Raw genomic sequence first — 72,089 nt, 5'->3', positions numbered from 1 at the left:
GTCTTGTTCACAAACCAAAATTCAGCCATTAGTGATTGAGTGCATGCCCACACATAACAAGTGAGTCCTCAATCATAGTATGTAAGACTGTGAAGAATCCAAACAATAAGAAGGAGAATCGGGCTCAGATCTTGGTGATACTCTGCTACAGAAAGGATACAAGGGTTAGAGATCTGAGTGGAAGGAGTCATTTAATTCCGCTGCAACCACTGTAAGGTTTCTCATACCTTTTATGTGTTTATTTTCATCGTTTTAGAAATTCATATTAGGTTGTTAAAAATATACTTGTTAGTAAATCTAGATCCTGGTAAAATATATTCCAACAAGATCTCGAATTCACTAGCTCCAATCTGGGGATAAAAACACTCGTTTTTTTTTCACAAGTTCGCTTCTAATAGAAAAAAAGCCAATCGAATTAATTCTCTCACTCTTGATGATGGCTCATAAGTGGAAGACACTGAAAGTATTCTAAGCACCATCGAAACCTACTTTACTGAGCTCTTTACTTCTCAAAATTCGCAAGATGGTGCGATTGGAAATGCGCTAACTAGAGCCTTTCCCCAACTCGATTATAACCTTTATCAAATTTTGGAAGAGACTTTTTCTCCTGTAGAAGTAAAAAAAGCCTTATTCCAAATGGCCCTTGACAAATCTACAAGAATTGATGGTTTCAACAATCAATTTTATCAAAAGAACTGGCATGTTGTGGGGAAAACTGTGACTGAGGATGTTCTCAACTTTCTCAAAAACCAATCTAATATATCCCACTTCAATACCACTCTTGTCACTCTTATTCTCAAAGTTAGAAAACCCTCAACTCTGAAAGACTATCGCCCTATTAGCCTTTGCACAACTGTTTATAAAATCATTTCCAAGGTTTTGGCTAATAGAAACAAGTTAATTATAGACCCTCTCATTTTCCCTAACCAAAGTGCATTTCTCAAGGGTCGTCTCATTTCTGACAATATCCTTATGGCCCAAGAAATTCTCCACTCTATCAAATGTAGGAAAAAGGGTAAGATTGGATGGATGGATGTCAAGTTGGACATGGCAAAGGCTTTTGACAGAGTCGAATGGTGCTTCCTGAATAACATTATGCAAAAATTTGGGTTTTCCTCCAAATTTATCTCCTTAATCATGACTTGCCTGTCCACTACAACCATAGGTTCAATATCAATGGTCATTCCATCGAGAGGGTTTCGCCAATGGGATCCCCTCTCACCATACCTCTTTCTCCTTTGCTCTGAGGGTCTTTCCTCCATTCTTAAGCATATGGAAATCAATGAAATAGCTTTAGGTCTAAAGATTGCTCGTACTGCCCCAAAAATTTCACATCTCCTTTTTGTAGACGATAACACTTTATTCAGCCATTCTAACATCCAGGCTTGTAATGCCATCATAGAGGGTCTGGCCAAGTATGAAAGTATCTCAGGACAATTGGTAAATTTCAAGAAATCTTCTATCTTTTTTTCTCCCCTAATACCAACCTCACCTACTAAACTATCATCCAGGATTATATGCAAATCCGCTCCACTAACCATCTTGACAAGTACTTTGGATTACCCCAATGTTTTAGCAGATCCAAAAACCACTCTTTTAATCCTCTTAAGGATAGAATTTGGTATTATCTTTCTAAATGGTAAGGAAAATTTCTCTCCAAAGGAGGTAAAGAAATCCTGCTTAAAGTTGTTATCTAGGCTATCCCTACCTATGCCATGTATGTCTTCAAACTTCCAACCTCTTTCTATAATTTTGTTCAAAAAGAAATGGCCAAATTTTGGTGGGGATCGAATAATGGTGATCGTAAAATTCACTGGAAGAATTGGCGGGCCCTTTGCAACTCAAAGAATTCTAGGGGTTTAGGTTTTAGATCCCTCAAATCTTTCAACCAGGCCATGCTTTCCAAATAAGCTTGGAGAATCCAAACTAACCAAGCTTCTCTCCTAGCCTCGCTTTTTAAATCCAAATGCTTAATTTGGACTCCGTTGGAGAATTGGTAATGGTGCTACCACTCGAATCCTCAATGACAATTGGATCCCTAACTGCCACTTTCTTCCCATCTCCCTACCTAATCACCTCACCCATGTCTCTGACCTACTCCTCTATCAGAACATCTCCCTCTTAAAAAACCACTTTCCTAACAATATTGTTCAAGATATCCTGTCTCTACCCCCAGACACTAATCACCTTAACACTCTCTTCTGGAAGCATACCACTTCTAGCCACTATACTATCAAAACTGGGTATCATCTTGCCAAATCCCTTGCTAATATATCCAAGCTCTCAACCTCAAACACTGACATCCTCAAGTCTTGGTGGAAGTCCTTTTGGGCACAAAGATTTCCCCCCAAGATTAATCATTTTATCTTCCGTCTTTGTCATAACACTCTTCCCACTGCTGAGAATTTGTATCACAAAAAAGTCACCCCTCCCCACTTGCCCCCGTTGTGACCTGCATCTTGAGTCTATCCAGCATGATTTATTTGACTGTAAGGGTATTAAGAGGTTGTGGTCAGGTACAGTTTTTAGTGATTTGAGAGGAAAGAACATTCTTGATATATTGCTTTACATTAAGTCCCATTTTCCTAGTGACACTTTTAACTTTTTTCTGTGTATTCTTTGGAAGATTTGCAACAGCAAAAATTCTTTTGTATTCAGAAACCAGCAAGAGCAACCCTCTCAAATTTGTCAGGTAGCAAAAGTATTCTTGGCAAATAATGCTTATCGCTTTTACATGCAGTTCATCCCAAACTTCATCATTCAATACACTATTTTTTTTTTTTTGTAATGCTTCCTCTATCTCCCTCTCACTCTCTCTCTTGGATGACTTTTAATTTTTTTTTTCTTTTGCCATTGAACATATTCTCCTATCTTTCTCTTACTCTCTCAGGCATTAGATTTTTTTTTTTAATTTATGTTTCAACATATTCTCTTTTTTCTTTCTCAGACATCAGACTTATTTATTTATTTACGTTTTAACTTATTCTTTTCTCTCTTGTGATGTTTTGCTCTTCTTGTTTTCTTTTTCTTTAAAAAATTAAACACACTCTCATTTTTTTTTCTCCAACTATTGTATACCATTTTTCTTTAATTAATTATATTTTAACTTTTACAAATTTTACACTAGATATTTAATAATAGTGTCTTTATAGAAACTAATATATTATGATTAGGTGGGTTTTATCTCACAAAACTTTTTCTCAACACATTTAAAAAGAAAAGGAAGAGAAAATAATTTAGGATATATGTTGTAACTAAAATGCTTAATAACCTAGTTACCTAGTTAGCAAAAAAAAAAAATACTTATAACCCTTTATTAAAAAAAATACTTAATAACCTTCCTTACAAAAAAAAAAACCTTAATTACCTTTATTTTTTTATTAAAATTAATTTATATAAAATTATTAAATTATTATTACACATTTACATTTTTTCTTTGCTTCCCTCTTCCAAACAAGATAAAAAAAAATACAAATATAAGTTTAAGATTAAATTATTATTAAATTATCTTTAATAATCACCCCAATTTTCTATATTTTCTTTCTTTTCTATCTTTTCATTTTTCTTACTTTGTATACCAAATATAAGTTTGGTTGCTAATAAGTTGTTTTATTTTGTCATTGTTAAGTGTCATTTTATTATTGTACACATGTATTTTGCTTATTGTTTGTGTTCGGATAGAGTGATTTATAAAAATAATATAAATATATATATTTATGTATATATATATATATTTCTTTTTGGATGTTTTGTATTTTATTCAAAATTGATCTATGAATGATTTGTATATTGCAATAGAGTTGATGTATTTCTTTAATTGTTCAAAAGTTTTTTTAGTTGTTCTTTCGTTGATTTTTTTAGACACACTATTTTTATAATTTTAAAACTTCAAAAAAATATTTTTAAAAAATTAAATTTGTAAAATATATGAAAAATGTGATGGTAACTTAAAAAAAAATAAAATTATTTATGTAAAAACCCTATAAAGAATTAACACTAATAAGTCATTAACATCAAAGTAATTAAAAACAATATTATGAATCCAAAAACTCATTAATTATCATAAAGAATTAAATTATGGTGATTGATCGGTGGAAGCAACCTTTGTTGGGCCCTTGAGAAGCATCTTAAGTTTATTCTTCAACCATTTTTTTGTTTTTGCTCCCATTTTTTCTTCCTTCTTTGTAAATTTATAACTGTGAGAGGTATTCAACCTCTTAGACATTGTTCATCAAGAACAAAGAACAGAAAACAGAGAGAACCAAAGAGAAAGAAAGGCAGAGAAAAGAGAGAGATGAAAGAAGTCTCATTACATTGATCTGAACCTTTTACAGAAGTATTTATACATGTTTGTGCAAGAGAAGAAAGTAACAGAATACAGCTGGAAGAAAACAGAAATAACAGACACTAACAACCAATCTAACAAACAGGACTAACTAACTGTCCTGACACGCCCCCTCAAACTTAGCATAGGTAGGATCACCAATGGTAAGTTTGCTTCGAAAAAGAGAGAACAGTTGGCTAGAGATTGGTTTAGTGAGTCCATCAGCAATCTGATCAAAGGCAGGAACATGTTTGACATGGACCAGTTGCTGAAGGATTTTCTCGCGCACAAAATAAAGATCCAGTTCAATATGCTTCGTACGAGCGTGAAGGACTGGATTTGCCGTGAGGAGAACGGTGCTCAGGTTGTCACACCACACAACTGGTGGACGAGGCAGATCAATATGTAACTCAGTGAAGAGAGAATGTAGCCAAGAGAGTTCAGTGACTGTGGTGGCCAAGCTACGAAACTCTGCTTCTGTACTGCTACGAGAGACTGTATGCTGCTTTTTACATTGCCAGGCAATGAGATTAGGGCCAAAAAATATAGCAAAGCCAGAGGTGGATCGCCTGTCGTCAGGGTCAGTTGCCCAATCTGCATCACAAAAGGCAGTGAGCTCAAAGTCTGCTGGTTTGCGTAGGTGTAAACCATAGCTGATGGTGTCACTTAGATAACGCAATATGCGTTTGACAGCCAGCCAGTGAGATTGTAAGGGATTGGCCATAAATTGACAAACTTTGTTGACGCTGAAAGAGATTTCAGGTCGTGTGATGACTAAATACTGCAAAGCACCAACAATGGACCTGTATTGGTGAGGATCATCGACTGGAGGGCTGCCAAAAGCTGAGAGCTTCACCCGGCGACCATGGGAGTGTTTGCTGGTTTAGCCTCAGTCATATTGGCCTTGTGTAAGAGATCACGAACATATTTTGCTTGTGATAAATGAAGACCTGTTGATGTTGTTGTGACTTCGATGCCAAGGAAAAAATTAAGAGGACCGAGGTCTTTAAGAGAGAACTTGGCATTCAGAGCTGTGGTATAATGAGATATGAGCTTCGGATCACTACCAGTGATAATGATATCATCAACGTACACCAGAATTACTGTCATGGAGAGAGGAGTGTGCCTGATGAAGAGGCTGTGATCTGACTTTGAGGAAACAAACCCGAGAGAGAGCAAACACTGATGAAGCTTGTCAAACCAGGCACGAGGTGCCTGCTTTAAGCCATACAAAGCTTTATGAAGCTTGCATACCATATCTGGTGCAGCAGGGTCTTCGAAACCTGGAGGCTGCAGCATATAAACTTCTTCCTGTAATTCACCATTTAAGAATGCGTTATTAACATCGAGTTGCTTTAGTTCCCATCCTTTGGACAAGGCTAGGGAGAGAACAACTCGTATTGTGACTGGCTTGACAACGGGGCTAAATGTCTCAGTGAAGTCAAAGCCAGGTTGCTGATGAAAACCTTTAGCAACTAATCTGGCTTTGAGCTTAACCACATTACCTTCAGAATCCTCCTTGATTCTATATACCCATTTGCACCCAATGGGAGTTCTACCAGGTGGTAATTTCACAAGTGTATAAGTCTTATTTCGTTTAAGAGCAAGAATCTCTTCAGCCATGGCATTGTTCCATTTGATGTGTTGAAGAGCTTGTTTCAGAGAAGTAGGAACTTGAGTAGCCATATAGGCTTTTGGTTTCTTAATGCCACTTTTCCCACGGGTTTGCATACTGTGAGTATTACCAGGAAGAGAGGATGCTGCAGAAACCGATTGTGAATCTGGTGCAGCAGTGAGAATTGGTGCAGGAGCGAGATCGCATGAGGAAGTGGAGAGATACTACTGTCATTGTGAGTACCAGCAGTGACTTCAGAAGCAGTGGGAGCAAGAGCATCAGTAGTATCAAGAATGCTTGCTGGAACGGTACAATTCTGGTGTGATCTGTCAGGGAACTCAGAAACAATTTGATTAGTGCAAAAGGAGCCAATGTGAGCATCACCAATGTCATGAGGGAACAAATATTCAGGCCTGTATGGGTTAGAAACTGTGGGAATAGTTCCAGGTGTGGAAGAGATAGAGCATTCGGTGTTCGAAGCGGTGTGTGGAAGTGTGTTTAGGAAAAGTAGACTCATCAAATATGACATCTCGGGAGATGTATAAGCGACCAGTACTATCAAGACACTTATAGCCTTTGTGGTTGAGACTGTATCCTATGAAAGTGCAGGGAGACGACCTAAAATCAAGCTTGTGCTTGTTGTAAGGTCGAACATTGGGATAACAGACACAACCAAACACCTTGAGTTTAGTATAATCAGGAGTGATATTAAACAACACTTCAATAGGAGATTTGAGAGAAAGAACAGGAGTGGGAAGACGATTGTGAATGTAGACTGCTGTTCTAAAAGCTTCATCCCAAAGTGTTAAAGGTAGGTTTGCTTGAGCAAGCAAAGTGAGACCATTTTCAACAATATGTCTATGCTTTCTCTCAGCTAGACCATTCTGCTCATGAGTAGTAGGACAAGGTTTCCTATGAACTATACCTGCTTCTCTTAGATATTCAGTGAAAGACCTATACTCTCCTCCCCAATCAGACTGAAAAGTTTGAATTTTGGTGCCTAACTGTAATTCAACCTCGGTTTTGAATGTTTTGAAAGTTTTAAGTGCATCAGTCTTAGACTTAAGTAGGTATAGCCATGTAAATCGAGAGTATGCATCCATGAAGTGAATATAGTATCGATAGCCATTATGAGAAGTTGTAAAGGAAGGACCCCACAAATCTGATACAATAAGCTGTAGAGGTTTATTGTAGCAGGTTTCAGAGGTCTTAGGGAATGGGAATTTATGGATCTTTCCTAAACAACAAGCTCGGCAAACAGAATGTGGCATTTTATTCAAATTGGAAATGTTACAAGTAGAGAGAACAGTCTTTACAATCCTTTCTGAAGGATGACCAAGACGATTATGCCATAAATCGTATTCATGAATGGAGCTATTACAATTGATACACATATTGGAATTAGAACTGGGACTGTGAGAGGTGGTGACAACATTGGTATTGGGCTGATGCAGAGATTGAAAGGCCTTCTGGCCGGGATAAGGGAGACAGCTGTAATTGGTTGGAATCAAAAGTATATAGGCCATTGTGGTGTTTCCCAGTCAGAAGGATAGCTTTGCTCACTTGGTCCTTGACATAACAAAAATCAGGATAAAACACAAAGTACACATTGTTGTCAGCAGCAAACTTTGATACACTAAGCAAATTTTTAGTGATTTCAGGCACATGAAGAAGTTTATTGAGAATCAAAGGTCTTTGACAAGTTTTGGGAATAAGATAAGTATTACCTATTTGAGAGATAGGTAAGGCAGCCCCATTTCCCACATATAGTTGCTCAGGTCCCTCATAGTCAGCTGCTGTCATGACATTTTGCCCATGCGGTGTGCAATGATTTGTGGCACCCGAGTCGGGATACCAGTTGTCATCCTGAGACTGAGTTGTGTTAGCCAAGTTGGCTTGTGCCTGGGTTTGATCAGTGGCTTGAAAGACACCTGTGAAGCTTTTATCAAATCGGTAGAAGCAGTCTATGACAGTGTGACCAAGTTTCCCACATAGTTGACATTGCACACGGTTTTGAGTTGCTGGAAAACGACTGCCTCTGCCTCTTCCCAGGTTACTGGTTTGGGGATTATGACTGGCTCCACGAGGTGAGTTTCCTCTAAAATTTCCTCTGAAACTTGGAAAAGGAGGAGGGTTAGAGTAATGAAAACCAGTAGGAGAGTACTGACCTCGAGGATAAGTGTGCGGTCTGTAATTTCGATTTGCTTGCGCATAAAACGCTTCAAGTGCTGGATCTTGCTCAGTCATAGCCACATTGATGCTAGGATCAGCTTCTTGATCCTCCTTCTCTATGCGAGATTCAGATGCAAGAAGTAATGCCTCGATTTCACCAACAGTGTATCCCTCAATCCGTGTGTTGGTGGAGATGATGAAGGTGTCGTACTCACTAGGGAGGCCTTTGAATATAGCTGCGATGTGATCACGATCTGAGAGGATTTCTCCCATCGAAGGACAAATCAACATGCTGTTTCACTTTAAGAAGATAGTCATTGAGACTTGATGAGCCTTTCTTTAATTTCTGAAGCTTTGTCTTGAACTCAAGAATCTTAGATGAGACTTTCAATGTGTAATGTTGCTCAAGGGCTTTCCAGATCTGACGCGCAGTGTTACAACCCACCATACGAGTTAGAAGACTCTCAGTCATGGACGACAGCAGCCAAGAAACGAGCAATTGGTCTTGAACGTCCCAATCGACAAATTCTGGGTTGAGCCGATGAGCTGTGCGATCTGTATCACTGAGATACTGAGGTGGAGGGGGAACATCCTCAATGAATCTTTGCAGTCGATTTCCACGGATAGCAGCTAAGATCTGCTGCTTCCATAATAGGAAGTTGTGGTCGTTGAGCTTAATTGATACAGTATGGTTGAAATAGACAGGAGTAGAGTCTTCTTGAGTTCTGGATCGATTTCTTGAGTATACAGCAGCTGCAGGTTGATTTCCTTGTGGTGTTGGTTGATGATTTGAGTTGCAAGGATCAACAGAGGCCATGTTCGCCAATAATGGCGGAAATGGCTCTGATACCATGTGAGAGGTATTCAACCTCTTAGACATTGTTCATCAAGAACAAAGAACAGAAAACAGAGAGAACCAAAGAGAAAGAAAGGCAGAGAAAAGAGAGAGATGAAAGAAGTCTCATTACATTGATCTGAACCTTTTACAGAAGTATTTATACATGTTTGTGCAAGAGAAGAAAGTAACATAATACAGCTGGAAGAAAACAGAAATAACAGACACTAACAACCAATCTAACAAACAGGACTAACTAACTGTCCTGACAATAACTTGTAAGAAAAACTTGTCTAGAAGCATAATATTTCTCATCACGAATCTTGAAACTATTAATGTATGTTGTACAAAAATTATTTTCATGATCTTCACTATTGAATATTATGGAATTAGAGTCCATATTACAAGACCTTGATTTCACTCCTTCATCCATTTTCTTAGCAATTTCCATTGTTAAAGTACTCCTTTTCTACTTTCTACTTTCTCTGATGTTATAGTGATTTCTGAATAAAACTCCTACTCTTCAATTGCTTTTATAGACCTTTAAAAAAAAAAAAGAATATTTGTGTTTATTCTTAAAAATAAAATAAAATAAATAACGCGTTTATTTAAATTTAAAACAAGTGCCAAAAAAAAATGTTTATTTGAATTAAATATATTTGTATCTATCTATTTACATTAGATATATTTTTTTTTTTAATTCCAAATAAGATATTTATAATTTCATAAATTATTTCTTTTTGCATTTATTTAAAAAATTCGAAAATTGTTATACGTGTACAAAAAGCAAAATTCCTTTTGTATCATTATTTATTCTCTTTAAAATTTAAATTTTATTAATTTGAATTTTGATGAGATATTATCGCTTGGATAATAATACTTGGGGTAGAAAATTAACGTAATTTTCCCTCAAAATATATAATTAACGATATTTGATTGATTATCATATTACTAGTTATTTAAATAAATTATCTACTCAAAGAAAATTATTTAAATAAATTATTAATTATTATCTTATTGTTACTATTATTTTTCATTATCATATATAAATTCAAATAAGTAATGATATTATATACAAAATTGAAGACTGAGGCAGTGATAAATCCATTTAAAAATACTTTAAACTTATTTTTCTTTATTTTTTTTTCTAATTTAATTCAACCTATTTTTTTTTTCAAACTTTTAATTCTATTTATTTCTAATTTAGCAAAGAAAAAATACTAAAATATCTACCTAATCTTTCAACTATTTTTTTCAAGGATGAACTTTTATATTTCATAAAAAAATAAATAAATAAATAAACTTTTATTGAAAATAATAAGAACTTAAAATAGAAAATCATCCATTCAAAGTAGTTTATTATCACTCAATGTATAAATATTCTAGCAATATCATCTAATAAATAGCCTATCTTGTTACAAAAGTCACTAAAGCTAGGTTAGTGGTGAGGAAGGAATGAGAAAAAGGAAAAGATCATACTTTTAAACTATTAAGTTATTAATTGATTGCAAAATACTATTATGCTACATTAAAAAAAAAAACCATCTTGTTACAAAATGATTTTCTTGAGAAAACCAAAATCTGTCTAATTCAAACGAACTAATAGATAATCTCAGACTAAAAAATCAATTTAATGTAACCATTAAAATTAAAAATTATGCTTGAATGGTACGGCAGTTGCATCTAGTGCTGTAAATATGGGCCGGGCTTTTTCACACGACACGAAACCGGCACGAGTCTGAGAGGCATGAGCACGATCTGACACGAAAAAATATGAGCTTGAGCACGACACGGTACGATGCTACAAATTAGCACGACACGACACGAAAAAAAATAGACTTAAGCACGATACGGCAAGACAAGCCCGAAAGCATGACAAGCAAGCACGGATATAAAAGCTCAAAAAATACGACACACAAATAAATATGATTTTTTAATTTTGTACTTCATAATTATATATTTTGATATTTATATACATATTTTTATTTTAAAAAATAATTTTCACTAAAGTTTATTTATATGTATACTTTTAAAAAAATGTTAATATTATAAATATACTATACATATATTGGTCAGTCTAATGAAGCCCGTTTAAAGTACGATTTGGGCCCGGACCCAGCACGAGTTTTTCATACCCATGGGTTGGGCCGGGCTTGACCTATGAAAATATGAGCCAGCACGGCACGGCCCATAATGCTATACGGGCTAGCACGGCACGACCCATATTTTTCGAGCTTTTCCAAAACGTGCTGGGCTGGACCGTGCCAGCACGAATTTACAGCTCTAGTTGCATGTCATTTATTATGTTGAGAAATGAAATTGCTCTCTAACATTTTAATATTAATTCAAGTAATTGTCAGAGAATATTTTGTATATTTGTTCTTGCCTATGCGTTGTAAACTTGTAGCTTTGTAATAATTGGAAACTATATGATTTTTACATTTCTCTGCTTTCAACATTTCATTACTCTCTAAATTTAAACTTATTAGATTTATTTTTTATTTACTTATTGAAGATTTCTTACTGCAGCCTGCATAATAAAAAGGCACATATTCTTACTCAACACATACACAACAAGTCAACAACAACACCAATTTCTGCTCCAATGAGAAAACTCATTTGAAGCTGAGCTCCCACATCTTAATTTGTTAACTAAACACTAAGGTAGCATGAAATAGTATGGAATGGAAAGAAAATAATTCTCATTCCATTTCTTTGTTTGATTGCATTTAAAACTATTGGAATACCATTCCGATGTAATGACCTTTCTATCATTTTGGTAAAATGACTATTCCATTTTGAAATGAAAGAAAAGATCATTCCGATGCAAGATTTGAAAAAATTAATAATTTTTTTATGTATTTTAAATTTTATTTCATTTCATTCCTATTCCAATTTCCATTCTCATTCCAATATTTCCATTCCTCCCAACCAAAAGCCACCTAATTATTTAGTATCTAATATGTCCATGAAACAAACTACAAAATCACTGATACCACTAATACTTAAGATTTGTCCAATGACAGTAAACAAAAGTAATGATATGACATGAGAATAGAAACATATTTGTGTAGTTTAGATTATTAAATTAAGAGAGGTTCACATCAAAATGCACTCATACAAATGAAGCTTTAGTCTCATTTTGAATATAATTCTAAAAAGCAGAATATGCAAATCTCAAATTTACTTTAAAACAGCAGCTTCGATATGAAATAATGAAACCACACAACTAAGTCTAACCATATGCATAAAGAAAGCCTATCAATTCAGAACCATAAGATTTCAGAGACAATGTAGAATTAGCTAGTTGTGAATCATATACAACATATACACATTCAAGATTTCAATGGACAACATATAAACTTTAAAAGGCCAACAAAGCAAAACATGATGGTAGTATCAACACTAATTGACAGTAAAAATGAAAGAATGCATATACAAGGAAATTAACATTAACTGTCAATAATGATATTTAAATGATATTAATAAAAACCCAAAATGGGAAGTTAAAAAAATAGCTTTTAACTGAGCTCTAGAAAACCATTTTAAGGTTGAAATCAACTACGGAAGTTAACATTTTAAGAACCACTTTTTCCTTATCATCCAACTATGGAGTCACAATTTTAGGGACAATAGCAGCACCAACCTTCACATAACTTCTCACCGACAACAAAATCAGCCCTCTTCCAGCTTCTCCTTCCAATCAATCTATTGAAACCCTGATACAGAGCAGTAAGAAAGCAAGAATCAATGGCAGAAAATGAATCTAAAGTCACACATACAAATCCTTTTTCTTTTTCCAATGTTTGTCATTAAGTTAAATCATTCCATTTGCTGAGGAACCAAACACCTTTTACATAACACAAGATTTCAAAAATAAAATTATGATAGCCTAGCCAAAGATTGACTTGAGATTAAAATGGTACATGTGACGACACCAAAGGGATAAAGGTTTTCTCTACTCGAGTTTCAAAATGACATTTCTTAGACGAAATGGAGTAATGGGAGGGAGGAAAAAGAGGACAAGGGTCCTGCAAATTATTTGGGTAAGGGAAAGAGTACAGCCAGTGGGTTGGGGAGATAAGGTTTTGGGTGGGGACAAGAAGCATAAACGCCCCATTTTGGTTGGCCGTTTGGTTCAACACTTAGAAGTATTCAATCTTTTAACAAAAGAAAAAAAAAAAAACTGAAAAATAAGGTATAGGTACTAATATTTTCTCTCAATGTTCAGAATCTGCAAGCTTCTTGTACATATGGTTTTTAGTGAGCATACTAAAGCAAACAGAGGTTCCAACCTAAAGAGCAATTTATTGGTCCATACAAGCAATAAATACTCAAGGCCAGTGAAATTAGAGGACTGAATAGTGGAATCAAACTAATGGAAGTGTTATTGGCTCTATAGAACTAGATCAAATTCAACGAAAATATTGGCGTACTAAATGCAGTGAAGTAAAGCGAAATCAGCCTTAGATTAGAACCACTTATTACTAAGACTCACAATAAACTAATAACAGGGCAAAAGATTACCTGATGTCACTTTTGAGCAAAATCTCACTTTATATACTTAAATCAGCAATTTATGCTTCTTCTACACCAGACTTCAACTCCGGCGAAGTAAGTTCGGACTCTGCACTCTCCGTAGCTGGTTGCTTGTTTCTAATAAAATATTTACTGCGTTCTATTCGAATTGGTCTTCCCATAAACACCTAAGGGGGGGAAAAAGACAAGTCAGAAAATCTCCAATTTAAAATGTCTTTATGAAATTTGGATGCATAATAGGTCCATGCTTGTATTCACAAATAATAAGATGATATAAACAACATGAACAACGCTGGTACCTTTCCTTGAACAGAGATTAGAGCTGCCTCAGCTTCTTTCTTTGATTTGAAGGATACATATCCATATACCAAGGACTTTTGTATAGTTTCGCGGAATATAACTTCAGTAGACACTACGCTATGGCCCTCATCGTTAAAGAACTCTTTGAGATCTTTATCTGTAGCATCATATGACAAATTCCCAACAAACAAATTGAATGTCACTTCTCGCCTCTTTCTGCAATAGGCAATTTTCAAAACTCCTCCCTCCACTTCCTATATCATTTGTATTTCTTTTAGCAGAGAACATGACACAGAAAAGAGAAAGCAAATGTTAACAAGTCCTCTATTAACTTGCTGATAAAATGAAAGAAAAGTCATACAAAGATGGTAATATAGAGCTATTGATTTCATCATAGTAATTAAAGAGTGTAAGATTTTATATTTGATTCAAGCAAATATTCAGCTCAAGTGTTTTGTGAAAGAACTCGGTAGAGTACTGGGCTGGAATTACATCTTGTGAAAAAGACACATACAGAAAGGTATGCAATGCACAAATTAACTTTGTAAGTTATTTAGTTCTTGCTATAATTATACAGTTTAATCAAAGAAAGCAAAAACTTACATTAGTAAAGAAGAACATGGCTTAGTAGATAACAAATACAATTAGGTACACTTACAAAAGTGGTTTCTTCTGTCAAGTGCCAAAGATTTGCTATCTTTTGCAAAATGACCCAAGTAAGAAAATTCAAGCTAAGATTCCATACACATAGCAATTGAGAGGATTAAACCAGAAGAAATATGCTTACAAACGATTGGAGATTATTGAGAGCCGCAAGAGCCTCCTCAGGTGAACCCATTGTAACAAATGCTATGCCCCTGTTTTTGGGATTCTTAGGAAGCTAAGCCACCACAACAAACCAGCAAGAACCCATATCAGAAACTCAAAAAATAACCAAACACCTTCAAAGAAAACATACCAAATCATACTCAATAAAGTAAATAATTACAAGGAAAAACATAACAATATTGGAAAGCTCACCGTAACGTCTACAACAGTCCCGTACTTGTCAAAAAGAGTACGAACATCTTGGGAAGTGTAATCCAAAGGAAGGTTCTCGGCATACAATTTGTCTTTATGAACTTCCCTGGTGTCTGACTCAAGTTCTTCGCTTTCACTATCACCACTTAATGGAGAAGACTCGAGAGATTGTTCTTGGGAAGTGGAAGTGGAAGTGGAATGGAGAGCGAAATCGTTATTGACTCTTTTGGTCGTAACTGGTGAAAGTTGAAGTGAGTTTGAAGGAAACCTACAAGGAATAAAGAGAGAAGAAGAGATGTGGGAATGGGATTGAGTGTTGTTGGGGAAGGAAAGAGGTGTCAAAGAGAGCTGTCGTTCTATGGGAAAACATGTCGTGGCCGGGGAGCAAATAAGGCGTAGGGAAGCCATGGATGACTACTCTGAGCTTCGAGACTCGAACTGAGTGGAAGCGATAATGAATTCAATTTTTGGATAAAAGAAAAAGGAAATTCGATTTTGGACTAGATGAAACGATGTCGTTGTAGATGATAGAATTTCTTTTGTCTTAAATATATTTAATCTAAAAGAGTAATTTGCGGCATAAATACCTAAGTTTTATGCCGAGTAGCAGATAAATACCTAAGTCGTATTTTTGGCGGTAAAAATACCTTCCGTTACACTCTTGGAACTTCCGTAGGTACCTCGTCGTTAACTGACAGGTCGGCATCTATGTGTCACTCGCTAATTGGTCCATGTCATTAATTTTTTATTTATTATTTAAATGTTTAAAAATTATAAAAAATTAATTAAAAAACTAAATATAATAAATTTTTATTTTAAAAACAATAAAAAAATTAATGTTAAAATAACTTAATTAAAAAAAAACCCTAACATCTCTTCCCAACACAACTCCTCCCACGCCCTTTCTTCTTCACATTCTCTCTCTTCCTTTCTCCTTCTTCTCAGGCAAGCTGCAGTGCAACCTCTCTCCGTCGTCGGCCAAAGTTCTTTCCTCGTCGTCGGCCGATGGAGCTCTTCTCCCCCTTCTCTTGCGATTCATGGGTTTCTTCTCCCTCATCATCTGCTGGAAACAAGGGATGCGAACCAGGGGTCATCGCTCTTCACCCTCATCGGCGTCGACCTGCAAACAACCCCATCGTCATCGTCATCTTCCTCCTCACCATCAACAGCCGAAGAAAAAGAAGGGAGGAGAGTAGTGGTGTAACTGGGAATGAAGGTGGGATTGTGGGTGGAGGGAGGCCAAGGTTGAATTTGCAGCCGCAAACGCTGCCCGTGGTTAGTGATGGAGGCTCGCCTGGTTCTGGTTCTGTGACGGGAACTGTGGCGGCTATTGTGACGAAGCCAAAGGGCTCAAACCCATTTGGAAAGGCCATGCCGAGAGAGGAGGTTTTGGCTGAAAAAGGGCAAGACTGGAAAAAGATCAATGAGTAGCTTGAATTGTTGAAGATTAAGGAGGTGAATGAGAAGCCAGAGGGTGGATCTTCATTATTATTCAAGCCTATGTCACATTCTAATGATCTTGATTTTCTCAAAAAAACTCAGAAAGTCACTACTGGAAAGAACAGTGAACCAACAGTTAAGACATTTGATAAAAATGCTACATCTCCCAAAGTTGCAGTGGGTAACTCAGTAGGAGATGTATCTCAAGGAGGGGAATCAATCAACCTTTTGCATAGGGATGAGAATGTTAACAATCAGGAGGTCTTGGACTTTCTGATTTTGGTACCCCTTCGAGTCTAGTTTTTTCATCATAAATAGGACTGTTGTTGGTGAGGAGGAAGAAGGCGATTTTAGTGTTCTCAGATTTTTTAGATTTGGAAAATTATTTTGTATTTAATTTAATTTTAAGTGTTTATGTTTAATCTTAAGTGTTTATGTTTAATTTAACTTTGTAATTTTTTAATTAAAAAAAATAAGTTTTATTTAATTTTTAAATGTATAAGAATTAATGATAAAAAAAATTGATTATATTTATTTTTGTTTATTTTTTATATTTTTAAAATTATTTTTAAACATTTAAATAATAAATAAAAAAAAATTAATGATATGGGCCAATGAACGAGTGACACGTAGACACTAACCTGGCACATAACGGAGAGGTACCTACGGAAGTTCCAAGAGTGTAACGGAAGGTATTTTTACCGCCAAAAATACGACTTAGGTATTTATCTGCTACTCGACATAAAACTTAGGTATTTATGCCGCAAATTACTCAATCTAAAATAATCAATTCAATCCACTGCATTGGATTGAATCCAAAATATAAAATTTAAGGTAAATAGTACGGATTGAATCGGATGGACACTAAACATCAAATTATTTAAGGTAAATAGCATTTTGGATCTTGTTTTGCAAAAGTTACCAATTGGATCCTCTGTTTTGTTAAATGACAATTTAGACCATTTATTTTCTAAAATTGTACAAATAGGACATTTGAACTGATTTTTTGTAAAAATAAAACTTAATAATAATCTGATCTAGAGATGTTATGACAAAACTGGTTATATTTTCTGTATCTATTCATGTTAGAAATTGTCTTCAAGTTAGCTATATTAAAAAAATAAAATTATTGAAAATTAAGCTCTGTGTCTTATTTTTACCATTTTAGAAAATACAGGTTCTATTTTGTCATTTAACAAAATAAAGAATCTAATTGGTAACGTTTGCAAAACACAAAATCTAAAATAGTATTTACACAATTATTTATTATTGTTAATTTTATTTTTAATATATTTAATTAACAAAAATATTATAAAATAATTAGGGCATTTTACATAAATGTATACATTTTCTTAAATAATTACAAAAAATGTGCAAAAAAAAAATTAATTGTTACAATGTACATATTTGAAAACATTTTTACATAAAATCATACAAATTCTTAATTTAATTATATTGGATGTATTTAATGAGAATGATTACCATATCCTTTTTTATAATTATTCTATGGCTAAATTGTACAACATTTAATGAGTAAACTTTCAAACCATAATTAATATTAGAATATTACTAATAAATAATAAAATTTGTATTAGGCATGGTATATAATATCACGTATATAATCTGTACATTAATAATAAAATTTGTATTAGAATATTACTAATATGACGTATATAATCTGTACATTAATAATTGCATGGTATATTTTTTAAAATCAATACATATATTATCATGAATTTTTTATTAAAATATATCATATATGTCCTATATATTATTAGATTGGTAATGCTATTATGTTGTTTAATTTAATATTCATAATATATATATTATGACATTTTGTTTGAAAAAATCTTTGAAAATATTTTGTATGTATATATATTTACTTTATTTTCTATTAAATAAACATACTAATTTAATAAACAAAATAATAATATTTACATAGGTTTATTATATTAGTGTCATGTTTATTTTTTAGTAATTTTTTAGAAAATAAATAATATATATAAAAAAACGGTTTATCTTTTTTTTTTTTTTGTTTATTGTATCTTGTTTATTTTTTCTAATTAAATAATATTTGGAGTTTATAAAGTTATGTTTGTTTATTTATTTTTTGATGTAAGAATTGTATTTCAATAGAAAATTTTTTCACTAAATCATTAGAAAAAAATAAATATATAGACACAATAAAAAGAAAATATATTTATTTTAGTATAGTATAAATTAGCTATGTCTATTTTTATATTTACAATTATAATAAACATACTAATCATAAAAAAATACTTTGTATACATATGTTTATTTTGTTTTCTATTTATTAAACATACTAATTTAATAAACAAAATAATATTATTCAGATATGTTTATTATATCACTCTGCGTGTCATGTTTATTTTTAGTAATTTTAAGCATTGATTTATATTTATATATTTATAATTTTGATATTGTATTTTATTGAAAAAAAAAACTTATTAAATTATAATAATACATATTGAAATAGATAATAAACCTTTATTCTTTTATAAAAAAAATATTTAATTTGTTTATTTTTATAAGACTGTTTATTATTTATTTAGTTAATTTTACAGAATTTTTTATTTTTAATTTTAATAAACATGTTTTATTATTAATAATTTTTAGAACATTAATATAATAAATATAAGGATAAAATATTACAAAATAATATTAGAAATATTCATTACAGTAATCTATTTATGGTAATTAGTTTAATTATTAATGATTTATATTATTTAATGATTAAAATGTATAGTTTTATGTGATAAATTTTCAAAATGTATAAGTTTTTCAAATAATTTTTTTTTGCAGATTTTTGTAATTATTTTATTTTTGTTGTACATTTATGAAAAAAGCCCTAATAATTATACTCGGTTGAGTTGTATTTTTATTCCCGTATATTTTTTTTTTTGATTGATTCATTTAAGTTATAAAATGTGTCTAGCTTTTCCAAGTTGGGAAAGGTATACATATTTGGTAAGTTTTATAAATAAATCAATTGTTTATTTATTTAATTGTGTTTTCTATGTGCTCTGATTATATTTGGGTTTTCCAAATTAATTTAATCAGATATGTGTGAAGAAAATCGAAATTAGAGTTTCATTTTCTATAAAAGGAAACTCGCACCTTCTACTTACTATATTCTGTAGATACAGAAGTAGAAATTCTTGTGGGCTGTGTTCATGTCTAAACCGTGTATGTGCTATCTAATATGAGTATAATAATTATAAATACTCATATTAGCAGCAATGTTTAGTATCTCTTTTATTCACTTTGAATTTCTTTCATATTATTAGAAAAGAGTGTTTTTGTTGTGTAGAGGAGAGTGTCTTTGACTCTACCTTTGTATCTATTGTTAGCCCAAGATATGTTTCCAAGAGGGGGGGTGAATTGGAAATTTAAACTAATTTTGGAAAATTAAAACTTTTAACACAAAATTATGCAATTAGTCAATTAATCAAGTAAACGCAAGTAGTATGGCAAGCAATATATCAAGACAAATAATTAAGCTTGTAAAGTAAAGAGTTTAAGGATTAGAAAATGCAAACTCTCGATTTTTACAAGGTTCGGTAGAGCTATGCCACCTACGTCCTTGGTCTTCAAAGCTATGGACCTAGCTTTGAGTTCCAATATCGAGCCATGTTAACGGGCTTGACTAACCCTTACAACCGGGGAATTTTTCACCAAGGTTTTTCCCAAACCTCTCACAATAGTTTTCTTCCAAGGACTATCAACCTCGCCGGATTGTTGAAGTGTCAATCTCACTTTTCTCGGGTTGTTTACAAAATCGGTGTCAACCTCACCTACAACCGAGTTGTTTTTATACCGGTGCCAACCTCACCTCTCAATACAATGAATATGTAATTTTGAAATACAAAGCAAACTCTCTCTAATAAGATGGAAAACAAAGTAAAATCCTAGAGAGAATTGCAAGCACACTAGAGAAGATAAGAACAAGTTTGGCTCAAGTGTGTGTGGTTGGTGTGTTTATGAAAAGATGATAATTCTTTAGTTTAGAACACTTAGAATGATATTATATGATGAATAGAAGCTCAACCAACCTACATTTTTGAGTGAAAAACGAGTTTATATAGTGTAGGAATGAAAACTAGCCGTTTATAGCCGTTAGCACATTTTTCGAGGCCACTTCAGCCGTGATCCGGAATTCCAGATTGGTTACAACCGGAATTCGGGTTGGCAACCGGAATTCCGGATGGGAACTGGAATTCCAGATGCAAAAGGTTCATTTTTTCGAACTAAAACGTGCATAACTTTTTACTCGTTTATCCGATTTCAAAAATTCCAGTTGTGTTCTCTTAGTTAAATGATATGTGATCTTAAAAATCAATTTAGAAAATTTAGATATCATTTTTTGTGAAATAACTTGTCGCACAAGTTAGTGAGCCAAACTTTTGAACTTATAAATCCTAGTGTACTATGCAAATCACTTTAACAAGACTAAAGCAAATTTATACCATTTTATTTTGAGTAGTCTTGATGTAGATGAGCCTCCTATCTTGATTTGCATGTTTTTGATCCCATGTTGAATTTTCCCGAGAGTTGACTTTTGACTTTGACTTTCGGGTTGACTTTTGACTTTGAGCTTTTTGAAGACCTCTTTTGAATAGGGTCTTGACTTGTTGATCCCTTGATGAATCTTTTGCTCTTATGAAGTATGAAGTAGTTTATATACTTGTTGAATCTACTTCTTTGATTATGTTTGACTTTACCGAGCAAATATAGATACTCTGTGAACTTGCTTGCAAAATGATCAAGAAAAGATTAGTAACAAATAATAATCAAATATTTGTTTATCATCAAAATAAATGAGTGAATGACTTTTGGTCAACATTCTCCCCCTTTTTGATGATATCAAAATATTTGATTATTTTAACGGAAAGAAAAAGTAAATTGAAACATGTTGAGTTTAGCTCCCCTTTAATGTATGCATATGTTGTTTATACTGTTTTACCTTTGCATATTTAATGTTACCCTTTCTTAACATGACAAAGCTCCCCCTTAATCATATACTCAATAAACTTGTTAATACTTGAAAACATAATATGATTAATGCCAAAATAATCAATTCTAATATTTCTCCCCCTTTTGATTTCATCAAAAAGGGTGGCAGAGGAAGCAAGGTCAAGCTAAATATATTTCTCCCCCTTAATCATACAAGATATGACTTGTATCAATGAAGCACAATGGGTAAAGAGAAATTTCAAAATGCATAAAAAGATGAAAGTTCATATAGTCAAAACAAGTTTAAACATTCAATCTACCCAAAAAAAAATATGTCAAAAACCTTGAAAGTAAGAGATACAGGTAAATAATGGCATGGTTATGATTTCAAACCTTTTCTCATACCTCAAGTATGATAAAACAAATGTGTTCATGCACTTAAATCAATTAGATGACAAGAGTTGAGTCTTTTTGGTAAGTTTTTCAAAAATTTAAGCAAAAACAACATATGTACCAAAAATTAGTTTTATGCATCCTTTTTGAAAAATTCTTTTTCTATCAGCTTAAACATGATTAATATGAAGTGTACAAGCTGGAAAAATAGAAAAAGCTTCAAAAATGAGAGATTTTGGCAAGTTTTACTCGTTTTGGTCATATAAGGTCATTTTAAGCAACTTACTTACTAAAAATTGATTTTATGCAAAATTTTCATGCAAAATCTTTTTTGACAGCTTATATATGATAAAACAAACATGCTCAAACAAGAAAATCAGAAAAAAGTCAAAAATCATAACTTTTAGGTAAGCTTTTCGATTTGCTTAAAAACTAGAAATCTACCAAAAATGAGTTCTATGCAACCATATTGAAAAATTCTTTTTCCAGTAGGTCAAAAATATCAAATGTGAGGTGTACAAACTTACGGAATTGAAAAATAATGAAAATTGAGCACGTTTAGAGAAAAACACTCTTTTAGGTCTTAAAAAGTCAAAATTATGCAAGATAGTACCAAAATCAAGATTTGAGCATTATTTTTGAAAAATTCATTTTGAGACAGTTTATATATGAGTATTTAGAGATGTACAAGCTTTCAAAACAACAATTTTCTCAACAATATGAAATTTTGGCTAATTTCACCCATTATGGCCTTAAAAAGTTAAAAATAAGCAAATGACATACCAAAATTTTGTTCAAAGTATATTTCAATCAAGAAAAACCTTTAGGCATGCTAAATACACTCATTTGGACATGTTCAAACATATAAACACATATACTAGCCAAATATGTAAAAATTCATATATTCACTAGTTCAAAGGTATGTCCAAAGTTCACCAAAAATTTGCATAATAACCTATAATCTGAATTTTTCAGCATGTATAGTTCAAGAATGTCAAGACTCAACTAATCATAACTTTTATTCATAGAAATAGTATGTGACATACCAATTATGTATGTATGCATAAGAGAGTGAACGAGAAGGATCAAAAGCAAGTCAATTAGCCAAACACTTCAAATTTCATTTTTTTTTTCATCTAGGTATCTTAATCTCATCAAAATAAGTAAAATTAATAAGAATGATATTACCGATTCCCAAATTTGTTAATTTGGGTTGTGTTCAAGAATTGACATGCTCTTTTTCTATGCTTTTTGAGACTTGTTGGTAATGTAGGAACTTGGCATTCTTCTTTAAGCATCAACACCCAAGAGCCAACTTTGGTTCCTCTATATTGATACCTACAAAACAAACTTATATCTTTCTTTTTGGTACCCACATGACTTTGGGTCCTTTGATGTTAGTCTTTAAAACCTTTTGTATCCAAATAGCCTTACAAAAATAGGCATTCTTTTTCACATGGCAATAGGATTTAGTGTGACCATCTTGATTACAATAAGTGCAAATTAAGTTCAAATTACTAGATGACTTGACAAAGAAATTCTTAAGTAATTTTTGTTTCACACTAGTGTTATATCCTATACCACTTTTTGAAAAAGCACATTTTTGACTCCCAAGCATCATTTCAAAATTCTCTTTTCCTTTTGTAAAATTGTAAACCACCTTGTTTAAATCATCAATTTTAGCTTTCAAGTTTACAACATCTTTTTCAAATAAGGAACACTTTTTGCATTGGGTTTCAATCAAAAACTCATTTTCTTTTACTTTCAAAGCCTCAACTTCTTCAAGCAATAAACTTATTTTCTTTCTTTGAGTTGAGTTCTTAGCAAGCAATTTTTCAAAATCAACAAACAAATCATTAAAGGATTTTGATAATTCATCATAAGACATATCAAGTGCATCATCATCACTTTCACTTTCAAAATCACTTGAATGGTCAGGATTACTTACCTTATCATCAATGGCCATAAAGCAAGTGTTGGCTATCTCATGTTGTTCATCTTCGGAACTTTCTTTCTCGCTTTCACTCCAAGTAGCCACCATTGCCCTTCTTCTATTCCTCTTTCTCAAGGGACAATCCGTTTTCATATGGCCAAGGGCTTTTTGCATTCATAGCAAGTAATTTGATCATCTTTTCTTGAGCTCTCCCTTGAGTTACTCCCTTTGTAAAATCTATTTGCATTCTTCTTGAACTTCAAAAACTTCTTAAATTTCTTTGTGAGTAGTGTTATATCCTCCATATCACTATCACCATGCTCACTAGCTTCACTATCATCATGTGAAGTGGATTTGAATGCAATGGTGTTCTTCTTCTTTTTATCGACTTCCTCTTCTTCTTGAGCATTCATGAAAATCTCATGATTCATGAGAGAACCAATGAGCTCTTCCAATGGTAGAGTTGAGAGGTCCTTGGCTTCTTGGATGGCAACTACTTTGCCTTGGTAGGATTTGGTGAGACTTCTCAAAATCTTGGTGACCATATCTTTTTGTGTAAGTACCTTGCCAAGAGAGTTCAAACCATTAGTAATAGTTGTGAAACGAGTATACATGTTAGCAATGGTATCATGTTGTAACATCTTGAAATTTTCATATTGAGTAACTAAAAGTTGAATTTTAGTTTCTTTCATGGCACTAGTTCCTTGATGAGTTACTTCTAACATTTTCCACATATCATGAGCCGAGGAGGCTTGCTCAATATTTTTAAATATATCTCTATCTAATCCACATATTAAAGCATACTTAGCCTTAGCATTCTTAGACATCATCTTTTTATCATTTTCATTGTATGCATCATATTTCTTTACAGTTTCTACACCATCTACAACATGCATAGGAATGTAAGGACCATAACATACAATATGCCACAAATCATAATCAATGGATTGAAGATACGTTTCCATTCTAATTTTCCAATAAGGAAAGTCTACCCCATCAAAGAATGGTGCTCTACTTGTGCTTAAACCTTCTAGCATGTTATTGTGTGAATTGCTTGGAAACGCCATTCTCTAGATTGTGAAATCTAATCAAATTATTTGAGCCCTTGCTCTGATACCAATTGTTAGCCCAAGATATGTTTCCAAGAGGGGGGGTGAATTGGAAATTTAAACTAATTTTGGAAAATTAAAACTTTTAACACAAAATTATGCAATTAGTCAATTAATCAAGTAAACGCAAGTAGTATGGCAAGCAATATATCAAGACAAATAATTAAGCTTGTAAAGTAAAGAGTTTAAGGATTAGAAAATGCAAACTCTCGATTTTTACAAGGTTCGGTAGAGCTATGCCACCTACGTCCTTGGTCTTCAAAGCTATGGACCTAGCTTTGAGTTCCAATATCGAGCCAAGTTAACGGGCTTGACTAACCCTTACAACCGGGGAATTTTTCACCAAGGTTTTTTCCAAACCTCTCACAATAGTTTTCTTCCAAGGACTATCAACCTCGCCGGATTGTTGAAGTGTCAATCTCACTTTTCTCGGGTTGTTTACAAAATCGGTGTCAACCTCACCTACAACCGAGTTGTTTTTATACCGGTGCCAACCTCACCTCTCAATACAATGAATATGTAATTTTGAAATACAAAGCAAACTCTCTCTAATAAGATGGAAAACAAAGTAAAATCCTAGAGAGAATTGCAAGCACACTAGAGAAGATAAGAACAAGTTTGGCTCAAGTGTGTGTGGTTGGTGTGTTTATGAAAAGATGATAATTCTTTAGTTTAGAACACTTAGAATGATATTATATGATGAATAGAAGCTCAACCAACCTACATTTTTGAGTGAAAAACGAGTTTATATAGTGTAGGAATGAAAACTAGCCGTTTATAGCCGTTAGCACATTTTTCGAGGCCACTTCAGCCGTGATCCAGAATTCCGAATTGGTTACAACCGGAATTCCGAATTCCGGATGGGAACCGGAATTCCAGATGCAAAAGGTTCATTTTTTTCGAACTAAAACGTGCATAACTTTTTACTCGTTTATCCGATTTCAAAAATTCCAGTTGTGTTCTCTTAGTTAAATGATATGTGATCTTAAAAATCAATTTAGAAAATTTAGATATCATTTTTTGTGAAATAACTTGTCGCACAAGTTAGTGAGCCAAACTTTTGAACTTATAAATCCTAGTGTACTATGCAAATCACTTTAACAAGACTAAAGCAAATTTATACCATTTTATTTTGAGTAGTCTTGATGTAGATGAGCCTCCTATCTTGATTTGCATGTTTTTGATCCCATGTTGAATTTTCCCGAGAGTTGACTTTTGACTTTGACTTTGACTTTGACTTTCGGGTTGACTTTTGACTTTGAGCTTTTTGAAGACCTCTTTTGAATAGGGTCTTGACTTGTTGATCCCTTGATGAATCTTTTGCTCTTATGAAGTATGAAGTAGTTTATATACTTGTTGAATCTACTTCTTTGATTATGTTTGACTTTACCGAGCAAATATAGATACTCTGTGAACTTGCTTGCAAAATGATCAAGAAAAGATTAGTAACAAATAATAATCAAATATTTGTTTATCAAAATAAATGAGTTAATGACTTTTGGTCAACATCTATGTCTTTAGTATTGTCTTAAGTCTGTAATCAATTCTACAAAGAAAAAGAACAACAATACCAACCTTCAGAAGAAGATTCTTCAAGCTTTTGGAAGAAAGTTTCTCAAGTCTTGTCTCGGGAAGAAGCATACACTCTTTAAGCAAATCGAAGGGAGTTCGAGCACTTGAACTTTCAGCAAGATTCATTCGAGAAGGTGGAGTACATTAAGGTTGGGTCATATAATAAGAGGGAGTATTTATGCATAAGTCAATTAGTTTGTATTTTTAAAATTTATCTAATAAATCATATATGTGGGCATGTCCTTGTGGATTAATAACAATCTACAAAGATTGTTTATACAACGTATAAAAACATTATATTTTTCTATACTGTTTGTTTTATATTAATTTCTGTATTTTAGAACCAAAATATTATTATGTATTTAATTATCTAATTAATTAAATAATAAATTAGTAATTATTAAAATACATAATTTCAACTATCATTAACTAATTCTCATTAAAACACAACTAATATTATCCTTAGAACTATCAACTAGGGGTGTGCATAAATCGATCCAATCCAATGAGAACCGACAGATCCAATTACAACCGACCGCCAAACATTGGATATCTAATTGTGATCGGATCGGATTGGATGTTATTTTTAAATATCCAATTGGATCGGATCGGATGGTGGATGGAGTGTCTAAAAATCTAATACATCCAATCGAACTAATTAGTATTTTCATTTAGTTTGGATGAGTAATTAGATTTTATATTGTTATACATCAAATCTATATGTATAGATGAAAATTAACATTAAAGTTTTACTTTTTTTTTTCTTGGATTGGATGGATCTAGTCCAATCCAATACATACTGGATCTAAAATATTGGATGGATCCGATCCGATCCAAAAAATACTAGGTCTAAAATATTAGATAAACCCAAATTAAACAAATAAATATATATGAAATACATCCAGGATAGAACCGATCTAATCCAACATCCAATCGAACTAATTAGTATTTTCATTTAGTTTGGATGAGTAATTAGATTTTATATTGTTATACATCAAATCTATATGTATATATGAAAATGAACATTAAAGTTTTACTGTTTTTTTTTCTTGGATTGGATGGATCCAGTCCAATCCAATACATACTGGATCTAAAATATTGGATGGATCCGATCCGATCCAAAAAATACTAGGTCTAAAATATTAGATAAACCCAAATTAAACAAATAAATATATATGAAATACATCCAATGGATAGAACCGATCTAATCCAACATCCATTGCATGGTATATTTGTATTAGAATATTACTAATATGACGTATATAATCTGTACATTAATAATTGCATGGTATATTTTTTAAAATCAATACATATATAATCATGAATTTTTTATTAAAATATATCATATATGTCCTATATATTATCAGATTGGTAATGCTATTATGTTGTTTAATTTAATATTCATAATATATATATTATGACATTTTGTTTGAAAAATCTTTGAAAATATTTTGTATGTATATATATTTATTTTATTTTCTATTAAATAAACATACTAATTTAATAAACAAAATAATAATATTTACATAGGTTTATTATATTAGTGTCATGTTTAGTTTTTAGTAATTTTTTAGAAAATAAATAATATATATAAAAAACGGTTTATCTTTTTTTTTTTTTGTTTATTGTATCTTGTTTATTTTTTCTAATTAAATAATATTTGGAGTTTATAAAGTTATGTTTGTTTATTTATTTTTTGATGTAAGAATTGTATTTCAATAGAAAATTCGTTCACTAAATCATTAGAAAATAATAAATATATAGACACAATAAAAAGAAAATATATTTATTTTAGTATAGTATAAATTAGCTATGTCTATTTTTATATTTACAATTATAATAAACATACTAATCATATAAAATACTTTGTATACATATGTTTATTTTGTTTTCTATTTATTAAACATACTAATTTAATAAACAAAATAATATTATTCAGATATGTTTATTATATCACTCTGCGTGTCATGTTTATTTTTAGTAATTTTAAGCATTGATTTATATTTATATATTTATAATTTTGATATTGTATTTTATTGAAAAAAAAAACTTATTAAATTATAATAATTCATATTGAAATAGATAATAAACTTTTATTCTTTTATAAAAAAAAATATTTAATTTGTTTATTTTTATAAGACTGTTTATTATTTATTTAGTTAATTTTACAGAATTTTTTATTTTTAATTTTAATAAACATGTTTTATTATTAATAATTTTTAAAACATTAATATAATAAATATAAGGATAAAATATTACAAAATAATATTAGAAATATTAATTACAGTAATCTATTTATGGTAATTAGTTTAATTATTAATGATTTATATTATTTAATGATTAAAATGTATAGTTTTATGTGATAAATTTTCAAAATGTATAAATTTTTCAAATAATTTTTTTTTGCAGATTTTTGTAATTATTTTATTTTTGTTGTACATTTATGAAAAAAGCCCTAATAATTATACTCGGTTGAGTTGTATTTTTATTCCCGTATATTTTTTTTTTTTGATTGATTCATTTAAGTTATAAAATGTGTCTAGCTTTTCCAAGTTGGGAAAGGTATACATATTTGGTAAGTTTTATAAATAAATCAATTGTTTATTTATTTAACTGTGTTTTCTATGTGCTCTGATTATATTTGGGTTTTCCAAATTAATTTAATCAGATATGTGTGAAGAAAATCGAAATTAGAGTTTCATTTTCTATAAAAGGAAACTCGAACCTTCTACTTACTATATTCTGTAGATACAGAAGTAGAAATTCTTGTGGGCTGTGTTCATGTCTAAACCGTGTATGTGCTATCTAATATGAGTATAATAATTATAAATACTCATATTAGCAGCAATGTTTAGTATCTCTTTTATTCACTTTGAATTTCTTTCATATTATTAGAAAAGAGTGTTTTTGTTGTATAGAGGAGAGTGTCTTTGACTCTACCTTTGTATCTATGTCTTTAGTATTGTCTTAAGTCTGTAATCAAGTCTACAAAGAAAAAGAAGAACAATACCAACCTTCAAAAGAAGATTCTTCAAGCTTTTGGAAGAAAGTTTCTCAAGTCTTGTCTCGGGAAGAAGCATACACTCTTTAAGCAAATCGAAGGGAGTTCGAGCACTTGAACTTTCAGCAAGATTCATTCGAGAAGGTGGAGTACATTAAGGTTGGGTCATATAATAAGAGAGAGTATTTATGCATAAGTCAATTAGTTTGTATTTTTAAGATTTATCTAATGAATCATATATGTGGGCATGTCCTTGTGGATTAATAACAATCTACAAAGATTGTTTATACAACGTATAAAAACATTATATTTTTCTATACTGTTTGTTTTATATTCATTTCTGTATTTTAGAACCAAAATATTATTATGTATTTAATTATCTAATTAATTAAATAATAAATTAGTAATTATTAAAATACATAATTTCAACTATCATTAACTAATTCTCATTAAAACACAACTGATATTATCCTTAGAACTATCAACTAAGGGTGTGCATAAATCGATCCAATCCAATGAGAACCGACCGATCCAATTACAACCGACCGCCAAATATTGGATATCTAATTGTGATCAGATCGGATTGGATGTTATTTTTAAATATCCAATTGGATCGGATCGGATGGTGGATGGAGTGTCTAAAAATCTAATACATCCAATCGAACTAATTAGTATTTTCATTTAGTTTGGATGAGTAATTAGATTTTATATTATTATACATCAAATCTATATGTATATATGAAAATTAACATTAAAGTTTTACTTTTTTTTTTTCTTGGATTGGATGGATCCAGTCCAATCCAATACATACTGGATCTAAAATATTGGATGGATCCGATCCGATCCAAAAAATACTAGGTCTAAAATATTAGATAAACCCAAATTAAACAAATAAATATATATGAAATACATCCAATGGATAGAACCGATCTAATCCATTGGATGTTGGATCGATTGGATGACGAAATTGATTGGATCGGATCGGATGGTAAAATCTAACATCCAATATATGATTGGATCGGATCTAGATAGGCCTAAAAACATTGGATGTGATCCAATGAACATCCCTACTATCAACTTAAGATTCTCCCTCCTCACTAGAATCCCCATTATAAGCTTTTTCATCCTATCATTATCAATGTGACTCAGCAGACTGCATATGGGACCAATATTCCTTCACCAGCTTTCCAAAAAGTGATCCATCTTTCTTCATCAACTTCATTGGTTCATCATACTCCACTATTTGTCCTGAAAATGAATGAACTTACTTTCATTAGATAAAAGGGTTTTCTTTCTTTTCCTTTTATAAATTTAAAGTAATGAAATGTTACCATCACTCATGGCAAGAACCATGGTGCAATCCATCACAGTTGGTATCCTATGAGCAACTGTGATAACAGTACAATCTACAAACTCAGTTCTGATTGTTTTCTGTAGAATCATATCAGTTGCATTGTCTATTGAAGCAGTTGCTTCATCAAGAACCAATACTCTACTTCTCCTCAGTAAAGCTCTTCCTAAACAGAACAGTTGTCTTTGTCCCATACTCCAATTTGACCCTTCATCCATAACTGAACAGCATACCAACAACAACATCACTCATTACTTGTAAAAAGAGAAACAAATTCAGTACAAAGAAAAAAAAAATCCGTAAAAATATTAAAAAAAGAGTAATTTACGATATAAATACCTAAGTTTAACTCTCAGTTGCAGATAAATACTTGTTATATGTTAAATTATTATTCACGTGTAATTTTTTTTTATTGGTATATTTAAAATAACTTTTTTAAAAAATAAAATTTTAATAACGTGGACCAATGAGGGATTACCACGTAGCAATTTACTTAGGGTGCGTTTGGAAAGCCACAATGTAATTGGATTTGTGTGTAATTGGAGGTAATTACACAATTTGACATGTTTGTCTGACCATGTAATTACATTGTAACTGTGTAATTGGAAGTAATTGAGGGGTTCCAATTACACTCTCCAATTCTCATGGCCCCCCATGAGAATTGAATGTAATTACACTGTGTAATTACTAAAAACTTTCCATATTAAACATTAGCTATTAAAAATATTATTTTCCTATATAATTACTAACTATTTTGCCAAACAAGATATTAGAAATTCATATGTAATTACCACCTCATATCCAAACATACCTTGCATTTTAAAATATAGTGTAATTACTAAACTGTGTAATTACTACCCTAGTAATTACCCTACCTAGTAATTACACAGTTACTTCCAAACACACCCTTAATACTTAACAGTCAGGCACCTACAGAAGTTCTAGAAATACAGATATTATTACCGTGAAAAATTAAACTTAAGTATTTGTTTGCAACTGTGAGCTAAACTTAGGTATTTATACTGCAAATAATTTTAAGTTATATGCATGAAAACAATGTCATTACCTAAAGAGTCCAAACCATCTTCTTTCTCTTGAACAGCTTCTCTAAGCTGACACTTCCCAAGAACCTTGAAATTCAGTAACAAACACAGTCTTATTATTAACACCTAAGTATGTGGCCAAGAAAGACATTTTCAAAGACAAAAAACCACAAACTTTAACTATTACCTCCCATATTTCGGGGTCAGAATGTTGCGATAAGGGGTCCAAATTGTATCTAACAGTTCCATTGAATAGAGTAGGATCTTGAGGTATTATACCAAAGCGTGATCTCAAATCATGTAGTCCAATTGTTGAGATGTCAATACCATCAACTATAATCTTCCCTCTTGTAGGCTCTACTAGCCGAAATAAGGCACCAATTAAAGTGGTTTTTCCACTGCCTGTTCTACCAACTATGCCAATCTTGTGTCCTCCTTCAAATGTGCAACTGATACCGCGAAGAACAAGCGGGGAGTTGGCTCTATATCTGATCTGTTTTGTTTCACAAGAATGTCATAATTATAGGCAAAAGATAACACTTTTATGTTACATTAATGAAATGTTATTTATACCTGCAAATCATGTATCTCTACTTTACCAACATGAGGCCAATTAGCTGGGGGACGATTTTCTTCGATCACTTCGGGTGCTTCACTAGGTATGTACATGTACTGGTTTAGCCTCTCCACTGAGATGATGTAATTTGCTGTAGTGCATTGGTTTTGAATAGAAAATACAAGAGACATGTTGAGTGAGAGGCCATAAGAGAGTGCCATCCCAATAAACCCTGCAGTGACACAAGAAATTTTATTTGTAACTAAATGATTGCTACAGTGGGTGAAAGGGGAAAAAGATTGAAACATAGTTGTTGAGTACTAACCTGAGGTAAAAGTATCAGGGGGAAGAAGGACCATGCATAATGCTGCAGAAGCAAGAACAGTAGCACTGAGTGTTTCTAATCGTTGAATCAACCATTCATTAGCTGCAAAACTGTGAAAAAATGGGCTAGCATTTATGTCAACGAGTTGTAAGTTCTTCGAAAAGAATCGTTCTTCTTCTTCAAAGGCTCTAATTGTTATGGATCCTGCCACAGACTCAGCAATGTGGTTTGCTACCAAGGACTTGGTTGTACCATTGATTCGCATCAATTCTTTAGCAGTGGAAAAGTAATAGCTCTGCTCATTAAGAGTAGTTCACTTGTTAAAATCAAGCATAATAACATGTTGAATGGTCTAGTTTAAATGGTTATTACCTGTAATCGATAAGTAAGATAAACGGTTGGTAATGAGACAAACAAGACTTGCCATGTGATAGCAGCTAATACTCCAAGATTAGCAACTGCATTCATGGTGGCCCCAACAGCAAAGATTAAGCTAAATGGGACATCTAAATCGACTATACTTAAGTCAGCTGAAACCTATTAATAGAAGCAAAAGATCATAGAAGTATTAGTTTCATGAAAAGAAAGAAAAAAAAAGGTATTAGATATGAAACATTAGTTGCTGTTTTCGATGCATACCCGACTAAGAATCCTTCCCAAAGGTGTGGAGTCATAAAAGGACATTGGTGATCGAAAAAGGGAATTTAGCAGTTGCGAAAAAAGAGATTTCGATGATTCAACTCCCAGCATAACTGTTGTAAGTGATCTTAATAGCAAAATAAATGTTGAGAAAATTCCTATGATCAAGTAGACTGTAATTAACTTCAATGTGCTGATTCTTGGATTATCAACATTAGCAGCCATCCAAGAGTTCTGCAAGATCTGACAAATCACGAAAACAAAGTGACCAGCAAACCCGAGTGAGAAGTAGATGTATCCTTTGTTCTGACTCAGATATTGCTTGTAAGGCTTGAATCCTGTGTCACCTGTTTCTCTTTCTTCAAGCTTAATCAACTGATCTCCATTAGATGTTTTGTATTGTTTCTCTGTGAAGCTCTTTTTAATCTCCTTCACTGATGTTAAATGTTTCTCTGAAGGTGTTACTTGTGCCAGCCTTTCAGAACCAGCAGTCTCTTTGTGTGCATTTACAAGGTCTTGAAACTCTTGGCTTGTTGATAATAACTCATTGTAAGGAGCTGATTCTAAAATTTCTCCATCAGACATTAACTGTCAAAGAGAGAAAAAAACAAGAAATGACCTGAGTTTAATGTCAATAATTATAAGTAATGTTATTGGAACTAGAATTAGACTAACCAATACAGAATCAAATCCAGGAAGGAAATCAACTTGGTGAGTCACAAGTAAGACTATCTTGTCTGAAAGAGCTTCCATGACATATTCCTACAAACAACAAAGAAAGATATTCATTCAACTTTAAGCAAAATGAAAATGGAAGTGTTGGGAAGTATGTGATTACATTAAACAAGCTTGAAGCAGTATGTGCATCAACAGCACTGAATGGATCATCTAAGAGATATATTTCGGCATTCTGATAAAGAGCGCGAGCGAGTTGGATTCTTTGTTTCTGGCCACCGCTAAGATTTACTCCCCTCTCACCAATTTCAGTTAGATCACCATAAGGAAGTAATTCCAAGTCCTTAATCAGTGAACATCTCTCAAGTGTTTCACGGTATCTTTGACTGTCCATTGAAGAGCCAAACAAAATATTGTCTTGTATTGTGCCTGTTTGGATCCATGCTGTTTGAGAAACATAAGCAATCTTCCCATAAACTTGAATCTGTAAATATGAGATGTGGATTAGAGAAATTGATTAAGTTTGATGAAGCATATGTTTCAATGGTGAAGACAGAAAACTTACACTGCCTTTAGTGTTTGGAACTTCACCAAGAATAGCTGCCAAAAGAGTTGATTTGCCTGATCCAACCTCTCCACATATAGCAACCTTTTCACCATGACTAACCTCTAAATTTATGTTTCTTAAAGTTGGCTTTGGTAAATTCTCTTCCCATGAAAAATCAGCTGATTTGATCACAATGGCTGTTTTCACACTGCCTGTGTTGTACTTTTGCCCAACTCTAGCAGTCTGCAGCTCTGGCGCCTCGAGGAATTTTACAATCCGAGCAAATGCAACCTTTGCTTGAATCACCACACCAATAACATCAGGTATAGCTCTAATGGGGTCTTGAACAAGGCGTAAAGTTGCTACGAAAGTGAAGACATTGTTGGCGTGCAAGGGAACTTTGAGAAAATAGCATGCTCCAAATGTTGCAGCAGAGACCAAAACAGGTGATGACCAAAAAAGAAATGTATTATATGCTCTTCTCATCTGCACAGCAGATAGCCATTTCAACTCCACCTTCCTCAAACTTTCAATCACACTCTTGAAGTGAGTTTCCCAAGCATAAAGTTTCAACACCTTCATGTTCACAAGTGCCTCAGAGAGAACTTTCAGCCTTTCATCTTGAGCCGTCATGAGTTTCGTCTGAAACTGGTGTTGTAACTTAGCCACTGGAGCATTGCAAGCCACAGTTAGAATGATAGCCACCAAGGCCGCTATTGTGGCCAATCCAACTGCTCGGAACAGAATTACTAAGGCAAGACAGAGTTGGAGACTAGTTGTCCAAGTTTGATGGAACCAAAATGGGAATTCTCCAATCCTATAGGCATCAACAGTAACATAATTCATAATCTCACCAGCAGAATGAACCAACTTAGCAGAGTTAGATAATTGCAACTGTTTCTTGTAAATGACTGCTGTAAGCAAAGACCTCACTTTCAAACCAATAAGTCTGCTTCTAAAATACCATTGTCTTTGGGAAACAGATTCAATATTCTTAGCAAAGAAAAGGGTTATAGCCAAAACATAACCTTCATACTTAAAACTCTCATGTCCTTCAGCAACCAAAATGAATGCATTAAGAAGCAAAGGACCAGCAGAGAGAGTCAAAATCTTTAGTAAAGCAAATAACCCAGATATCAAAATCTCTTTCCAGTAGCAACAAATGATAACTTTCAATAATGATGGTTGAGAAGAAAAACCACTCTTCCTTTTCTGTTTCTCTAATTGTTCCAAGAACATTACATAACAATTTTCTGCTCTTTCAGCTTCCCTCAGCTTTGGCATATCTTCTTCCTTGAGAGTTTCTTCCCTACCTTTCTTCATCAACGAGTTTAGCCACCAAAATGAGAAATTGCTGAACAATCCTGCTCTGGCAAATGAGGTGACAGACTCATTATCTTCATCACCATCATATTTGCTATCAGCCTCACCATTCAAAGGTCTATAAAGACCATTTCTAACAATGACATCATCATCACTCTCTCCATATTTACAGCTCTTATAAGCACACAAGAGTAAAAGAACAGCTCCAGGTAGAGAAAGAACATCTAAAGCTATCTTAATAGTCACTTGTTTGTTCAAAACCGCGGCGAACAGAGAAAGAACACAAGTAAAACCAGCAAACAAGGTTGCAAGAATGGTCAACAATCTAACTGGTGTTCTAGGCAGTTGTTTCACCTTGATACTTACTGTTAAGCCAATAAGCAAAAGAATAAAGCCTTGAAATAAAGCTTGAAACCATAGATTCAAAGGCAGCGCAGTATGGTGTTTTCTGAGCTTCTCTTGTAGAATCCAAAAACCAAAGAACAAAAACGACAACCCCAGACAACCATTTACAACAGCTGACACTATCTGCAGAGTTGACATAACACCATCGTGTGTTCTTGATGAGGAAGACTTTTTAACCATGGTGATCAAGAACATAAACAAAAGAACAACATTGAAGAAGATAATCAAAGCGTGGCTAGTACAAGAGGAAGGATGAGTCAGAAACTCGAATGAAGAACCACCACAAGATATGCAATCAGATTCAGCACAAAACATACTCCATATCTCCTCCATCACCTTCCTAAAACAACAAGAAACAGTCTCATCATGATTACATTAACTTAGAAAATGTTGAGAAAAAAGACAAAGCTTGATGATTTTCAAGTACCTTTTAATAAGACAAAGTTTAGTTTGACAAAGACTAAGATGTCTAAGAAGAAGAACCCAATTCTTGGTTTGCTGAAATAATAAGAACCCAAATCTTCATTAATGGCTTTTCTCAGAGTTTGTACCAGAACCACACCACCATTATTAATGACGTTAGATGGAGGAAAAAAAGAAGTCTTTTTTTTTTCTTTAAAAAAAAAGTCTCTTTCTCTTACACATGTAAATATAATTAATGTAGTTTAATATTATATTGATGAAGATCCGCAATATGGACAGTAAATTAAATTCCGAGTAAACAGCATCATCCTGATCCATGAGTATAATTAAATTAATAAATTAAATAAAAAAGAATTGTAAACAAATTTGGATACTCTGTTGAGTATTGACCTTGTATAAATATATTAATATAATATATGCATGAAAGAGACAGGTAGAGTTGGAAGTGGTTACACAAACCAGAGAAAACCGTAACAAGTCAGTCAAATGTTTTTTGTCGTTTTGTGATCTTTTCGAGGATGTTTTAAAATAAGTTAATTAGAATTTTTTGCCTTGAACTTTGAGATGTACACTAATTATGTTATTAAATTTTTAAAATGGTTAAAAATGCTCTTGAACTATTGAGATTGTTGGATTTAAAGAATTTTTTCTAATTTTAGTAAAAAGATATGCATGAAAGTTCACTGGTCAATATATGTTAAAATTCGAGGAGTATGATTTGATAGATATTAAAGTCTGGAGAGCATGGTTTAGTACATAAATAATTACTGAAATTGTAAATTTAAATAAAATTAGACGAAAGTCCTTAAATCCAACAATATCAATAGTTCAAGAGCATTTTTAATAAACTTAAAAATTCTAAAAGCATAATTTAATATATGTCAAAATTGAACAAAAAAAATTCTAATTAGCCATGAAAATATAAACACATTATATGAACATTGATCTTTTGAGCAATCTATGGTTGGTTCCTTTCTTTTCATCCTACTTGTTCTCATTTTCATATATCATTATCATTTCATTAAATGAATATGAATATATATCGTCATGGCTCACGTTTATCAGTTTATAAATGCCATGTGTTTTTTTTGTCAGTTTATTAATTCACCTTCATTTTCTGAACATTAAAAATCACCAAACACCACTAAACACTGGTACGAATTTTGTGTCTTATTTTTTTTATAATATTTTTCTTTTGTCTTTTTTGCAATGATTTATAATAATTATTTAATAGAGGTTACAATTAATATCTCAGAGGTCTGCCCACTTTTGTGCTCTGTGGCAGTTAATGTTCTTTTGGTAGTTATTTTTTAAATTTTTATGATTTCTTCTTTTCCCTCTCTATTTTTCTGCCGGTTTCTAGCAGTTTTTCTCAAGATTTGCTTCCAAGTTCTTCCTGGTTTTCCTTGTTATGGATCCTTTCATTGACAGAATGAAATCAACGATCTCTTTAACTGATGATGAGAGATCAGTGGTGGCCATTACTGATGATGGTGCACCTGATCAGAGTGAAAGACTTGATTTAGTCTTGGTCGTGCGCATCCTTTCTCCTAAAAAGGTCTGGCTGTCAACATTGCAAAACCAGATGGCTCAACACTGGGATGGAAGGTTCAAAGCTGTTATTTCAGAACACCACTCTGATTTATTCTTGATCACCTTTGGCTGCATTGGTGACAAAATTCGTGCCTTGGAGAAGGAACCGTGGCATTTCCAGGGCCACCATATTGTCTTGCTTGAGCCATCTGCATTAAACTCAATCACTCCTCAACAAATGATTTATTCTCCTTTTTGGGTTCAAGCCTACCGACTTCCTTTTCTCAGTAAGACTCAACCACTTGCTAAGGCTTTGGGAAATCTAATTGGGGAATTTATTGAAGTCTTCCAGGATTCTTGCTTTGAGGGCTGGGGTCCTTTTCTTCGTTTTAGAGTTCGATTGGACATTACTAAGCCATTGCTAAGGGGAAAAATGATTTCTCTTCCCAATATCAAAGATGAATTTTGGGTGGAATTTCGGTATGAACGTTTGCCGGATTATTGTATGGAATGTGGAAGAATTGGACATGTTTTTAATAAGTGTTTGGTCCATCTTGAAAATATGGATAATGGGATTGAATCAGAACTGGCTTATAGACCGAGTTTGAAGGGTGCTCCTTTGCCTACTTCTAGTTATGATCGATATAGATCGGATTTTTCTAAAGGAAGTGCGTGGCCACTCTTGACTCGACTAGCACGATCAACACTCTCTGCAACAATTCCACAGATCAACAATCGGCCACCTTCACATCCAAGACCTCTCCTACAGGGAGAATCCTCAAATACTAATAAGAATCATCATCCTCCTACCACCACTCGCACTACTTCTTCCTCTACTACACAAAAAATTCAGCCTTCTGTTACTGCTGGTTTAAATATTCAGCATCCACTTACTGCTGGCGTTCCTGCAAGCCATTCTCTTGGCCTCAAAACTGTCCCTTGCGATAATTCAGTGGTTCATCTAAAAGATGTTTTCACTCCCAACATTGGTCCATTCCCTGCTGGTCACACTTTTGCCACTTATCCTCCTATTCCTAATATTTCTCGTGAAGAAATCTGCCAGAATGTTACTATGGATATCTCTTCCAAAAAGACTGGGGAAGCTTCTGCTGCTACTATTATCTCGCACCAGCCTCACTCTTATCTTGATGATATGGATGGTTTTGATGACCAGGAAAATACCAATCCAAACAAAGCTTTTAAGAGACAATTTGATAGTCTTTCACTAAGGAAAACTCTTAAGAGATGTCGTGCATCAAATGGTTCTAGTCCTTCTCCTTCCTCAATTGAAGCGACTGCCAACCTGCCAGTTTCTACCTCTTGTGATGATTCTGCTGGTTCAGAGGACATTTCAGCGGTGATTGCTCAGCAATCCCGCTTTTCATCATGAATGTTGTAAGTTGGAATGCACGGGGTCTGGGGAATCCGAGTGCATTCCGTCGTCTGTGTTTGCTTGTTCGTGAGCAAACTCCCCACTTGTTGTTTCTAATGGAAACTAAGTTAATTTCTGGTTGTATTTCTCGTTTTAAACAATGTTTAAAGTTTAATAATGGCCTAGAAGTCCCTCGTTCTGGTCTTAAGGGTGGTTTAATGTTGCTATGGCATGATGATGTAAATGTAACTCTATTATCAATGAACTCTAACTATTTTGATTGTTATATCTCTTTTAATGATGGTCCTCGTTGGCACTTCTCGGCTGTCTATGGTTTTCCTGAAGCCTCTAATAAAAAGCACACTTGGACTCTTTTAGAAAGACTTGCTGATGTTTCTCCAATGGATCCATGGTTGCTTGTAGGTGATTTGAATGAGATTTTTTCACATTCACACAAAAATTCTGGTCCTATACGTTCTGATAATCATATGATGGCATTTCGAACCACAATTGACTTATGCTCTCTTATTGAACTCTCTCACACGGGTCCTGAATTCACTTGGGCTAAGAATAGACGGAATCCACTAGCTTTACAAGAGCGTCTCGATTGGGTGTTCATTAATACCATTTGGAAAGATAATTTGGCTTCCCCACATGTGTCTCATTTGGATTACTACGGTTCGGACCATAGAGCTGTCCTCAGTGTAATTAATATGCAATCTTCTACCTCTGCTGTCAAGTATCGATCGCGATTTCGATTTGAAAAAGTGTGGCTTAAGGAAGCTGAATGTTCCCAGATTATTTCTCAATGCTGGAACTTTTCTTCAGGGAATCCGATTGATGTTCTGAATGGCAATTTATCAAAGTGTGCTGCTTCTCTTCGATCTTGGCACATGGATAAGTTTGGGAACCTTAAATCTCAGATCTCTTTGGCACAAGCTACTGTCACAGCCCTCTCTAACACTTCTACACCAGCAACTTCACATTACCAGCAAGTTCAGAAAGCTGAAGCCGTTCTTGATGATTTATTGGCCACTGAAGAACAATACTGGCAGCAACGTGCCAGAATAGATTGGTTGCAATCAGGAGATCGTAACACCAAGTTCTTTCACGCGAAAGCTTCTGCAAGATACTCCAATAATAAGATCAAACAGTTAACAGATGAGGCAGGATCTGTCTACACTTCTCAACATGAAATTTCTGGTTTGGTTGCTGCATACTTTGAGAATCTTTTTCAAGCACAAAATGAAGACCATTGGGCTTTACAGCATGTTCTTAATGTCATTCCTACTACTGTAACAGCTGAACATAATGCTTTTCTTTCGAGAGACTTTACTGCTACAGAAGTCTTTGAGGCACTCAAAACTATGAATGGTGATGGCAGTCCCGGTATCGATGGAATGTCTGCCTTATTCTATCAACATAATTGGGATATTGTTGGTGACTTGGTCACACAGGCAGTTCTTCATGTTCTCAACAAAGGGGGTAGTCCTGAAGCTCTCAACAAAACACTGATTACTCTTATTCCCAAGATCAAGAAACCAAAATCAATGAAAGATTTTCGCCCAATTAGTTTGTGCAATGTTGTCTATAAACTAATCTCTAAGTCTTTGGTGATTCGGTTTAAAACAATACTTCCTCATGTTATCTCAGAAACTCAAAGCGCTTTTTTGCCTAATAGGCTCATTACTGATAACATTTTGGTAGCCTTTGAATTGGTTCATTGCCTCAAGCACAAAACTAGGGGTAGGAAAGGTTTTTCAGCGCTCAAACTGGACATGAGCAAGGCTTTTGATCGCGTGGAGTGGTCATTCATAGCGGCTGTTATGGGAAAAATGGGGTTCAGTCTTCGTTGGGTGGCTCTTATCATGAATTGCCTACAAACTACTCAACTGTCTTTCATTGTCAATGGTGCAATTTCAGGCAATGTGAAACCCCAACGGGGTCTCAGGCAAGGAGATCCACTATCTCCTTATCTATTCTTGATCTGTTCTGAAGGATTGTCTCGATTGCTACAATATGAAGAGTCGATTGGCTGCTTAAAAGGTTTAGCTATCTCAAGACACTCGCCGTCCATTTCTCACTTGCTCTTCGCTGACGATAGTTTGTTGTTTTGTGAGGCGGATGATAGATCTTGTGGTGCAATCAAAAGAGTCTTGGACACTTATCACAAAGCTTCTGGTCAACAATTGAATACTGATAAGTCTGTCATGTCCTTTTCACCTAATACCACTGAGGTTGCTAAACACTCTTTCCGAAACATTCTAGGCATGCCTATATGCGATTGTCATGAGTCATACCTTGGTTTACCAGCTTATTCTGAGCGTGATAAGAAGAACATGTTCAATCACATAAAGGAGCGTATTTGGAAATTATTACATGCTTGGACTGATAAGATCTTCTCGGTGGGTGGTAAGGAGGTTCTACTTAAGGCTGTCATTCAATCAATTCCCACATATGCAATGAGTTGCTTCAAACTTCCTGTTAAATTTTGTCGAGAAATTGAGAGTATGATGTCAAATTACTGGTGGGGCACGACTACAGATAAAAAGAAGATTCATTGGAAACAATGGAAATTTTTGTGCAATTCTAAAATGGAAGGTGGCTTAGGATTTCGTAATTTTATCCATTTCAATCAAGCTCTTCTAGCAAAGCAAGCTTGGAGGTTATTCCAAAATCATAACTCTCTGCTATTCCGTGTACTTAAAGGTAGATATTTTCCCAGGAATGATTTTCTCTCTGCTGCAACATGTGGTGCCTCTTCTCTCACCTGGCAAGGGATCTGCTGGGGCAGAGAATTACTGAAAAAAGGAATTAGGAAGAAAGTTGGGAATGGTTTTAGTATCAGTTGTGCAACTGATCCTTGGATCCCTGGCAATCTGATTTTCACTCCCATATTTTATACTGGGTGTCCGAATAGTGTTGTTGCAGATTATATTACACCAGATCGTGAGTGGAATTTTAGTAAATTGTCTGCTGACTTTTCATCTGTTGATGTTGGAAGGATATTATCCCTGCCTTTATCCAATAATGCAGGCCCTGACTATTGGATTTGGCATGGTACGGGAGGTGAGTATGAAGTTAAATCAGGTTATTTCTTTGCTTGTTCCTCTTCAGCTGATACTAATGAGTCGGTTTCCAACCCAAACACTGCATGGTGGAAGTCCTTTTGGCAGCTCAAACTACCCCCTAAAGTGAAAATTTTTTCTTGGAAAGCTATACATAATGCATTGCCGGTTGCTGCTGAACTTTTTAAGAAAAAATCTCTCACTTCAGCTTCGTGTAGTTTGTGCCTTAATGCTTGGGAATCGGTGGGACATGCATTGTTTTCGTGTAAACATGCTAGACATGCTTGGAAAATTACTGGTTTTACTTTTAATAACAAGGCTGCTGTTTCCATGAACATAGAAGACTTTTTGTTTCAAATTTCAGAGAATTATACCAAATCTGAGTTGGAAATGATCTTTTGCACAATGTGGTCTATTTGGTCTGATCGAAACAATGTCATTCATGGTAAATCTCCCCAACAGCCGACTGTTATTTCTGCTAAGGCTCAAAATTTTCTAAACAATTATAAGTCTACACAGCAGTTATCTCTTCCTGCTGGTTTGTCACCGCCTGCTACACCATCCATTTCGAAAGCTTGGTCGCCTCCTCCTCCCACCTGCCTGAAATTGAATGTTGATGCCGCCTTTGATGAAGCTTGTAATAAAATTGGTTTTGGTGCTATAATCAGGGATTCAAATGGCAATGTCAAGGCTGCAATGTCTCACCCCATTAATGGTTGCTGTCTACCACAAGAGATGGAAGCTAAGGGACTTTTTTATAGTCTCAAATGGGCGAGACAACTCAATTTTAAGGTGGATATGGTAGAAACGGATTCTTTAATCCTTGCCAATGCTCTCCGCAAATCAACATCAAATCGTTCATCTTTTCAAGATTTAATATTTGATGTTCAAACTGAATTATCCTATCTCCCTACAGTTTGTGTTAATCATGTTTATCGTGATGGTAACCAAGCCGCTCACGGTTTGGCTAAACAAGCTCTAGTGTTGGATAATGTTTGTACATGGCTTGAGGACTTTCCCTCGGCTATTCTTTCTGTTGTTGTAAAAGACTCACTTATTTTATAATAACAGTTCTATTTCTCAAAAAAAAAAAAAAATAATAATTATTTAATAATTAGAAAAATTACAAATTTTTGCTTTATAAATTACAAGAATTACTTTATATATTATTATATATTTTTTTTTCTTTTTTCAAATTTATGGTTTGAGTTTTTTTTTGGTTGCTCTAGTAGTTTTTATGTGAGTTGCAATATGAATTTTAATTACAATTTAGATTGCTTCGTTAATTGTTATGTAGATTGTTATGTAAATTTCCGTAAAAATATAAAAAAAAAATACTTTAAAGTGTAAAATGAAAAAATTCCTATAAATTATTTACATATTTTTTTTAAAAATCCAAATAAATTGTAATAATTATTACAAATATGCCTTTTCAATTTGTATTCTGTTTATTTTTGTTGCGAAAATTAAAATCATGTAAGTGCACATAATCATAATTTGTAAATTGGAATAATTACATAAGACACCATTTTTTGTAAAATATTTACATTTTTACGTTCAAAGAATGTTTTTTTACATTTTTACGGTTTTCCAAAAAATAACACGAAAACAACATAAAATTAACAAGAAAACAACATAAAAGTAACATCAAAATAACATCAAAATAACATCAAAAAAACAACAAAAAATAATATACATATAACAACAAATGAACAAAATTTCAACATAAAAAGACCGTATTTTATGTAAATAAAATCAAAAAAATCGTAAAAATGTTTAAAATTCCGTAAAACCGTATTTTTGTTGTTTTTGTGCATTTGTGAAATTAACCCTTATAAATTTAGTATGATCAAGTATCGTTCTACAAAAATTGATTATCAATCACCAATCAATCAATCTCTTGTTTCTATTTCATTAAATAATTTTTCAAAATTTTAGAAAGAAAATAACAACAAATAACAATAAAAATTTAAGAAAATCATAAGAGAATTTAATTAGAATAATTATATTCATCAACTATCCTCTTTTTTACTTCCCAATGCAGTTGACCCAATTTTTTTTTTCCATATTCAATTAACAAGTTGATTAAGTAGTTCATAATCTAGTTAAGATTTATAAACTCAAATTAAATGATAACTTCTTATATTTCTATGGAAAAGTTAAATCATAAAGAAAACAATAAACATGACAACTCATATAATTGTACAAATAATCTTGATACTTTCATTCTAAATTAATTTTGCATCCAAAACAATCATAGCATAATGAATAATAAAAGAGAATTATAAACTTTTCTCTTATTCCTAAGAAACTGCCCTGAAAATGTGAGTAATTTTTGACTTATCTCTTGTTGCAATGTTCTTTATAAGGCTGCAACTAAGGTCTTATGTTCAAGATTGAAAAAAGTGATCCCGAATTTAATAGCTGAAAACTAAGGAGGATTCTTACATGGTTGATACATAGCTCATAATATAATGGTTTACCAAGACCGTTTAAGATTGTATAGAATGAAAAATTGCAAGCCTAGTTGCATGATCAAAATTAACCTGAGGAAGGCCTACGATACTATTAAGTGGAACTTTATTAAGAAGATGCTCATTGCTTATGGATTTCCTAAGAAATTCATAACTCTTTATCACGGTATGTATTAAAACTCCAAAATTTCCCTTGCTACTTAATGGTTCAATACATGAATTTTTTAAATCTAAGAGAGGATTTAGGCAATGAGATCCTATATCGTTCTTCCTATTTGTGCTAGCCATAAAATATCTATCTCAAATTTCGATAAAAGTTGGAAGTTGGGCAGGATTCAAGTATCATGATAGATGCTCTATGCTAAAGTTAAATCATCTATGCTTCTGGGATGACCTCTTATTGTTCTATCATGGAGATTATGTCTTTGTTTTACTTAGCCACATTTGGGTTGCTGTCGAATGAAGCAAAGATAGAAATTTTTTGTAGTGGTATGGCTTAATCAGAAGTTAATCGGGTATTAGAGGTATCTGTCCATTCTTGAAGTCATTTGTCTTTCAGGTATCTTAGAATTCTTATGTGCGCAAACAATGATTAATAGAATCAGAATATGGAGCTCAAAAAATCTGTCATATATGGGGAGAGTGACATTGATTAATTAGGTGTTATTGTCAATCTATTCGTATTGGGCTCAGATTATGATTCTACCTAAGAAATTTCTTAGAGAAGTTGAAGAAATTTACAAAGCTTTCTCATGAAAAGAGGTTTTGGATACTTTAACTCCTGGTTGAGTAGCTTAGAATAATTTATCTTCTTAAGAAAGTAGGTGGATTGGGTTTTAGAAGAACTCAAGAATAGAACCAGGATGCAATGAAGAAATATGTTTGGGCAATCGCCAAAGAAAATGACAACTTATTTGTCAAATGGATAAATAGTGTGCATTTGGTGGACTAAAATTGGTAGGAGTATGAGACTCCCACGGATTGTAGCTGGCATTGGAAGAAATTTGTTGCTGTGAAAAATGCGTTTAATAAAGAAAATATGAATCAAGATTATTTCATTTCACAACAATATAGGCATAAGATGCTATTTGAACAAGAAGCTAAGGTGCCATGAAGTACATTTGTTTGGAATAGATTGATTATTCCTAAACATAGATTTATCATAGGGTTAGTAATGTGGTAAAAGCTTCGCACCAAAAATCGAATATTAAAATATGATCCAACTATAGATCAACATTACTTGTTGTGTGGTGTGGGAACAGAGCCAGCCAGAGGATGGGGCAGCCAGGGCCGAGGCCCCAGGCCCCATAATTTGAAGGCCCCGAAAAAATTAAAATTAATATATATATATATAAACATATAATATATAAATATTTAACTCAATAAATTAAATGAAAAACATGCAGCACAGTTGGTAAAAATTAACCATGATGTTCAAGGTTCGATCCTTACCTTAGTCACCTTTTATACTTTTTTACTTAGCATTTCAAATATAAATAAATAACAATATTATAACTTAAATATTTGTATTACACTATATAAAAAAAATATATTCAAGTAATTTTAATTTTAAAATATTAACGTACATTTTTAACGATACTATTAATAATAAATAAAATTTATATTTATTATCTATTTTTTTAAAATATATATAATTTAAACACATTATTTTTTTTTCTTTCAAATGTGCTAAAATATATACCACTTCAATAGAGATGTTCTTAGTAATTAAATATTACTTGATCGAGTTAGCTTATGTTACAAAAAATTATTTATTACATAGAGATAAAAGAATTAAAATTGATATTGTGTCAAAATTTAATTAAAATTTATTTTAATTTTTATTAAAAGAAGAAGCCTTGTTTCAAATTTTGCCCTAAGCCTCTCATCGCCTCGAGACGGCCCTGTGGGAAAAGAGGATATCAATCACCTCTTCCTTGATTGTTCATGTAGCAAAAGGTGCTTGGGAATTATCAAAGTTTGGCTTAGAAGGATTTTGCCTAGATTCTCCGGTGGATATCTAAGGGAAAAAAGATGAGCAACACTCGTAAGAGTATGCTGCTGTCCATTATTGCAGCAGTAGTGTACCACATTTGGCGAGCTCGGAATGATACTTTTTGGAACCAGAAACTATGTCATTTTAAGCATACTGTAAAGATAATACAACATGATTATAAGATTAGATTAGCAGACACATTACCATGTAAGATGACCAGTTTATAAAAATTGGTTTTTACAAATTTGTATAGATAGCTATAAATAAAGGTAGGGGGCTGCTCATATAGGTGAAGGGATTATTATTGGTTTGGGATAAGTTTGTTTTGGTTGTAAATGTGTTGTTGTAATGGTTTTGATTGAACAATACAATTGATCTTACTCATCAAGAAAAAAAATTGAATTTTTATATTTAATTTAGCTACTTTATTAAAAAAATATATATATAAAAAAATATATTGTTGCATTATAGGTAATACCCATTAAAATTGCACACAAATATATATATATTTGGTTAAAGTACTTTCTCAAATCTTAATCACAACACGAAAAAGTTTACGAATTTTTTACATAATATAGAAAAATTTGAAAAAAAAATTATAAAAATACGTTAACAAATTTTTATTTTTAATGTTTGAACTTTTTTATTTACAAAAATATGGACTTCTGTAAATTGTTCGATATCTTTTTCGGCTGTTTTATAAGTTATTTATAGTTGATTATAATTGTCACGAGGTTAGTTTTCTCGTTGTTTTTGGTTGTTTATAGTTTATTTATAGTTGTTGTAACGTTAATTTTTTGTTGTTTTTTAGTTGTATTTTTTTTTTTGCTAAAATAATTGTATTTTTGTAATTTTAAAACTTTAAAATCGTCTTTTTGTAATTAAAAACTTTAGGTCATAAAATTGTAAATAAAATATAAAAAAATATTTTTGAAAAAACTCCAAAATTTACCACTCTGTAGAGATCTTTGAGATTATTTTGAAAAAAGAAAATATTTTGCAAAAATCCATACAACACACCCCTCTTAAAAGGCTCCTTTTGGTACATTCTTTATCTGATTCTGTATCCAAAAAAGTATTGAAGTTACTTCTTTTAAGATTGTTGTACTTTATAGTTTTTAGAATTTTTTTATAAATTTTTAGAAAATTTTGAATAATTTAAAATATCAAAAATAAAATTTTAAAAATTTACTACTAAAATTAATCACACGTACACTAAAATATTTAAATTTTATTTGGTATCTTAAATTATTCAATTTTTTTTTAAAAAAAGGATTTAGAAAAGATTCTAAATAATTAACTTACACAACAAAAAAAAAAATAGAAAAATATATGTTTAAAGGTGAAACAATATCGATGTAAGTCTGACAAAAGAAAAATTGATAAAAGTGATACATCTTTTATAAAAGGGAAAAGCAATACATCTTCTTTAACATTTCTTTTGCCTTTTTACATGGTTAATAAAGGGCATGGCAAATTGGCAATGGACCAAACCAAAAAAAGGGTATATTCTTTTTTTTAAAAAAAAAACTAATCAAGTAGAGAGATTTTGGGTCGATTAATTTATAATTTTATTTTTTAAAGAAAAAAAATGAAGAGAGAGAGAGAGAAAGAATTAAATGATGTGATTGTGCATATATAGTTAATCATGATTATTATAAAAGTGATACGATTTCATTTATGTTAATTACACTCTATTAAAAAAGAAAAAGAGTAAGTAGATTCTATGGTCATGATTATGAACTTACTACACTACTAGATGTGGCCACTCCCAATTAGAAATAGGAATGATGTAAATAATAAAAGAAGATTCGGGAACGTGTGTAACCATTTTATTCATACATTTTCTTAGAAAAATGCTAAAGAATACTAGTGGTGTCTAGTATTTTTATACGTGTCAATATTATTATTGGTTCAACTAAGTATCGGGTCCTACCTAACATTCTCCTATGTGTCAATATCGTTATTGGTTCAACTAAGTATCGGGTCCTACATAATTTAATATAATAACTTTTAGAAAATATCGTTAGCCAATCGCATCGCGACATGTCGAAAAAGTGCTAAGTACCACTGATACCTAATAGCAATATTCATTTTCTTATTATTTTATTTTCTTATTAAAAAATACTAAACACCACTTACACTTCTTAGTACTTTCCATGTTTTCTTCAAAGAACATACTTTTTTTTTTATTAAACATGCTATATTATATTATTATATCTCACATATAGAGATATATATTGTCCATCATTGTTATCTATTGATAATATTTTTCATTACATTTAAAAAAGAAAAAGAAAAAGAAAGGAAGAAAATCAACACAGCTGGCAAGACTACTTTGGAAAAATTTGGAGATATGAAAATGTATTTATTATTATTGTTAAATATTTGATATAATTTTTTTTGACATGTGATATAATTATAGATAACACTTTTTTGTTTTTTTTTTATATATGGAGAGGGTGAATTCGAACTTGTGATATTTTTTTTTTGGAAGAAGTGTACGTAAAATTATTAAGTTAGGCATAATATCACTTTTTCATATGTATATAGAAGTATATATTTTTTTATTGAATAAAATACTTTTTCCAACTAGTACAAGGAATGACATATACCTATTTATTTATATTGCCCAATAAGTTATACAATAGTCGTGGGAGTAAACAAGCTTCACAAAATACACTCAACAAAAAAAAGTTAGTAAATTAAGAAAAATATTAGAATAAACAAATAATGTGTGTTTACCCTTTGACTCGATAACATGAACGACACTTTTGACACTTGGCAAGAAGGAAACAACTATAGGGCCAACTATCGAGACTAAAGGTAGTTGACTTGGGCATTAAAAATTGTGTCTGTGCCATAGTAGTAGGCACACTGAGATCCAACAAAGACATTTTTAGGTGCCATCTTTCGTAATTTTTTAAGTGAACAGGTCCTAGTGGTGAACCATGAAGCTAAGGATGTCACGTGCACATCCCACGTTTCAACTTGGGTCCACGTTAGTGTTGGGCACCTAAGTTGACATCATGTACTCCTTCTCTCATCAATTGTGGTTCTTATGAACTTTTTATGGACAATCTGCTTAGCCATTGTCCTAAGATACATGAGAGACATGTAAACAAGTTTCAGACTTTGGAGATAAATATACATGAAATGACACTCAAGCACTAGGAAGCCCTAATGGGCGCCCGCGTTGAAATCTAGTTCATCTGGGTGCACCATGGCTAGGGTTTAGGTTTCTAGGGAACATCCTTGGACCCCAATTCCTTAAATCCATTAAGGAAGAATGCTAAGACATGATACTTCATCAATGACATCCCAAAAGAGCCCATCCACAACTATGCGCGCCAGGTCATTCTTGTTAGGGTTTATAAAACACTTAAGAAATATATAAATCACAGATCCAAACATAAAAGTGCTTTAATATAGAAAACCCTAAATCACAAATATATGGAACCTTTGCTAAATTAAAGAAGAAGAAGATGATAAAAGATGAGCGGAAGCACTAACCTGAAGCCATTGTTGGAGATTGCATAGAAAGTTTTGATCTTCCAAGAATACACTATTTTCCAGAGTATTTTCTCTGATGGGGAATGAGAGAATACAGAAACCCTAATGTTTCTTGGGGACCACTACCTATTTATAGACTCATCTTAGAATGAGTTTTGGGTATTTATAATTTGGCCCCTCAACAAATTATAAATTAACTTATGGTATCTACACATTAATTCCATGATACTTTAATACCCTTTTGATACCCATAACATAATTGGTCACTTAATTTTGTATCACACTTTATAATAGCATATACATTATACATATGTGCCCACATAGGATTTTAATCCAACAATCTCCCACTTGGGCAACATATGTTACCTGATAAATGTATAACCTTATGAGCTCAAAATTTGCTATTATGTAAAGGTATTCACAACAATCTCGTCCATCAACTATACCCATATAGGATCAAAGCGATTTTCGTCATATCAATCATGACTAAACCCATCAATGGTCACATATACAAATATAGCCAAATGACATAGATCAATCATGGATGTGTAGCATGGAAATTACATGCAATGTGAACCGAACATGCCTATTTCCAACTGGTCCTCCTTAAACCAAAGTGAGATCAAACTTACACATAACAAAATAGAGTGAATAAACTGAAAACTTTATTTCTGATCAGAAAATAATCAAATACATAAATGCCTTAAATAAACATAAAGCAAAGAAAATACAAACTCCCACTAAATCATGATATCCTTAAGTAATACTACACCCATATGAGCAGTGTGCTCATGAAAGACCTTGGGTGGTAATCCTTTTGTGAGCGGATCCGCTATCATGGAGTTTGTCCCAATGTGCTCTATGGATATCTGTCCACTCTGCACTCTTTCTTTCACAACTAGGAACTTTATGTCAATATGCTTTGACTTGGATGAGCTCCTATTGTTATTGGAATACAACACTACTGATTTATTGTCACAAAATATCTTAAGTGGTCTTTCTACATTCTCCAAAATACGCAGCCCGGTGACAAAGTTTCTCAGCCATATTCCCTGATTTGATGCCTCATAACACGCTACAAATTCTGCTGCCATAGTGGAAGAAGCTATAAGTGTCTGTTTGACACTTTTCCAAGATATAGCTCCTCCAGCTAACAGAAAAATGTAGCCTGATGTAGACCTTCTGCTATCTTGGCATCCACCGAAATCAAAATCAGAATACCTTACGACCTCCAAATGATCTGATTTCCTGTATGTGAGCATGTAATCTTTTGTTCTCTGAAGATACCTCATAACCCTCTTGGCTGCTATCCAATGGTCCATACCAGGGTTGCTTAAATATCTGCCTAACATCCCAACAATGTACGCAATATCTGGACGCGTACATACTTGAAGATACATTAGACTCCCTATAACTGATGCACATGGAATCTTTTTCATTTCCTGAATTTCAAGGCTGCTTTTAGGGCATTGACTTAGACTGATTTGTCTCCTTTAGCAACAGGGGTATCACCTGGTCTACAATCTTGCATGCCAAACCTTTTAAGTATTTTATCTATATAGCTCTTTTGTGATAATCCAAGAATACCCCGAGAACGATCTCGACGTATTTGAATTCCTAAAACAAAAGAGGCGTCACCAAGATCTTTCATCTCAAATTGCTTAGATAAAAATCTCTTGGTTTCGTGCAATAAGCCTATATCATTAGTGGCAAGAAATATGTCATCGACATATAGAACCAGAAATTTGTATTTACTCCCACTGAATTTTCGATATACACAATCATCAATAATATTCATCTCAAAACCAAATGAGATAATTACTTGATGAAACTTGTGATACCATTGACGAGAAGCTTGCTTGAGTCCATAGATGGATTTCTTTAATTTGCAAACCATATTCTTTAGGTCACCAACCACAAAATTTTCTGGTTGCTCCATATAAATTGTCTCATCAATGTCGCCATTGAGAAACGCTATTTTAACATCCATCTGATGTAACTCAAGGTCAAAATGAGCAACAAGTGCCAATATTATCCTAAAAGAGTCTTTCGATGAAAACGGAGAGAAAGTCTCTGTATAATCAATGCCTTGTTTCTGAGTATAGTCTTTTGCTACAAGACGTGCCTTAAATCTCACCACATTACCATATTCATCCTTCTTGGTTTTAAGTATCCACTTACAACCAATTGGTTTTACACCTTCTGGTAATGGGACAACTTCCCAAACTTTATTGTCTTGCATAGACTTATTCTCTTCATCCATGGCATCAATCCACTTTTGAGAGTTAGAACTTTTCATGGCCTGATGCAAGTTGATTGGATCATCTTCCATCATTCCAATTTCATCCTCATGTTCTTGAAGAAATACAAAATAGTCATCTGAAATAGCATTTCTTCTCTCTCTTGTGGATCTCCTTAATGGCTCTTGTTCTTGAGGGTGTTGAATTTGTTCTTCTGGAACAATAGTCTCATCTTGATTTGGGAATTGTTCAACATTGTCTTGTTGAGGTTCCAGATTCATTTCTTGATCAATGACAGGTGTGGAAGCCTGAACATTGTCTAAAATGATAGTAGGAACTGAGTTTGAATTCAATTCCTCCTCAAAAGCAATGTCTCTAACCTTATTTCTCCCCCCAAATTCAACATCCTCAAAAAATGTTGCAGTTCTCATCTCAAAAATAATTCTGACAGTGGGATCATAAAACTTATAGCCCCTAGATCGCTCAGAATAACCAATAAAGTAGTTGCTAACTGTTTTGGAGTCCAATTTATTTTCATGTGGCCTATAAGGCCTTGCCTCAGCTGGACATCCCCAAATGTGGAAATTCTTTAGACTAGGCTTTCGACCTGTCCAAAGCTCATAAGGTGTTTTTGCAACTGCTTTACTTGGTCCTCTATTCAAAATGTAAGCTGCTGTCTTTAATGCTTCTCCCCAGAGGGACCTAATCTTTATTGGCACCTAATCTCTTAGTTTTGGTCTGTTTTCCCTTGATACAATCTACACAGACATTGAAATCTGTGAAAGTCAAGAGACTCTAAAATGTCATCAGACACAAGACGCTCAATTCTACCTCTTGAGATATGACCTAAGCGTTTATGCCATAATGACGCTGAATTTTCTTTATTTGATTTGCGTTTAGTACCTCGTGATTCCACATGCAAGGTTTCATTATAGGATGCAATTGTTTCTAACAAATAAAGATTGTCATAAGTATTCAAATAACCAGTTCCAATAATATTTGAATTTAAAGACAAAGTAAACTGATTGTTTCCAAATGAACAAGAATATCCAAATTTGTCCAACAAAGAAACAGAAACTAAATTCCGTCTAAAAGACGGCACAACAAAAGTGTCTTTCAAATCCAAATAAAAACCAGTTCCTAATAACAATCTAAAATGCCCAATTGCTTCGACTTCCACCGATTGACCATCACCCACAAAGATGTATCTTTCACCATCACTTGACTTTCGGTAGCTCAGACAACCCTGCATAGAAACACTTATGTGAGTAGTAGCACCAGAATCTATCCACCAAGTGTTTCTAGGCACTGAAACTAAATTAACCTCAGAATAGACCAAAGCAAGATTAATACCTTTCTTTACACGCCATGCATGATATTTGGCACAATCTTTCTTCACATGTCCAGGTTGGTTACAAAAGAAACAACCCTTAGAATCATGTTGTTGTTTCTTTTGAACTGGACCCTTAGCAGCTTCATTCTCAAATTTCTTTTTTTTTCTTGCCCTTATCCTTAGGAGTAGTGGCCAAATGAGCACTTTCGGTTTTGTCCTTTTTCAACCTTTCTTCCTCTTTCACTCAATGAGAAATGAGCTCGTTGAGAGTCCATTTCTCCTTTTGACAGTTATAACTAATTTTAAATTGGTTAAACTGTGGAGGAAGCGTTAACAAAACCATGAGTACAAGTACATCATCCAAAAGCTCAATCTTAAGTGTCCTTAATCTGGAGACAATATGATGCATTTCCATAATGTACTCCCTTACATTTCCTTGACCCTTATACTTCATATTCATTAAAGAACCAATAAGTGTTGTCATTTCAACCTTATCGTTTTTAGCAAAACGTTCCTCAATTTGTTCAAGGAAATTCTTAGCCATAGCAACCCCTTCGGATTCAACGCCCTAAAAGGCTTCTGGAATGCTGTGTTTCATAATCATTAGACTCATGCGATTTGAACGATCCCACCTCTCAAATTCCCTTTTATCATCATGGGAACTTTCCTTAGTGAGAGGTGCAGGTTGTTCATTCCTTAGTGCATGATCTAAATCCATACATCCCAGAACTATAAGTAAGTTCTTTTTCCAATCCTTGAAATTGGTCCCATTAAGCATAAGAATAGAATTAATATTAGCAGATATTGAGGCAGCAGAAGATGAACTAGCTGAATATAGAACAAATAAAACAAGCTCACATTAATATGCATAATTAAACAATAAATTCAAAAATTGGTTAATCCCATCTCAAGATACCAAACACACATTAATATCAAGTCTTTGGACAGTAATATTAACTGTAAGCGGTACTCTTGGTGTAGCAATCAAATATTGACAATAAAACTGTGTCAAACAATAGGTCAATCTTTGGACTAACGTATTGCTCACACAAAATACCTTATAATTGTCACACATTTATTGCCACAGGTATGTTTGAAATCTAGCAAAATATTCACTTACCTTTGGGCTAGTCAATATAAGCATCAATTACAAACACACAACCATCCTAATGTTTAAATAAATTAATCTACACAAAAGAGGTCACTTTGGCGACATATTGTTTCAATTAATTTACTCAAAATATTAGTCATAAACCAACACCAAAATTAAAATTTAATTATTTAAACTAAAATATATATTATTTATCATATATATATATATGATAACTAAAATGATGACAAAATAAAGCAAGACATATATGTATATATATACATTGAATCCATCAACCCATTAATCAAAACATATATATACCATGCTGACATACACATAATTAATTCAGTAGGGAAAATAAAATATATGTATATCTGGGTTGGGCTTTAATGAGTTAAGGTATGTAAATGCATTTAGCAATTGGTATATGTTTATCATAAATAAAAGCTGAAGCCAAAACTCAAGATTAATCACCAATCTCAAAACACATATCTATACAGAGTCATAAACTTACAAACATATATATATATATATGCTATCCTTTTGCAATTGTAGCCGAGTAAAACAAAAGAAACCAAAAAATTAAACAAGACAATTGAAACCGTATAGATATATATTAACAGAGGTTTAAAAAAAAAAACGAAAATAATATATATATATATACACGACATATATATATACTGAAACCGAAACTTCATGAATAATACGAATCTCATCAGCCGAATTAATACAATAATTTTATGGACAGAACCAAGAATCACATCATATACAAATATATATATATATAAATCAAAATTTTAATTTTTAAAATCCCCAAATTTCATAAATAAAATCACCAGATCTTTAATTAATTCAACAAAGGTAGCTCTGGTACCACTTGTTAGGGTTTATAAAACACTTAAGAAATATATAAATCACAGATCCAAACATAAAAGTGCTTTAATATAGAAAATCCTAAATCACAAATATATGGAACCTTTGCTAAATTAAAGAAGAAGAAGATGATAAAAGATGAGCGGAAGCACTAACCTGAAGCCATTATTGGAGATTGCATAGAAAGTTTTGATCTTCCAAGAATACACTATTTTCCAGAGTATTTTCTCTGATGGGGAAGGAGAGAATACAGAAATCCTAATGTTTCTTGGGGACCACTACCTATTTATAGACTCATCTTAGAATGAGTTTTGGGTATTTATAATTTGGCCCCTCAACAAATTATAAATTAACTTATGGTATCTACACATTAATTCCATGATACTTTAATACCCTTTTGATACCCATAACATAATTGGTCACTTAATTTTGTATCACACTTTATAATAGCATATACATTATACATATGTGCCCACATAGGATTTTAATCCAACAATTCGAACATGGGCATAGATTTTACTTCAGAAGGCAAAGAATGTACAAATTTGATGAAATTGAAATTTGTGGAGCACTTTTCACCAAAAAGAAGATTAAGCATCAACGAGCTCAATTTCATAAATGTTGCCCCCCACTTGGGCGCCCAATGCATGCCCTGAGGCCACTATGGGTGCCCAGGTTGACGTAACTCAACCTAGGGCACATTGGGACTTCTTTCTAGAGAAGCTTTTTGGGCATTGCCCTTATTATTATCCACGAGGAAGATACAAGTGCTTTTGGAAAGATAATGAAGCCATCTAGGCCCTAGATGAAAAGTTGGGCGCCCAAGGCGACAAAACCCCAGTCACTAGGTACCCAGGTTGACGTAGCCTTACTTCTAGTGGTTTCGTGGATCCGATTACGATTCCATCTCAGTAATTCTTCTTATTTTGCTCCAAAAACAATATATGAGACTTGGAATCAGGAGAAAATATCATTCGAGTAGTGAGTTAGGCCCTAGGCACCACTAAGGACTAGTTGTTGAAAATTATTTTACCAGGATCTTAGATCTACTCACAAGTATGTTTATTAACACCCTAAATATGAACTTTCTAAAACGATGAAATAAACACGTATAAAGTTAAAGAAACCTTACATTGGGTGCAGCGGAACATAATGACTCCTTCCGTTCAGATATCTAGCCCTTGATTCCTTTCTGTAGCAGAGCATTATCAATATCTGAACCTGGATCTCTTTCTCTGAATCTTTGATGCTGAAACCTCCTTAAATTTGAAAGTCTTTCTTCACGATCTTCCTCACTATGATTGAGGTATCACTTGCTGTGTGTGGGCACTACTCTCACACTAAGATTTTTGAAATTGAAGAGGGAAGGAGAAAGAGAAGGGTCGGCCAAAGATAGGGAGAGAGAAGGCTCAGTTTTTTCTGAATCAGAAGTGTCAGAAGAAAAGTGTAATTTTCTTGAAGCCTTCACTATCTATTTATAGCATTCCACTAGGGTTAGGTTTGAATTATTTGGCATTAAAATAATAAAAATATCAGTTTAAATTTCCTACAAAAGTGGTCTGCCATGCTTAGTGGATTTGGGCCTCACTTTTTGCAATTTTACAGTTTTATCTTTTCTGCATCTGATTTTCTCAAAAACGTCAATTTTCAAATTCAACCATTTAAATGCCAATTCTAACTATTTAATAACTATAAATAATTATTAAATAATATTGTCATTTATCATATTTATTAATTGAACCATACAAAGTATCATAATTAACAAATATGCCCCTATAAACTCTTTCTTTACAATTTCGCCCTTACTTAGTGAAAATATCACAAATAGACATAGTCTAATTTGAGAATTACAATTGATTAATCAAAACCAATTATATGAGTCTCACAAGCAATATTATCTCAACTAGTGCGGGGACCATGGGTCTATATAACTGAGCTTCCAATAAGTAGATCAAGAATTTATTACTAAAATTCACTAACTTATTAATTCTTCGTTGAATCCACGCATAGAACTTAGAATTGCACTCTCAGTTATATAGAATGCTCTATATGTTCCACCATATAGACACATCATTAGTTATCCATTGTTATAATCCTAATGTGATCACTGATCCTCTATATGAATGATCTACACTGTAAAGGGATTAAATTACCGTTACACCCTACAATGTATTTATTCCTTAAAACACTTGACCCCGTATAAATGATATTTCAGCTTATGTGAAATGAGTACTCCACCATTTATGTTCGTTTGCTCAAGCTCGAAGGAGATCATCCTTTGCTTACTATTCGCTAGATAGAAGCTATAGATTCCATGTTTATGATAGCGCTCCCACTCAATTGCACTACCATGTTCCCAAAATGTACGTATCACCCTAACCTAAAAGTAGGCTTAACTAACAAATCAAAGAACACAAATAGCCTCTCGAGATTGAGCCTAATCATATCAGGATTAAGATCATTTGATCTAGGATCAACTAGGCGATATTGACTTGAATAGATATTACGGTAAGTTTAATAAATCTAAGTCAAAGTTCAATATCGGTCCCTTCTGATGCATACTCCATGCATCCAACCTGAGCTTTACTTTATCCAATGCTCTGGAAAGAACATAGCACTTCTCCAAATGCAAGTAAACTCTGTTGTAGATTATCATATCAGTAAAACCCTATGTCTGATAAATCTAGGAAACTTTATTCACATAGTCATGTTTACTTTCCAATGTGTTGACGGCACAATAAACAGGATCAAGTATGTGAAAAGGGTTTCAGATGAATTTATACATTATGTACATATAATCATGAAATAAATCATGTGAACCATGCAACATTAAATGTTATTTCTGATCTATATTAATAAGTAAATCTGATTATATTGAAATGAGTTTTATTTAGGGCATAAAACCCAACAAACTCCCACTTGCACTAATTTAAAACAAAAAGTGCGTTTCAAATAATCTCAACACCTTGATATACAAATCAAGTGTAGTAGTAGTAAACTCCTCGTAATAGGATCTGAAAGGTTGAATTAAACACAACCTTTTCTCCACCATTACTCTTCCTTTAATCACAAAATCATTGATAATGTGAAATTCCTCTCTATATGTCTACTCTCTTGGGATACTGGATTCTATACCTTTGGCAACTACTTTTGGTTAATCAAGAAATTAACACTAGTAGTTTAAGGCAATTTGGAATGGTGCCCAAGATGTATAGAACTTTCCTTAGACTGAATAAGTACCTTTCCTGCAGCTTTAACATTCAGTCCCTTTCTGGTAGACCTAGAGACTTCAGATAGGTTTTTACACTTCTCCAAAATCACTATTCCACCCCCAGAGTAATCACCATCTTATCAGAAAGATTTTCTAGCACAAAGGCAAATTTCGAAATCTGATATGGTGTAGTCTAAGAGTTTTAAACACACCCTTATAGACTAACATATAGTTCCTCTTCTTAATTTTAAGATTTACTTGATTGTCTTACAATGTTCTTCTCCTGGATTAATCTGATACCTACTCATTACTCCCACTCAACAGCTGGTGTCTGGTCTAAGGCATACAAAAGCATATCTAAGACCTCTCACTATTGATTTAAGAAATTCTTTCATGGCTTTATCTTTTCTGGAATAGTTGAGACTTTTCCTTAGATAAATATAATCTATGTCTAAGAAGTTGTGAAGCTTCTATAGATTGCCATTAGAAAGAAAATGCTTCAGCATCTTACTAAAGTAAGTTGCTTGCATTAGAGTAAGTAATTACCAGGTATACCACAAGCCATAGGTTTAGATAAATTCAAACCTATAATACTAGGAACATGAAGTTTGTTAAGTCCATTGAATAGACTTATAAGCAAAAATTTCCTTTTATGTCCTTGTAATAGAAAACTTTAGGTTACTCCATGTGAATGGATTAAACCATAGTTCTATTGGCTTTTCTTCTTAGTTTCTTATCTTGACAATCCATTACTTGTTTTAACTCACAATGGATTTTAATCACTAGTGTCTCCCAAGTCATAAGAAGGTGAGTTCCTAGAAACTCTCCCACTACGACAAGGTACCGTGAATTATGTCGAAGAAAACTAAATGGTATTGATCTCTTCGGTTGTGACAAGACAACAGAGACAGTGGGATCATCATATGTTATATAAGATGATAGAACACTTTTGGAATCAAGAAAAATATCTCCTTTATTTGCTACTTGTTTTCAGACTTAGTCATTATCTTAGAAAAGTAGTATTTGTTTGAACAAACACTTTCTTATCTATTGACAATGGGATGGTCCACCCCTAATCACTTAGAATAGCTAACAAACCATGGTTAACAGTTCTAGCTTTTCTTAAGATTTTGATTAGGTCATCCATGAATCTAGTAATGATTTACATTAAGTATACAACCATTACATCATTCTAAAATTGTATTACCATAGAAGAAATTAGGCAACGACTAGTAAGTAATCATCAACATGCATTTCGAAATTTCTGGGGAGGTAAGTTTGGATATAATTCAAAAATCAAATTAATGATCTTTGAACTGCATATCTACTAACTATTTCTCCACCCCTATCAGTTCGCAAGATCTTTAACCACTTACCTTAATGGTTTTAACCATTGCTAGAAATTAATGAAATTTTTCAAACATTTCAAATTTCTTGCTAAAAGGTATAATCTAGAGTTATCGTTTTAAGAATACAACGAAAAACTCATATCCACCCCTGAATGTACATCCATCTGCGAATGAGATGAACTACTTTCAGTGGATATAGGCATATTAACTCTTTGCAGAGATTGATCTTGTCAAATCCACTATGAACAAGATACAAATGCCATAGATTAAAAAAATGTGGTAGTGTCTTTTGATGACTTAGGTTTAGTTACATCAAAGAATTCTTAGAATAGTGCAAGTGGATCCTGGTCACAGAATACCTAACTCATATTCCATACAGTTTGAATCCATTAATAGAAGATGGATATTAAACACTTGAGAAAGTGTAACTGTATTGTATCTGGAATTAGAAATATAAGAAAATTTCTATTTGGAATCTAAAATTAAAGTCAAAGACTTAAAATTTATACCAAATATAATGAGTAATTCTATCTTGGACCACCACTACTAATTTAATTCTAAGTCTGATTTGCCCATACAAGCAGGAGATTTCTAAGATTGGGGATTTATATCAATTGGGAAAAGAATTTCGGGATTATAATCATATGCGTCATTTAATTTCTTAAGAGAAAATATAGAATGACATGAAATGATTTATAGACCATTCATCCAATGATATGTTTTGAAGCTAATTCGAAATGAATACGCTAAGAGGAATTAGGATAATTTCATTTATAAATAAGAATCCAACGATGCTTCGATTAGCGAATGTCAAAGTAATCTTATTTATACAATCTTCTTGTTTCATATCGTAAAAATACTAGTCTAAGGTGTCATCAATTGATGAACAACTAGATGTCGCATATACAATATTTATCTTTCGAGATCTAACACTATTATGTATGTCTAATGGTGAAAATCCACTAGGGATTTATCTCATTAGATAAACAAGCCAAGTTAGACCAACAATGAAGATTCGAAATTAAACTACAACTTAATAACAGAAAATAACATGGTTCAATATAAATTCATACACAATTCAGAAATTATAAGCATATAGCAAGTAGGAATGACAAGTGAAAATACTAAAACATACAATCCTAAATAATTTCCAAGGTTTCCAACAAACTGATACAATGTCCCGGTAGGCGAGAGTCAAAGTATCATTCATTGAATAGAGTTGTCAGCTCATCTAAAATAGAAACCATTCTAGCAACCTTTTATTCGATCAAAATAAGAATCCAACGTTGTCCCGGTAGGCGAGAGTCAAGGTTATTCTCATTTTATGAGCTTCCACCATTGTTTCATGTTTTATAAGTTTATCTCTAAGTAGTCACCGTAGGGGAGAGTCTAATAGAGACGAAAACTTACAAAACACTTATCAAAGGAGATCTTACGGTGCTAAATGCGTTCAACGAATAACCATTCATAGGGGGACGAAGTCTAGCGTCTCGAGGTTATATTGAAAACATTTAACTATTGTAAGACCAACAATGGAGATCGAATATCTTAATAATAATAAAGCTCATTATTTAAAGTGAGTTGTATTTTCTTTGATTCTCTTTATTTAATCTATTTATTTTAAATATATATTTATTTAATTAAAATTTCCAATTTAGAATGAAAAATTCTAAATATAAATTTTAATTTAATATTTATAAATTTTACTTAGATGGATATGAAAATAATATGAATTATTTCCATCTTAGTAATAATTTCCAATAAATATTTAGAAAAATATTCAATTTAAGTTGTTACAAAATTAATTTAAATTAATTTACAACTCAAATTTTATTTTCTATAAATATATATTGCATTTCGAAAAATTAAAGTATTTAAGAATACAATTTTCGAAAATGCATGTTAAAATAAAAAATAAATCCTGGAAAAATTATTCTAATTTAATGTTGGCCCAAAATTAATTAATAAAATTAATTTACAACAAAAAATATAATTTTTCTATTTAATTAAATATATATAAGAAAAATTTCAAATATTTAAGTATGATGATAAAAATCAACTTAAATATTAATTTTCTTATTTAATTAAATACACTAGAAAAATACTTCAAGCAAACATAGATAATATCTATCTAGATTTTCCTTTGACTAATTAATTCAATTTCTAATTAAATATATTTTACTTCATTTATTTTAATTAATCATTAAATGAAAAAATTATTGATTTAAGTTGGTCCAAAATTAAAATAAATAATTTACAACTTTAATCTATTTTTCAAATAAAATTCGAAATTCCAGCATTTAAGAAATGCAATTTCGAAATTTGATTAATAAAATAAATAAAAAATATATTTTGAAAATTATTTAAATTTAGTTGAAAAAATAAATTTCAACTAAAAATAATTTTCTATTTAATTAAGTGTCATGAAAAAGAAATATTTAAGTATCATGATGAAAATCAACTTAGATATTTAATTTTCAAATTAATTAAATGTATTAAATTCAAGAAATAAATAATTAAGTGTAGAGAAGGCTTAATTATTAATCTCTAGTTTAAGACTAGGAAAAAATATACTTAAAATAAATTGTACCAAAATTAATTATTTAAATAACTAATTTCACAATGTGTAATATTTTCCTATTTAATATTAGAAATAATAAGTAGTCTAGAAATAACTATCTAGAAAATATCTTATTTGACTAAGTATCTTTTCCACAAAATTTGAAAAAATATCTAATTTAAGTTGTATTAAAAAAAATCTAGAACTTACATATTTTCAAATTTAAATTTAATTAAATATCAAAAATTAAGTTGTAACCACTTAATTTAAAAATATTCCATTTTAAGTTAATATTCGAAAAGATATTAACTTAAAAAATATCTAAAATATTCCATTTTAAGTTAATATTCGAAAAGATATTAACTTAAAAAAATATTTAAAGAATCTTAATAACCAATGCCTAAAATTCCTCAACTTAATTTTGAAATTTTTAATCCAAAAGATATTCAGATTTAAGTTGGTTAGTTGTAGATAACTAAATATCAACTTAAATAGGAATATTTAATGAAAAATTTAAATTAAGCTTCAGAAAGAATCTAGATGGTTATAATTCTATATTTAATTAAATACAAGAAAATACATATAGTTTAGCTTAGAATAAAAAATTCTTTAAACTATAATTTTCTTAAATTAATTTAAAAAAAATGAAATTAATTATGTTGCTAATCAATTTTATTAGGTTAAACTAGTTTAATTAACCTAGTACAGTTATTCAAATCAGGCAAATGGGCATTCACAATTGGGGTGGTTCATGTGAGGGGGTGCTAGGTTCAGTATGTCGTACCCACTACTATGGCTCCCAACTCTCACACAAGGCCCAAAAGAGAGGAATTTAACCTTAAAATGAACAACTGTTATTAATTGAATATGTGCCTAAATAAAATCTATCAAGAACTATGATATTGTATTTAGCAACAACAACTTATATGCATCTATAATGAAATTAAACACATAGGCTCACTCACGCACACTTTGGATGGGTCCTATCATGTTGCTAGGTCATACACAGATGAAAGAAGATTGTAAATATACCTGTTGCAAATTATTTACTTGACCAAGAGAGCCATGAGTTAAAATCAGATCATTGGATCTGTCAACAAGTTAACTATCGCTATTTGCAATCAAGCAATAATAGGTTTTGAAAACTTACACACAAGCTAAAATACATACTCCTGCAACAAGGTTAGCTGGATAGTTGGATGTAGGATTTATTTAATTTTAAATTAAATAATTAATTTCGAAATAAATAATTAAATAAATATTTATTTTCGAAAATTTAAAAAATAAAAAAAATTCGAAAATTTAAAAAAAAAAATAAATTTAAAATTAAACATACAATTTTGAAAAATTAGGTTTCAACCAACCTAAATATCATTTCAAAATTTGCTAACTACTTTTAAAATTTAAATGTTATTTTATAAATAAAAATTAAAAAAGATAAATGAATATCTTTTTCAGATTTTAAATGTAATTTAAATAAATAAAATAACAAAATTTAAAAGTTAGCAAAATATCTTACATCTATTTAAAATATCATGATTATAGTTATCTTATTTTAAATTTAAATAAGGTCAAATTATTTAAAAAATATATTTAATTTAAAAAATTTAATATCTGACCTTAAATTTAAAAATAAGATAAGATATAATCAAATTTAAAAATAAGATAGATAATTAAACAAAAAAGATAGATATTTACTATTTTCAAATTCAAATTACACTAATATCATGAATTATCATGAATTAATTTTAAAAAAATTAATTAATTTAATTATGATATTTAGAATTGAAATAGGAATAGTAAATGTCTAAATACAAAACTACACAAAAAATCGGAAGTTAAATCCATGAAAAAGCATGAAAAATCGAAGAAAAACGAAAAAAATGCGAGCTGTACGGACAGTATGCGCGCGTGGGGCAGTGACACCATCCCGATATTTTTCGAAACTTCAAAAAATCATAACTAATTCAAATTAAATCGAAATTGAGTTCTGTAAAAAAGTAAATTGCTTAATTTTTTCCATACTATCCAATAAAAATAATTCCAGAAACAGATTTTTTCAATTATTTTTCACAAAAATTCACAAACATCAATCAATCATCAAACAACACTCAAAACAACATGATACCATCCAAACATCAAACAAATCGTTTTAAGTCCAAATTTCTTGCAAGCAAATCAATTACCATGGCTCTGAGGCCAGTTGTTAGAAATTATTTTACCAGGATCTTAGATCTACTCACAAGTATGTTTATTAACACCCTAAATATGAACTTTCTAAAACGATGAAATAAACACGTATAAAGTTAAAGAAACCTTACATTGGGTGCAGCGGAACATAATGACTCCTTCCGTTCAGATATCTAGCCCTTGATTCCTTTCTGTAGCAGAGCATTATCAATATCTGAACCTGGATCTCTTTCTCTGAATCTTTGATGCTGAAACCTCCTTCTGGCTGAAAGTCTTTCTTCACGATCTTCCTCACTATGATTGAGGTATCACTTGCTGTGTGTGGGCACTACTCTCACACTAAGATTTTTGAAATTGAAGAGGGAAGGAGAAAGAGAAGGGTTGGCCAAAGATAGGGAGAGAGAAGGCTCAGTTTTTTCTGAATCAGAAGTGTCAGAAGAAAAGTGTAATTTTCCTGAAGCCTTCACTATCTATTTATAGCATTCCACTAGGGTTAGGTTTGAATTATTTGGCATTAAAATAATGAAAATATCAGTTTAAATTTCCTACAAAAGTGGTCTGCCATGCTTAGTGGATTTGGGCCTCACTTTTTGCAATTTTACAGTTTTATCTTTTCTGCATCTGATTTTCTCAAAAACGTCAATTTTCAAATTCAACCATTTAAATGCCAATTCTAACTATTTAATAACTATAAATAATTATTAAATAATATTGTCATTTATCATATTTATTAATTGAACCATACAAAGTATCATAATTAACAAATATGCCCCTATAAACTCTTTCTTTACAATTTCGCCCTTACTTAGTGAAAATTTCACAAATAGACATAGTCTAATTTGAGAATTACAATTGATTAATCAAAACCAATTATATGAGTCTCACAAGCAATATTATCTCAACTAGTGCGGGGACCATGGGTCTATATAACCGAGCTTCCAATAAGTAGATCAAGAATTTATTACTAAAATTCACTAACTTATTAATTCTTCGTTGAATCCACGCATAGAACTTAGAATTGCACTCTCAGTTATATAGAATGCTCTATATGTTCCACCATATAGACACATCATTAGTTATCCATTGTTATAATCCTAATGTGATCACTGATCCTCTATATGAATGATCTACACTGTAAAGGGATTAAATTACCGTTACACCCTACAATGTATTTATTCCTTAAAACACTTGACCCCGTATAAATGATATTTCAGCTTATGTGAAATGAGTACTCCACTATTTATGTTCGTTTGCTCAAGCTCGAAGGAGATCATCCTTTGCTTACTATTCGCCAGATAGAAGCTATAGATTCCATGTTTATGATAGCGCTCCCACTCAATTGCACTATTGTGTTCCCCAAATGTACGTATCACCCTGACCTAAAAGTAGGCTTAACTAACAAATCAAAGAACACGAATAGCCTCTCGAGATTGAGCCTAATCATATCAGGATTAAGATCATTTGATCTAGGATCAACTAGGCGATATTGACTTGAATAGATATTACAGTAAGTTTAATAAATCTAAGTCAAAGTTCAATATCGGTCCCTTCTGATGCATACTCCATGCATCCAACCTGAGATTTACTTTATCCAATGCTCTGGAAAGAACATAACACTTCTCCAAATGCAAGTAAACTCTGTTGTAGATTATCATATCAGTAAAATCCTATGTCTGATAAATCTAGGAAACTTTATTCACATAGTCATGTTTACTTTCCAATGTGTTGACGGCACAATAAACAGGATCAAGTATGTGAAAAGGGTTTCAGATGAATTTATACATTATGTACATATAATCATGAAATAAATCATGTGAACCATGCAACATTAAATGTTATTTCTGATCTATATTAATAAGTAAATCTGATTATATTGAAATGAGTTTTATTTAGGGCATAAAACCCAACACTAGTGTGCAAGCACAGTGGGTGCCTAGTTGATATTGGCCTCGAGCTCGGTGTTTTATCCTTCGAACATCAGTTTGGCTTCGAGCATCAGTCTTATTTTACCCCCAAAATTAGATTTAGATGCTTCCACAAGTCAATATCTCTTGTACATGTATCACGCGCAAGTCCACCAACACTCATGTGCACCAGTGATCACACGGGTGTCACCTAGTCGTCACTAGTGATTCATTGGACATCACCCGTGCATATCAAGTAAAATTTGCAAGAGAACTTTCCCAAGGAAAAATAATGACCAAAGGATAGCTATCACATCATTCAAGCACCAAAAAATATGCCTAAATCCCAGGAAACTAAGTTATGGGTGCCTAAATGTCAACTTGGGCGTCAAAAAAGTTAGCCTGATTTCGTAGTCACTTTTTAGCAGTGCATATCGCTCAGTAAAATGGCCATAACTCTCTAATTTTTATCCAAATGATGCGATTCAAGTAGAAAATTAAATCTATTTTCAAGACTCTACATGACTCTCACACCACTGCCGCAAATTTTGAAGTTTCGGACCTCAAAATTTACTCGTGAGTTCGTGCAAAAGTTTTTAGCAAATTTCATGAGAATTTTCTATCATTTTATTATAATTTAATTGGACCTCCTTCTCTATAAAAGGAGAGCTACATTAGCTCATTATACACACTTTATATTCTCTCTACATGGTCAGTGCTTCTCTATTTTCACACTTTCTCTCTTTAAAAATTGTGAAGTGAAGCTAGACTTAGTCATTTTTTATTGAGTTCTCTTGTAAGGCAATTGAATTTTTGTCATAATTAAAACTCTAAGCAGATGTAGCTCCATTACCTTTGCAATAAGGGGAGTGAACTACTATCATTATAGTGTTCTCTTTTTATATTATGTTCATACATTCGTTGGCTGCCACTACTTATTAGACAGTGCGAAGTTCATCGTTTTTCAATGTAAAAATTTTGGTGCTTTCATTGAGAGCACCACTCGAGTACCTTGGTTTCCTTTAAGTTTTTAGAATAAGTGCTTCATTTCGAAAGGAGTTCATAAGTACAAGAACCTAAGAACTTTCAAAAAAATTGTGACAACTAGTTCCACCAGTATTGGTTGCGATGCTTTAGTTGGCACGACCTCGGGAGGTAGGTCAAGATCCCTTGGCTCAATACCACCAAATAAGACGCCAGTAGGGGCTTGGTTCTGTGCCACTAGGTAAGCCGTGTGTGGACCTTGACGGTGAGCATGTGGGCCTCAAAGAGGAACACTTGAGGCATGATGAGGAGCATGGGCTCAACCCTGAGGTTAAGCATCTAAAAGAGTCATTTGCTACCTTGCAAAGGAATTGGCGAGAGTCACTGGATAAGTAGTGAGAAGAGTTCCAATGTGTTGGAAATATTTTACCAGGATCTAGATTTACTACCAAGTATGTTTCATTAACATCCTAATATGAATTCTAAAAGAATGAAATAAACACATAAGAGTTTAAGAAAATCTTACATTGGGTGCAGCGGAATTTAATGACTCCTTCCATTCAAATCTCTAGCCCTTGATTCCTTTTTGTAGCAGAGCATTATCAAGATCTGAATCTGGATCTCTTTCTCTCCTTCTTTGATGCTGATTTTCCACAGTATTACATACTATATGATTGAGGTACCACTTGCTGTGTGTGGGCACTACTCATTCACCCAAGGATTTTTGAAATTTAAGAGAGGAAAAGAGAGAGAGAGAGGGGCGGCTAGGCTTTTTCTGAAAGAAACAATGTGCAAAGTCATGAGTTTCCTGAAGCCAATACTTTCTATTTATAGAATGCCTCTAGGTTTAGGTTAGAATTGTATGGCATTAAAATAATGAAAAAATAAATGGTAAAAGCCTATGCATAGTGGGCGGCCAGATTAGGAAATTGGGCCTCACTTTGCAACTTTCCCATTTTGTTATTTTTCATTCCCATTTTCTCAAAAATGCCAATTTTCCAATTTAACCATTTAAATGTCAATTCTAATTATTTAATAACTTAAAAATAATTATTAAATAATATTTTCAATTAATATATTTATTAATTAGACATATAAAGTCTCTTAATCAATAAATACACCTAGAATCTCTTTTCCTTACAATTTCGCCCTTGCTTAGTGAAAATTCATAAAGTAGACATAGTCTAACTTTAGAGTTATAATTGATTAATTAAAATCAATTAACTGAGTCTTACAAGCAGTATGGTCTCAAATAGTATGGGGACCATGGGTCTATATAACCGAGCTTCCAATAAGTCGAACCGAATTTACCAAGTAAATTCCCTAACTTATTAATTCCTTATTGAATCCACACTCAGAACTTGGAATTGCACTCTCAGTCATATAGAACGATCTATATGTTCCACGATATAGATACGTCATTAGTTATCCGTTGTTATAATCCTAATTTGATCAATGATCCTCTATATAGATGATTTACACTGTAAAGGGATTAAATTACCGTAACACCCTACAATGTATTTTATCCTTAAAACACTTAACCCTGTATAAATGATATTTTAGCTAAGTGAAATGAGTACTCCACCATTTATTTTCGTTTGGTTAAGCTCGAAGGAAATCATCCTTTACTTTCTATTCGCCAGATAGAAGCTATAGATTCCATATTTATGTTAGCGCTCCCACTCAATTGCCCTACCGTGTTCCCAAAATGTACGTATCACCCTGACCCAAAAGTAGGCTTAACTAACAAATCAAAGAACATGTATAGTACTCTTGAGATCGAACCTACCCATATCAGGATTAAGGTCATTTGATTTAGGATCAACAGGTGATATTGAATTGAATAGATATTACAGTAAATTTTAATATATCTAATCAAAGTTCAATATCGGTCCCTTCCGATGTATACTCCATACATCCGATACTGGTAAACTTTGCCAATATCCTGGAAAGGACATAACACTTTTCCAAGGTGTAAGAATACCTATCGCTGATTATACCATGTCAGTCTAAATCTAGTGTTCTGACAAATCAGGGAATAAACTTTCGAACATATAATTAAGATTATATTCCACTGTGCTGACAACACTATAATCATTAACAAATTCATATGTTGTGGACTTAAATGGAATTCATACATTATATATATATAATCATGAAATAAATCATGTGAACCATGCAACATAAAATGTTATTTATGATCTTTATTAATAAGTAAATCTGATTATATTGAAATGAGTTTTATTTAGGGCACAAAACCCAACACAATGCTAGTTCCAAGAGCAATGGACTAGCGTTGAGGCTCAGCAAGCTGCCTAGAGGCAGAGGAGAGCCAATATGGCTCAATCGATACGCGATGAATATCAAGTTGATAACATGACACAACTAGGGAAAATGTCATCCACTAGAGGAAGGGTGCCTCGTCCGCCAACTGGCCACATAGGCACCAACGTTTAGGGTGAAACCCTAAATGCACAAAATGCTACAGCTACTAGTCCCAGTAGCACTGCCAATGCTCCTCAAGCAATTGACACTAATGTCCCTAGAAGCAAATCCTTGGTAAGAGCCCAAAATGCCTCAAATCAAAAGTGAAGGACCCCTAATTAGGGAAGCTAACCCCCATCAAGAGTCTGACAAGCCTCAAACCAGAAGTGAGGGACCCATTAATGGGGAAGCAAACCCTCGGTGGACCGAGTCAATAAGGACCCTACTCAGAGCAATATGAATCGTAAGGAAACTTGATTACCACTGAGAGCTACCTCTCATTGGTCTACTAATTCTAGGCCATCTCGTGACCCTGCAAAAGGAAAGGGACCCACAGTAGAACCAAGTTGATCCACTTGGAGATTGAATATGATAATGGTTGATTCAAAATTTAGAGGGTAAGGACCAACAAACCACTTCAGACCCGGAAGTATTTACAGGATGATCGAGGTGCTTTGTGCTGGTACTTTTCCCAAGAACCTGACGGGATGCAATACAAATACTTTTTTTAGATGTCATTAAATAATTTATTAATATTAATTATACTTTTATTTTTATTATGTTTTATTAAAATTCAATAATAAAATTATATTTAGATACTAATAATTTTTTTATAGCAGGTAACACAAGTATTTAAATATGAAAATTAGTACTCAATTTTTTTTTTTATTATTTGGATATCATAAAGAATTATTGTAAATAGTAATTAGTATCAAATTATATATGATCCCAATAAATAGCATAATATAATACCAACAAAAAGGCAAGTCTTAATTAAGTAGGGATTATAAAATAAGTAGGGACTCAACTATTTTTGGTAAAAAAAAAAAAAGAGAACCTTTTTATATTACACTTCTTATTCAGAGTAGATGGGAGGTTTTGGCAGAATATTTAGTACAAGATATTAATACCTACTTTCATATAAAAGTAGGAAGTATATATATGCTAGTGAGTGTGCATTGCATGTTAGATGTAGTTGAATGTCAATGTCTTGATATTGCCAAACAAATAAAGATTTTTGTTTGTTTGTTTGTTTTTGCTTCTCATGTTTAATTACCTTTTAAGCTTTTACATCTGTGTTTGATGTTTGTTTTGTTGAATTTAGGTGGCGTTTGGTTGGAGGTAATAAAATGGAATGGAATGGAAAGGAAATAATTTTCATTCCATTCCTTTGTTTGGTTGCATTTTAAAGTATTGGAATGACATTCCAATGGAATGCTCTTTCTACCATTTTGATGGAATGGCTATTCCATTTTAAAAAGGAAAGAATGACCATTCCAATGTAACAAGAAAAAAAATTTAATTATTTTTTTATCAATTTTTTTTATCCATTTTAAATTTTATTCCATTCCATTTCTATTCCCATTCCCATTCCCATTCCCATTCCCATTCCTATTCCTA

At 32.5% G+C, this 72,089-nt stretch overlaps 2 protein-coding genes across 3 annotated transcripts; both read right to left on the bottom strand.

Annotated features, from left to right (window-relative positions):
- Window positions 1-12,340: 12,340 nt before the first annotated feature.
- Window positions 12,341-15,326, bottom strand: LOC115717067 (RNA-binding protein CP33, chloroplastic). Its single transcript, XM_030646005.2, has 5 exons — window positions 14,806-15,326; window positions 14,573-14,665; window positions 13,785-14,039; window positions 13,474-13,652; window positions 12,341-12,665 (listed from the first exon to the last, which is right to left on the bottom strand). Exons 1-4 carry the CDS (start codon window positions 15,211-15,213, stop codon window positions 13,524-13,526), a joined length of 885 nt encoding a protein of 294 aa, XP_030501865.2. The 5' UTR covers window positions 15,214-15,326; the 3' UTR covers window positions 12,341-12,665; window positions 13,474-13,523.
- A 14,638-nt stretch (window positions 15,327-29,964) lies between these two features.
- LOC115717066 (ABC transporter C family member 10) lies at window positions 29,965-36,901 on the bottom strand. 2 transcript variants are annotated; one of them, XM_030646004.2, is made up of 12 exons: window positions 36,519-36,901; window positions 34,382-36,431; window positions 33,980-34,300; window positions 33,817-33,903; window positions 33,142-33,729; window positions 32,875-33,039; window positions 32,503-32,797; window positions 32,195-32,409; window positions 31,809-32,114; window positions 31,645-31,708; window positions 30,559-30,798; window positions 29,965-30,475 (listed from the first exon to the last, which is right to left on the bottom strand). In XM_030646004.2, the coding sequence occupies exons 2-12, from the start codon at window positions 36,422-36,424 to the stop codon at window positions 30,363-30,365; spliced, it is 4,437 nt and encodes a 1,478-aa protein (XP_030501864.2). In that variant the 5' UTR covers window positions 36,425-36,431; window positions 36,519-36,901; the 3' UTR covers window positions 29,965-30,362. The 2 variants fall into 2 exon arrangements, with proteins under 2 accessions (XP_030501864.2, XP_060971322.1); XM_061115339.1 differs by having other exon boundaries at window positions 34,382-36,427; window positions 36,519-36,745.
- Window positions 36,902-72,089: the final 35,188 nt, after the last annotated feature.

Source organism: Cannabis sativa, chromosome 5 (assembly GCF_029168945.1).
Source record: "Cannabis sativa cultivar Pink pepper isolate KNU-18-1 chromosome 5, ASM2916894v1, whole genome shotgun sequence".
NCBI classification, from domain to species: domain Eukaryota; kingdom Viridiplantae; phylum Streptophyta; class Magnoliopsida; order Rosales; family Cannabaceae; genus Cannabis; species Cannabis sativa.
The sequence above is the reverse complement of the archived record's forward strand: the minus strand, read 5'-3'. Positions and strand labels throughout refer to the sequence as shown.

Coding starts and splice junctions, on each gene's coding strand:
- LOC115717067 (XM_030646005.2), bottom strand. CDS start 15,213: ATGGCTTCCCTACGCCTTATTTGCTCCCCGGCCACGACATGTTTTCCC. Junction 14,666..14,805: donor GGACTGTTGTAGACGTTACG/GTGAGCTTTCCA, acceptor GTGGTGGCTTAG/CTTCCTAAGAATCCCAAAAA. Junction 13,653..13,784: donor TAATCTCTGTTCAAGGAAAG/GTACCAGCGTTG, acceptor TCCCCCCCTTAG/GTGTTTATGGGAAGACCAAT.
- LOC115717066 (XM_030646004.2), bottom strand. CDS start 36,424: ATGGAGGAGATATGGAGTATGTTTTGTGCTGAATCTGATTGCATATCT. Junction 32,410..32,502: donor CCCTGATACTTTTACCTCAG/GTTAGTACTCAA, acceptor GTGTCACTGCAG/GGTTTATTGGGATGGCACTC. Junction 32,115..32,194: donor TAGAGATACATGATTTGCAG/GTATAAATAACA, acceptor GAAACAAAACAG/ATCAGATATAGAGCCAACTC.